Source organism: Chenopodium quinoa, unplaced genomic scaffold (genome assembly GCF_001683475.1).
Source record: "Chenopodium quinoa cultivar QQ74 unplaced genomic scaffold, ASM168347v1, whole genome shotgun sequence".
In the NCBI taxonomy this organism is placed as follows: Eukaryota; Viridiplantae; Streptophyta; class Magnoliopsida; order Caryophyllales; family Amaranthaceae; genus Chenopodium; species Chenopodium quinoa.
The window spans coordinates 654,128-726,216 of NW_018743033.1; the positions used below are offsets into that span (position 1 = coordinate 654,128).

General features: G+C 40.2%; 2 protein-coding genes, 1 long non-coding RNA gene and 2 pseudogenes across 4 annotated transcripts; 4 read left to right on the top strand and 1 right to left on the bottom strand.

Moving 5' to 3' along the window:
* The first annotated feature begins 11,149 nt into the window (after positions 1 to 11,149).
* Positions 11,150 to 15,284, top strand: LOC110730515 (28 kDa heat- and acid-stable phosphoprotein-like). 2 transcript variants are annotated; one of them, XM_021910316.1, is made up of 9 exons: positions 11,150 to 11,273; positions 11,489 to 11,587; positions 12,533 to 12,567; positions 12,682 to 12,753; positions 12,908 to 12,994; positions 13,076 to 13,110; positions 13,674 to 13,759; positions 14,820 to 14,885; positions 14,999 to 15,284. In XM_021910316.1, exons 2-9 carry the CDS (start codon positions 11,521 to 11,523, stop codon positions 15,034 to 15,036), a joined length of 486 nt encoding a protein of 161 aa, XP_021766008.1. In that variant the 5' UTR covers positions 11,150 to 11,273; positions 11,489 to 11,520; the 3' UTR covers positions 15,037 to 15,284. The 2 variants fall into 2 exon arrangements, with proteins under 2 accessions (XP_021766008.1, XP_021766007.1); XM_021910315.1 differs by lacking the exon at positions 11,150 to 11,273 and having other exon boundaries at positions 11,290 to 11,587.
* Positions 15,285 to 31,005: 15,721 nt separating this feature from the next.
* On the top strand, positions 31,006 to 35,429 carry LOC110730518. The gene is made up of 2 exons (XR_002513078.1): positions 31,006 to 31,573; positions 35,069 to 35,429. It is a non-coding gene; the product is annotated as an uncharacterized LOC110730518 (long non-coding RNA).
* A 567-nt stretch (positions 35,430 to 35,996) lies between these two features.
* On the bottom strand, positions 35,997 to 38,212 carry LOC110730516 (ras-related protein RABA1f). Its single transcript, XM_021910317.1, has 2 exons — positions 37,607 to 38,212; positions 35,997 to 36,463 (listed from the first exon to the last, which is right to left on the bottom strand). The coding sequence occupies exons 1-2, from the start codon at positions 37,825 to 37,827 to the stop codon at positions 36,031 to 36,033; spliced, it is 654 nt and encodes a 217-aa protein (XP_021766009.1). The 5' UTR covers positions 37,828 to 38,212; the 3' UTR covers positions 35,997 to 36,030.
* A 7,118-nt stretch (positions 38,213 to 45,330) lies between these two features.
* LOC110730459 lies at positions 45,331 to 59,759 on the top strand (annotated as a pseudogene).
* A 6,816-nt stretch (positions 59,760 to 66,575) lies between these two features.
* The window catches only part of LOC110730623, a 10,574-nt pseudogene continuing 5,060 nt past the window's right edge, over positions 66,576 to 72,089 (top strand).

Sequence of the window (72,089 nt, forward strand, 5' to 3'; positions counted from 1 at the left end):
AAAAGAAGTCGGTAAGGCAAAAGAAAAGGAACCATGGAGAAGAACGAAGCCAGGTGGCAGCCGCCAAGGTGAAAAAATTGTTAGATGCTAGGTTCATTCGGCAATGCTATTTCCCTGATTGGGTTGCCAATATTGTGCTTGTAAAGAAGCCGAATGGAACCTGACACATCTGTGTTGACTACATAGACTTGAACAAGGCATGTCCGAAGGACAGCTATCTTCTCCCAAAGATCGACAGTCTGGTCGACTCTACAGCCGGCCATGCCTTAATGAGCTTTATGGACGTCTATTCAAGTTTTCACCAGATACCTCTGTGGAAGAAAGATCAAGAAAAGACCGCATTCATCACTGATTAGGGGTTATTCTGTTATACTGTGATACCGTTTGGTTTGAAGAATGCACTTGCTACCTTCCAGCGAATGATTAATACAGTCTTCATTAATCAAATTGGAAGGAATGTGGAGGCGTACATTGATGATATGATAGTCAAATCCAAACTTCAAATGGACCATCTTACAGACCTCCGTGAAACATTTGCCACACTCAGGCGGCGCCAGGTCATGCTCAATCCCAAGAAATGTGTTTTTGGTGTTGAGTCTAGGAAGTTCCTCGAATTTCTGATTGATCAAAGGGGGATAGAGGCCAACCCGGAAAAAATACAGGCGGTCATAGACATGCAGTCGCCCCGCACTATAAAAGAAGTTCAAAAATTAACAGGTTGCCTGGCGGCATTGGGGAGGTTCCTTAGTCGGTCAAGCAACAAGTGTCTCTATTTCTTCCATGCGATCAAGAAGCAGACTATGTTTGAATGGGGACGGATGCAGAGGCGGCCTTCCAAAAGTTGAAAGAGCACTTGCACTCTTTGCCAAGTCTCGTTAGCCCTCTGCCAAGGGAAGTGTTATACATGAACTTGGCCATCTCTGATCATGCTCTCAGTGTCGTTCTCCTTGGTGAAAGAGGCGACACCCAGCTCTCGGTCTACTTCATTAGTCATGTTCTATGGAATTCAGAGTTGAGGTACCCAATGGTTAAAAAATTTGGAATTGCCCTCTTCATGGCAGTCAAGAAGTTAAACCCTTACTTCTTGGCACACCCGGTCGTGGTCTACACTGACCAGCCAATCAAGCGGCCACTGACAACCATGGAATCATCCGGCTGAATGATCAAATGGGCGATTGAAATTCAAAGCCTTGAAATTACTTTTGAGCTGAGGAAAGTAGTGAAGGGAGAAGTGTTTGCTGACTTCATTTTTGAAATGACCAGGCCGACTGATCTTGAAAACCTTGAACAGGTTTGGAAGGTATAAGTGGACGGGAGCTCCACCCTGAACGGTTGTGATACAGGCGTCATATGTCAGTCTCCTAAAGGATCTAAGTATGAGTATGCACTACGTTTCAAGTTCCAAGCCTCAAATAACGAGGCAAAGTATGAAGCCCTACTAGCCGGCATCTGCATGTGTAAGGCGGCTGGGGCAAAGAAAATTGACGCCTGTTTTGATTCACAATTGATTGTTAGCCAATACACATGGTGATTATGAAGCCACGCATCTAGCTATGATCAAGTATTTACAGGCGGTTAAAGAAGAGGCTGGGACGCTTGAGGAGTTTCATCTAATTCGAGTGCCCAGGTCTAAGAATAACTAGGCGGATGCTCTCTCCAAATTGGCATCATTTGCCTCTTGTGACACACCCAGGTCAGTTTTCTGGGAGGTGATGGAAAAAAGGAGCATTGAAGAGGAACCCATTGGAATCCTAGATCGATGTTCAACCTGGATGGATGGCATCCGGGCTTACTTAACAGACGACACCTTGCCAGATACCTACCCAGAGATGGTCGCAATGAAAAAGTGTGCGGCCAATTTTGGAATCCACAATGGAGAGCTTTTTAAGAAAGGCTATCTCCAACCTTTTATGAAATGTGTCACACCAGAGAAGGGACGAGAGGTCCTAGAAGACTTGCACTCGGGCTTCTGCGCCTCCCACATAGACGGCAGGACCTTAGCAAAGAGAGTCAGGCGGCAAGGCTACTTCTGGCTTACCCTAGAAGCAGACGCCATGGAGATGGTGAAAAAATATGACATGTGTCAAAGGTTTGGCAAGCTCATCCATCGTCCGGCCACTGACCTGACGGCTATCCATAGCCCAGTACCATTCGCCAAATGGGGCATGGACATTCTGGGTCCATATACGCCTACTACAGGCGGACGGAGATACATTTTGGTTGCTGTCGACTACTTCACCAAGTGGGTAGAGGCGGAGGCGGTCAAAGGCATTAATACAAAGGATATTATCTCCTTCATCTGGAGAATTGTCATCACCCGATTTGGGGTGCCTATGTCTATGGTCTTTGACAACGGTCCTCAATTTGAGACGCCTGCTCTCAAAAACTGGTTGGGAGACCAAGGGATCTCTCACTATTTTGCATCAGTTGGCCATCCCCAAGCAAACGGCCAAGTTGAAGCCTTCAACAAGTTAATCTCCGATGGCATCAAAAAAAAATTGAAAGAGCTGGCGGCCTGTGGGCTGACGAGCTACCGCATGTTCTGTGGACCATCAGGACGACTGAAAAAGGGGCAACTAGTGAAACTCCATTTCTCATGACTTATGGTGCTGAAGTTGTTTTCCTATTGAGCACTATGAGCCGACACTTCGAGTCATGCTTTATAACGAAGAGGCTAACTGGGAGGCCATGCAGCTAACATTGGACTCACTTCTAGAACGCAGGGGCAATGCAGCCTTGTGTCATGAGATCTACTGTCTGAGAATGACGAGAGCTTACAATAAAAGAGCGCACAAATGCCCCCTAAAAGTAGGGGACTTTGTCTTACGAAAAATGGAAACATATCAATAAAATTTGCAATTTATTTCAGTATTTTTTAAGTCTCTTCCCAGTGGGGCAAGCCGCCTGTACAATACACAGTCGGCCTTATTTATTTTAATCACCTACTCTAACATGAGTAAAAATGCTAAGTCTAGACAACTTATCAAATATGTTCTTTTCTAAACAACATAATGAGGCCAATGGCCGGATGATCAACTTGAGGCCCCTGGCCGGATGATCAACTTGAGGCCTAAGGCCGGATGATCAACTTGGGGCCCATGGTTGGATGATCCTAATAAAATTAAACTAATACGTCCGTCCCAAACATGAGCAGGCGTCCTGCGACATCCATCCGGGTGAATTCGTCGTAGAGAGCATCTCCCATTTGGGTGGCACATTGCCCTATAAACCTAAAACAAACGGCCCTACCGAATGTCACTAAGACAACCTCGCAGTCGTTTGACATGAGATGAAGATAAACGTGCCGCTTACTAAAAACAAGCGGTAGACAGTTAAAATCTAAGTCAGAAACCGCCTGCTATTGCTTGGGACAATAGAGTCGGCATACGATGAGTTCTAAACTTAGCAGCAATTTGGGTAATAAGCTAAGTCTAACTTAGCAAACAGAGAAACAACATGCGGCCATAGCCGACTGTTTCTTCTATTCACTCAAGATCAAGTGATGGAAACTGATTAACCCCAAAGGTTAACTCACAGTCACTCAACCAACATAGCACGGAACCTAAAATGGTACGAAAGAAGCCGCTGTCCTTTTGACAAACAAACGACATTCGACCACTATTCCTATTTAGGTTAGCAAGAATTATTAAAGCTACCGCCTGTAACCCAACAAGCGGTTGCTGCTCTGGTTAAACATCCTGTTTGGCGCCTGTTTCTATACAGGTATCATACAAACGGACAATTTACAATTAATAAAGTAAACTAAGTACAAAACTTAGTGGGTAAGCGTGGTTCGTCTAAAGAACTATATTGAGGCTGAGAGCCGGATCATGCTGAGTGTATAACCGTCTGTCTAATGGTCGTCTATCTTCCTGGTTTGGGGCAATCACCATAGTGATTGATTGACCTAGAAATCATCCATACTCTAAAGTATCAAAGATTTCCAAGTGAATCCATCAGCCTTTGAAAACCAGGCGCACAGCCGTCCAGGGGCAAAAACAGTCGATACACCAAAACAATCGGCATATTGAAATTCAAAGCATTCATACAAAAAGTCAAACTACACTTGGCAAAATTTATGAAATGCAAAAAATTCATAAAAAAGTGCAAGTTGGAAAATCCGACAAAATTGCCGGATGATTCATATAAGCAGTCGGCTATAAGACCGACTGAAAAGTTGAAATTGTTAATAAACCCCGACCCCTTGGTCGAGTAATGATACAACACAAACGGCACGCAGACCGAAGAAAAGTTGATATAAAATAGGAAAGCTTAAGCAGCCGGAGGGGGTACATCAGCAGCCGCATCCTTCTGGTCCCCAGTCGGCCGCTATTCTTTTTCATTAACCTCCCCCTCCTTCTCCTCTTCCTGGTCCGACTCCCCTGAAGTAGAATCAGAAGACTCCGACTCCGACTCCTCCTCTTCCTCGCCCTCTTGGGCTTGGTTTAGGATTTTTTCATTTTATTCCTTGGAGGAGGCGGAAAACTGGTTCTCCTAGTTCTCATAGCTGGCCTCTGGGAAGAGAGCCCCCCATGTCATCTTCATGATGGCGCTGTTGTCCTCCATCATGTCCTTGACCAGGGCCTCCTTTTCTTCATCAGCCCTTGAGAGGTATTTTTGGGCAAACTGGGTCTCCTGGTTCTGCAGGCGTAGTTTAAGCTTGTCCACCCTAGTGCGAAGGCCGGCTGCTTCTTGGTCCGCCTCTCTAAGAGGCCCGAGCTCAGCCTTGAGGTCTTTTACAGACGACTCCAGCTCCGAGATCCTCTTCCTGGCCGCCTCTAAGTCCGTTTTGACGTGCAAGTTGGCAGCCGCCTAATAATACAGTATGTCAGCAGTTAGAAGTTCATTTTGAGCAATCTGGAACATAGCTTTGTCAGAAACAAAGGCGGCCCGAGCCTTCGCATCCTTTACCTCTTTGTTTTTCTCGCTTATGGGCCTGCGAAGACCGTGTACTCACAGTATAGACTGCACCCGGCCAAAAACAAACGTCAGATACAAGCGACTAACAATATATATAGAGAAACAAAATTTTTTACAAGTATACCTTAGTGAGAAGAGCGAGGATGGCATCCAGGTTGAGGGTGCCGACTCCCCTGACTGCCTCCCTGTCCTCAAGGGAGACGACTTTCAGCATGGACTTGGCCAGGTGGACAAGATCCGGCCTTTGAGAGACATCTGCACAATCAATACCCTGTATGTACTTGGTGTAAATTCAACCAATAGACCGACTGCTCTCAAAGGTGCTAGACGACTGCTAATTGAATTTGAACCTCAAAGGGTAAGGGAAAGGAAACAAGTCATTGATACCTTCAGCAGCCGCCTGCTTCTCCTTTTCCTTCTCAGACCGACTGCCAACAGGGACGGCTGGAGATTTTGGAGGTTCGTTGCTCCTTGGCCTTGAGGCCGCGTGTTTCCTGGCTCTCCCAAGAGTTGTTATGTCACCAGCCGTTTGTTTCCTAATTTTAGGATCTGGCTGTGAGGAAGAGGAAGGTTTCGCTAAGTTGCCCTACAACAATAACCACAATAAGTAAGAAGCAGGCGGCAGAAAAGCTAAATGAGATTTGTTCAGTTGAAAGTTCACCTTGGGCGCCTACACAGCAGGCGACTCTTCAGTTGACCGCTTGCCCAAGATGGTCGAGCGGTACTGGGCAGCAACTTTCTTCGAGGCGAGAGTTTTTCCATAGCTTTGTCTTCAACAGATGAATCAAGGAGTTAGCTTGACACAAAATTAATCAAGTTTTACAAGACACTTAAATAGGCGGTCAGCTACCTCTCGACATCTCTTCACTAAGGCCACAAGCGGCCAGATATGTCCCATCGTACAACCAGTTATACTTGGGAATATAATTTTGAGGAATGAACTCCTTCGCCCCAGTCTCGGGGTTCGCTTGGATATCTACTTTAAAGAGCCCTCTGTCAAGGATCTCTTCTTTTGCTTGACGGGGAACAAGCGGCAGCTCAGAACCGCCTGTTAGGAAAGGTGGGATCCTGTTCCACCTGTTGAATTTTTTGTTCTTGACTGTGTCAGGGCTGGAGATAATGTAGAAAGTGTTCCTCCAATCTTTCCACTTGCTTTCCTTCCCCACAACAATCATATAACCCTTGTGGCTAGACAACTGGTACCAGCCGGTCCCACTTGTTTTTAGGGTCCGGCTGAGGTAATGCATGTGGGCGAATGCTTCAAAGCTGGGCTCTACTTGATGCATTTCGCAGCCGGGAACATAGCCCAATATATTGAACCAAGAGTTTGGGGCCAGTTGTCAGACACCCAGTTGATATCCGTCTAGGATTCGCTCCACAGCCGGATGTAGAGGAAATCTTAGGCCTGCCTTAATGGCCGCCTCATAGCAGCCAAAACATGTGTCCCCGAAGCTGGACTTCTCGGGCCAGACTACATTGTCCTCAGCATCCAGCGTGCATAGGACATAATCATGCCCCATGACATGGTCAGCTCTAAAGCTCCCAATTTTGTCCGCTATCATCTTCCGCCTGCCTGCGGGAACATGATGATAGTAGGTGACATATTGCTCTCGGTTGTTAATAGACGGCTCCGCCCAGTTTGCTCCCAATTCAACTGATAGGGACTCTCGCGCAGTCTTTAGCCGAGAATGGCTCTTTTCAGATTCATCTGAGAACTTGCTAGAAGTACTTGGCTTAAAGTCGCTGTCTGAGCTCTCGGACCTGGTGTCCGCCTGATGGGCTAGATCAACCAAGCCCGGCATGTCATTTTGAACCTCCTCCCCTGATTTTGCTAAAATGGAATCACTGGGAGTGCTTGGGGCACCAGGCGGCACGTCAGATAATTCACTAACAGGCGCATGGAAGGAAGAGTCGTTTGAATTTGTCACCCTTGCAGTTCTCTTAGTTCTGGCCATGGTGTCTTGTACAGACACATAGACAGTCGGACTTGCGGCAGTTCGCAAAGGGTGATCCAGCAAGGGGCAGTCGACACTCCTAGTTCTAGACTCAGCCGTCCCCGGTGACCGGCTAATCACTAACCTAGGTCGTGCCGTGTGCTTTTTGGAAACCATTTTCGAAAAAAGAAAACAAACAAAGGGAAAATGCAAAAGAAAGCAGGCGGTTACCTTAAAGAAAAGAAGATTGGAAGTTCTTGAAAATCGGGCGGCTGTTTGAGCAGACGATCCAAAAGCAAGCGACAGTCGTCCAAAATGTCAGAGCAAAGGTAAAAAATTCGGTCCGAAAAAACTTCTAGAATGTCCAAATGATTTGGATATCCCCTATTTATAGGGGGAGAATTTCAAGGGTCAATAAAAAAAAATCGGTAAAAAACCGTTAGCCAATTAGAGTGTGACACCTGTCACAGGCGCCACATGGCAAGCCACGTCACCCCTGTGTGGGGCAAATGATTAGGGGAATTTTCCCGCCGCATGGACCAATTAAATCATGCCACGTATCATCCACGTGGACCAACCAGAGCCTGCCACGTGTCACCTCGTGAAAGGTCCAAGGTGGACCAATCAGGCCACGACACGTGGCAGGCAGATTGCCAACTAGGAAAGTGGCCTTTATGGCCCAACTACCTAGGAAAGCCCAGCCAGTCTTAGGTTTCTGAAAACCTAGTATTGGGCACACATTTCAAGATCCTATAAAAGGGAGATGCTCCCTCTGAGGAAGGTCATTCAGAAATTCCCAAACACACGTGTACATTGATTGCTGTGCATTAACCCCAGCATTAATTGCACTCTTTGAGAGCTATGGCTCGGATATTGAGACTATCTCAGACAGTCGAATGATCACTCCCCCTCCAAGAGGAGCCTGATCCCCTTTACTTTCCGCATCTTTACACCCGAACACGTTCTAACTTGATCGTCGGAGGAGGAACTCCCACCCACGGGAGTCTCCGTTGTTTTGCAAGTACAAGCGTCCGGAGGCCAGTCTTGGTGTTGTAACTCTCCCGCAGGACATCCAAAAAACCCCGAAACAGATATTATAGGAATTTTATTGTACCACAATTTGTATGATCAACATACAACAAAACAAATTGATAATTTTGTACTTGATAATTATAATTAACCCACAAAAATCGTGTAAGTGTCGTAAAGAAACACTCACCAAACCAGGCTCTGATGCCAATTTAATGCGTATTTTTAACGGTTTATATTTAATGGAAGGATTTGAGTGATTTTAATGGTTGAAATTTGAAGGATAATCTTAGAAGGCAACGACTTCTAAGTTTGATCTTAGGAGCAACAATCCCAAAACTCTTGTTAACAACTAGTTTGAACCTTAACAAAGTTCTCTTCAAGCAAAAGGTTAATAATCTCAACTTTTAATTCATAAAACGTCCTACTAAAATAATTGACATACAACTAGTATATATAGGAAAAATAAATTTACCCTACTTGCTCCGTAAGTAAACTAAATAAAAAGCTCTAATAATTAATTAATAAACCAAGATAGACCACTAACTATTTAGCACAAATTTGGAAGCCCAAGGCCCCATAACCATTACTAAGATAATAACTAAAAACATTATTAAAAACTTACTTGTAAAACTCCTACTTTAAGAGTAAGGTAAAACCAAGAGAGTATCTAACTAAAGCAATAAAGATAGTTATAAGAAAGGGGACTCGACTCACATCATAATCGTGTTTGTAATTTTGGGAAAGTTATGGAGTATTTTAGGGATTACAAGAGAAAAGAGGAGGTATTTTTGTTAAATTATATTTCCACAATTTGTATTTTATGTATAAATTTTTTGATATATGCTTAATCAACTATTACAAACTAAAAATTGTTCAACTGAAAACATAAATGAATTTAACTAGCTCTTACATACCAAACTGTAATAAAAAATAAAAATCTTCATTTTCGGAGGAACTTGATTGCACAATATGAATTCTTCTTGCCTTGTGTTGTTCTTCCAAAAGTTAAACAAATTACCTTTGTTACGTGATGTACTAGAGACTAGAGCTCCAATTCAAGCGGGGCCGTGCCGAGGTGAAGGCGGGCTGCGCCTTCAAATTACACACCCTAATCCAAGGCACGACACGACCCACGTGCCTGGTGGGCCGAGCTGTGTCGGGCCACGAGCCAGCCCATAATTTTTATTATTAATTAATTAATTTTATTATTTATATTATTTTATTTTTACTATTTATAGTTTTTTATATTATTATGGTTTTTTATTATTAATTTATTAAATTTCTTTTTATTATTATTATTATTATTATTATTATTATTATTATTATTATTATGAGACGTGTTGGCGGGCTAAAAGTTCGTGCCGCCCGCGGGCTCGTGCCGAATTTTTATTTTTTTTGTTTACGGCACGACCCACGGCCCACCCCCTCGTTCCTCGTGCTGTGTCGGGCTGCTAGCGGGCTCGTGCCATGCCAAGCCGCTACTGTGCCACCCGCGGCCCGGCCCAACCCATGCCTAGCTCTAATAGGGACCCGAGAGCCTTATCAGTTGATAGACAAAGAAATTCACTCTTAACAAAGACCAAGACAACCAAAACCAACAACCATAATAAATTTCTCAAATTTAAGGAACAACGAAGACAAGTCTATCAAAAAATCATTGAAAAAGACTACCCAAACAGACGGGAAACTAAATAAGCAAATAAGACTTGCCAAAGATTTATACAACCAACATGTGGGTCCTCTACAACTTGAGCCACACATGTAATCTGAATCGCTTAATCGAAAGCAACTAGCTAGCCGAACCCCAAAAATAGAAAAGAACGAATGCCTATGTTGCATTCCAAGTACGTACATCCACGCCAAACAAAAACACAATGTAGAGAATTTGTGGCCAATCACAAGAGGTCTACGAAATCTTGATTCTACCTTTACCAGATTTTTGTCGTTATCTCCTTAATTTTTTTTCGCAGCGAAATCTTGACGGTGGCGGTAGAGAAAGCCCAAGAAAACTATATCTTCGTCGATGTCTCTGACAAACTGCAACCATAAATCCATCCTTTTGGTGGTGAGTAAAACAAAACAAAACCTTCTATGCGATTTCTTTGCAAATAGCAGGAGACTAACAAACGAACAACCATTTTACTTGCCGAAGGCTCACCGAAAATCGAGCTTCACAGCGCTTGTAAACCTGCAAGCTCACATAGGATTTGTCTCTCACGGGCTTTAGTTAGCGAGGAGGAAGAAAGAAGGGAAAGGATTTTTTTTAAGAGAGAGAAATTCAAATTAATACAAATCGTTCCTTTGAGGATGACAATAAATTGATATAGTCATTATTAAAGAAGGTTTGAGAACACAGTGATATATAATAAATCAAATTCTGATAAGAAACAAGTCTAAAATGAAAACAAGGAACCATTTGGCATTAGAACCACATATTTCACAATCCACATGTTTTCCACTATCATCAATGACATTTTCTTGATCTTGTAACTTTCATACAATGGTATAAATTTTCAATTTTAAAGTAAGTGAAAATCTAGTTAAACTAAATAATTTTAGTCAAAAGTTAGTCAATAGTGTTTTTAAATTAGTGAAATATGGAGTAGTAAATGAAATTTCTTTTTTAAATAATTTTCCGTTTAAAGTTAAATTAAGTTTTTGTTAGATTAATACTCATTATTATAAAAATTATACAAGTATATATTAATACTCATTATTTAATGATCAACAAATAATTCACCCATCCCATAATATAGTGCCTATTTAATTTTTTGTGGTTGAACATCAACCACAAATTCTCATTATTCTATACAAAATTACTAAAAACGTGTTCATGTGAGATATCATTGGATATTTTTCGTGTATAGTTTTTTTAATATCAACTTTATAATATTTGTTGATGCGTGATCAAAGGTAATGGTGGCGATCTGGTCAAAGACATATTTTGAAGACTGTGTAAAATGACATATACACTATATTATGGACGGAAGTACATTGAGAATAGTGCAAAATACAAGAGTGAAAGAACAAATATTAAGTGGTTATGTTCAATTAACTGATATGATTTCTAGATTTGACCAAACTTTAATCTTATTTATGCACTAATCTATAGGATAAAAAAATAAAAAAAATCAAATCAGATGTTATTATATTTGTATTAATATGCACTTACCACATATGAAATTTTCTTGATTCTAAAGTTACAAAAAACAAATATATTCGATGATAGAAAAAACGCAAATAAAAATTCTAATCTGATTAAGATACAAAGTACTTATCAACTTGATATTATGCACCACTAGAACTAAAACAACCATACAAGTGTACAAGTAATACAACTCTTCAAAACTACAAAGTACAAACAAAGTGGACTTCAAAATTGTCGAGGTGAGTATAAATTCCGTTTGATACAAAGTGAACCAAAAATTAGGGTTTTTCAAATCGACCCTTTTTAGAGAGAGAAAACGAAAGAAGATAAAGAGGATTCCCAATAATCCCCAATATATTTTGATTAAAGTTTCTCTCTTTTATATATACTTTTGATTCTTCTCACACCCAATTTTCTCTTTCTTCAAATTCCTTTCTCCTTTCAATTTACGCAGTTTTTGAGCAAACTACAACAGCAGCATCAACCATGGGAAGAGGAAAATTCAAGGGCAAGCCTACTGGCCGCCGCCAGTTTTCAACTCCCGAAGATATTTGTAAGTTTTTCATTCAATTTTTATGATAAAAATTGAGTCTTTTTTGAATCTAGGGTTTGAGAATTTAGGGTTCATTCAAATATCTATTTGGGGGGTTTTTTTTAATTGAATTGAAGAAATTAGTTGCTGTCTATGTTGATTGTTTGTGATGTTTCTATTTTGGTTGTTCGTATCCTACAATTTGTTTCTTTTTCGTTTAATTGGGAAATTTGGGAGTTGAAGATTGAAGTGTATTGCTTTGTGATTTTGTCCTTTATGTGAATTAAAGGATGGAGTCTTCGAATTTTGACGGTTGATGTTAGTTTTGTTTATACAATTGAGAAATTATGTTATTGAAATTCTTGTAAAGTTTTTCGTTGTAATGAGTAAAACCAAGGAAGTTAATGCGATTTCGAACTAGGTGCATATGGAATTGTGGGGTCTAAGTTGTGTACATCGATCTTACTCACAAACCCTGCTGTACATGGAAGCCATGGGCATTGGGAATTTGGGATGCCGGGATGCCAGTAGTTATATCGGTTCGTTTGTTTATAGAATTGACAATATGTTTTGGAGCTTTATACTTTTGGCCCTGTTTGATGAATGGCATGAGTGGGACTTGGGCCGTTATAAGTGATGTATGCTTTCTACCTCTTTATATATCATAGGTTAGAAGATTCATTCTTCCAATACTTCTGATAGTTTGAAGTGTTTACAGCAACTTTCGCTGGAATTTCTGGTGAAATAACCATGAGCAAGCTAATTCTGATAAGTGGGTAGTGTGTAATAACCATCTTATGTCCATTAGTCTGTTGTGTTTTTTTGCGAGCCATTATGTGCAGTGCTCCATATTTGAATCATATGCTTTTTTAAGAACTTGGTTGTTCCATGGCACATTGGTCCATGAATTGAATCTCTTGGAAGTAAATTCTTACATAATTTTTGCTTTGTTTGTGATGACTGCAGTAGGTGGAACTTCTCGTCCACGCACCTTTAGACAGGTGACAGTCTAACTTGTCTTATAATATTATACTCTGTAATATGCAAGTATATGCAAATTATCATGATCCAATGCATCTCTGATTTGATTCAAATTCATTGGCCTATTTGATCAGAAAAAAGAAGAGGAAGAAGAGGTAGAAGAGGAAGAAGAAGAATCAGAGGAAGAATCTGATGAGGATACTGAAGTAAGCCTTTTTATTTTTATAAATTTTGTTTTCTGGTTCTATTCGGCTGTTTGTATAAAGTTCCCCATAGATTTTGTGTATTTATGCTTCTAGATTGTGTCATGTTCCCTACTAGATGTTGTATTATTCTGATCATTCTGTTTTTTTGTTTCAGCGAAAGATGAAAGGGACACAGGGGATCATTGAGATAGACAACCCCAACATGGTGAAGAAACAGAACCTAAAGGCAAAAGATATTGATGTGAGTACAACTTTTTTCTGCTTCTTGTTTTATTTGAATGGTGAATACAAGGAATTTACTTTTACTTCTGCTTTTTCACAGCTTGACAAAACAACTGAACTTACAAGACGTGAGAGGTTTGTTGATGCTTTTGTTATGCTTTTATTTTTTTTGAGGCTGTTTATTAAGTGTTATATTTGCTCTTCATTTGATGAAAAAACATTTTGGAAATATTCCATTGTATGTCTTGTGCAATGGCCTATCCAAGAAAGGTCTGCTGTTTGCAACATTGTCTTGGTGAGATAACTGGATTGATAATGTTACATAGTTTTATGAACATGTTAAACATCTTTCCCAGGACTTTGCCATGGTTGGGATCTTGTGTATTGGTCAGCTGATTTGGATTGTTTAGAAGTAGGCATGGCTACTACTTATGTGTTTCACATACAAGAATGAGACTAAGTTGCTTGAGTATTTTGCCTGATTATATAAATTGCCACATCTTGTACGAAGTTTGGCATGTTTATAACTTGTTATGGCAACCAGCCTAGATATGTCAGGGGAATGAAAAACGGCTTTTCTAAAAATGCAAAAATGCTGTGATTAGTAGGTTGTATCTGATGGATGCTTTTAAGTAGTTTGAGTGAAGATAGCGACACTATTCAGAATATGACCATGGTATATATTATCTATTTTTTAGGGAGGAGTTGGAAAAACAGAGGGCTCATGAAAGATACATGAAGCTGCAAGAACAAGGGAAAACGGAACAAGCAAAGAAAGATTTAGGTAAGTTTTGGGATTATATTCTCACTTTTGCTGCTATCAAATATTTGTATTGATTGTATGATCTGTTTGCACTTATCATAGATGCAGGAAACTTATACGTTGTAATTTTTTTGATTTCATGATGACATCCTTTGCCCTTTTGACTGTCCTACTTTAACTTCTCTCTCTCTCTCTCTTTATTTGTGTGTGTGTGTGTGTGTGAGATAGAGAGAGAGAGACACTCATTACCACTTCTAGTAGACAAATGAAATTTTATATTTGGTAACTGAGGGAATAATAACTTTTTTAGTAGAACAGAGAAATTGCTGTGCTCAAAAAATCATTATAGGTGAGGAAGTTAAGGTAATTGGGAGGTGTGTACTCGTGGATGATGCGGTGAATAGTGAATACTTGATCTTCATAATTGACAAGTTAACGTGCTTAAGTTAATACTCGTAAAATACTGAAATACTTCCTCCATTCTTTTTTACTTGACCCGCTTTGACTTTTACACTATTCACTACCTTTCCTTTGACCGTCTTTTGTGAATAATATATAAGGAAAAACATATTCATGCGGGATCTTCGTCTCAATAAGTATTATCATAATATATAACTTTTATAATTTTTACTTATGGAGAATTAAAGTTATTGATCATTAAAGTTTTACATTGGCAAGCGTGATAAAAGAAACAGAAACAGGTCAAGTAAAAATGAACAGAGGAAGTATCATTTAGTCTGGGAGGTGTTTTTCATGGATGCTGATGTGAATGTTTGATTGTCATAATTTACTGATTACAATGATAAAGTAAGAATGATTTAAGCATGGTGTAGGATTTTGAAGAGAATTGCAGCTTTGTATCCTTGTTAATTCAGGATTTGTGGCTTAGGTCATCTGAAGCCTTGTTAATACAGGGTTTTTGGTTCAATGGGATGCTCTAATTAACCCTGTGGGTACTAAACCCCGGTCATATATGTATATATTCTCTTATTTTTATCATCTCTGGCACCTTTAACACAGTATGCTTAACCAAGTTAAAGCATCATCATCCACTAACCCTTTTTGTTACGCTCATATGCAGAGAGGTTGAAACTTATTCGTGAACAAAGGGCAGAGGCTGCTAGGAAGAGAGAGGAAGAGAAAGCTGGTAAGGTCTTTAATGGTTTTGAAAGACTAAACGTAGTCTTTATTCTTTAATTTTGTTATCTTTTGTGTTTCTGCAAGTGTTTGGGAATCTCTAACTGTACATATTTGTTACAGCCAAGGAACAAAAGAAAGTCGAAGCCCGCAAATCCTGAAGGCAGAGGAAAAATCTTGAACAAATCTTCGCTTTTTAATAGCTATAATTTGTTTGTTTTAAAGTTATGCATAAATATGCCCCAAATTGTGCTGGTTGTGATAATTTACCCCGTTTTTAATTTAGCTTGATGGTTGACCATGTAATTCTGCTTATAGCAAATGAAAAGTTATACTCTTATAAACATTGAGCAACCATTTTGTGCACTGTAAGTTATATTTGTTCTAATTCGAGGTGCAATTCATTCTACTCCCGAGTATATAGATTTGGTTGTGTTATTACGACTTCATGAGGACTAAGTGGCATACTTGAGCATTAGATTATGTCTATTAGGTATGAAGAGACAGTTGAGTTTGGATGATTTTGTTTTTATCAACCTTTGAAGAGTGTCAGGTTGATTGGGAATTAGGTATGAATTCATACCTTGAGAGGTGGTGGGTTACATCTCACTTCTAGGGTTCAATTTAGGGGATTATAATCTGAATTATGGAGGGTGTCTTGTGAAAATGATTCGATATGATTTGTAACCCGGTTAAGCAGGTTAAACTTTTTTTTTTTTAATAACACTCTCCTCCCCTAGCCCAGCTCTACAACCATTGGTACACACCACCTGGCCAATTGCGTTCACCAATCTCTTACTCACCCTCACTCTCTCCCTTGCTGCCTATCTCCTCCTTAATGCCACCGTCGACCACCGTAGACCTTCCCGTTCTCCTTTGTTTCGATGGTTCAAACAAATAGCCCTCATTTCTGTAATTGTCATCAATAACCCATCCCATTCAACCACCTGCATCAGTCTCCGGCGTGCTGCTATTCCTTTCACCTAACATTGACCAAGCCTCCTCCCTAACTCATTATTGCACTCTTTAATTTCTCTTGTTTTCTCGTATCCAGTTGCCTCTAGTTCTCTTTCCTCTTTATTCAGAACTAATGAAGTAGCATCAATCAACGTCATCAACCACCAAGACACCCCTGTGCGCATGCAACGTAGCATCGCCACACTTTGTTCTGCCGCCTGTCGACCTAAACCAGCAGGCCTGCTACCCTTGCACTAACAAAAAGTTTTTTTTTTTTTTTTTTATTTTTTTTTTATATATATATATTGTGGAAAATTAAGAGCAAACCCCAGTTTATAACCTAGATAAACAAATTATGTTTATCTAATGACATTTTCGTAAATAAGTTGCATTGAAAAATGTGTTTTTTTATTAAAAAAATATGTATTTTTTTATTGTTTGTGGGTCACTATGACACGTTGGACATATTTTCAAAGTTAACACCGTTAACTTTTCGTTTGCTACTATTCATCATCTTCTTACTCCCACCTTCTTCTTCATGTTCATCTTCTTCCTCTTGTTCATATTTTTTCTTCCCACCCACCTTAATCATCTCCCTCCAATCTATGCCCACTTTCATCTTCTCTTTCAAGTCCGTTCGACTCTATTTCCGCCGGCTTCGTCAGCAAAATTTAAGGAAAATCCTAATAACAAAAGGAGAAATTAATGGCATGGTTAACCCTAAAGGGTAGCTGAGTTTTCTTTCCTCCCCTTCGTTAAATTCGACTTCGCACCACCATTTCCGGCGACTTCGCCGCCGAAATTAAACGAAAGCCCAAATAACAAAGTGAGAATTACGAGCATGGTTAACCCTAAAGGTAGATAAGCTTTTCTCCCTCCATTGATTTTTGACTTGTTCGACGTCGTATAGTGAAAAGGTGTACTTCCACCATTAAAATTGAAGGTTGAAGGAGGAGAGAGAAAACAACAAAAGGTTGAAGGAGGAGAGAGAAAATTAGAAAATACCAAAAGATTGAGAGAGGAGAGAGAAAACAACAGTCAACCCAAGTTGGATATAATTTACATTTACACTCCTTGATAAACAAACAATTCTTACACGAATTGTTTATCAAGGTTATAAACTTGTATTTTCTCGAAAATTAAGGTTGATTTTTTTAATTGATAAAAATTATTAGCTAATCACAACATGCCATGTGGCTCTAATAACCTTCTAGAATGGTTAACACAGGTCACGGATCATATCTTGAAGACACCCTCCATAGTTCGGATCATTCCATAATAACTTATAGTTGGGATTAACATATAAAGACCACCAATAGTTGAGATTATTCATGTGAATTTTCCCTATTCCTAAATTATACGGAGTAGTGGAGTACCAAACATGGGATGATGCATATTATAATCCTATTTTACTCGTCAATTTCCTATTCTTATACCGTACTCTTATTTTCCTTATCTCTATTTATTGTGCCAAATGCTAGGATGTCAATGGGGTGGGGTGGGGTGGATGTTGGCCTTTTCATCTCCATCCCCGCCTAACATTCTCATCTCCATCTCTACCTAACATTCTCATCTCCAATTGGTCAGGAACATATCAGCGATACAATTGAGCACCCCAGTTACACTAGAATTCATTTTTAAAGACAATGATTTATCACGCCACACCATCTTCTATTGATAAAACAAATACATTATACATTCTATTATTTTTAGCCTTTGAAACACTTAATTTACAACAACCCGCCCCAGACATTTACTAGAGTACTAACTAATTTCAATGTCAGTGGTTGATTTGCTCTAAACTAAAAAAAAAAACTCCTAGTACTAACTATGGTTTTTTTTTTTTTTTTTTTTTTTTTTTTTTTTTTTTTTTTTTTTTTTTTTTTTTTTTTTTTTTGTTCTTGAAACAGAGTAAAAGCTTATAATGTCGAAGCTATTTTACTTCCACTACTCGTAATTTACGATGATTGAAGGTTATCAGCCTGTTTTGTTTTTTTTTTTTTTTTTTGTTTTTTTTTTGTTTTTTTTTTTTCCCCCTAATATAAAAAGAAATTAGGTATAAGAACAGTCAAATATATATTCTACCTTCTCTTCTTTGAGTAATCAAATATGACGTTATGCATCCTAAATTCCAAACTAGATACTTCTCTAAGAATGAATTTGCCTCTTTTTTCAATTCATTTATACGAATATTCAAAACTTTGAACTCAATTTTATAGCAGCCGATTGAATTTTTTTTGTTATTGTCATGGTTATGTGTTACCATTTTGACGGTCAAAGCTAAAGTCCCCTACTTTCGTGGAAGCACCATTTAGTAAGAAAGCTAACTATATAAACTAAGCATTTCTTGGCAAAATTAACAGCAAAATCACAACTAAACCTTCATATTATTCAGCATTTTAAGAGAGGATTTTAGTGTTAGGATCACAAAGTAGGAAACAAAATGAATGTTATGGGTCAACGTAGCCTTTTGATCATTTTGTTTGTGCTAGTGATAGCAATTTCGTGTCAGGTTCATGTTCAAGCGACTAGAATGCTACAAGAAGATTTTACAAATACGAGTAATAATTACCTTTCTAAGCATCCTTTGTCTGAATGGACAAAGAATAAAATGGCTTATTTGCTTGAATGTTTAGCATCAGGACCTAGTGACGGTGGTGGTGGCAATTAACTTCATCAAGCAAATTAAACACCATCTAAGAAGAGGAAATATGTGTATGGTAGTGCTTAAATTTGTATCAAATCAAGTTCATTTATTGATTTATTTTTTGATAGTTGTCATAATTTTTTTCAATTCAATAGTATTTGGAGCTGTACGTAGTTGTATGTTGTGTACTTGTGTTACCCATATTTGACATGATTAGATACATTTGTTTGTGTAGATATTGAGCTTGTATTCCTCTCTTTGATTCAATTGATCAAGGTGGTTCATTCTTTCATTTTGATATAAACAAGGCCATTAGTTAAACTTTGTCATGTTAAGGTATAATGATTTTTTAATGTGAAGATTATAATAATTTTTCTTCAATATAATTTTTACGTTCAAAAGAGTAACAATTAGAACGACTCTTAGTCTTAGAGTACTCTATTCTTACAAGTTACTCTGAAAGTCAAACCCTAACACAAGTAAAAATGAACTTTGCCTCTCAAGTTTCAACTTTCTTAAGTAAATTGATAGGTTTTGATTTCCAATTTATGAGCTGTCAAAAAAAAAATATTGGCCTCTCAACTTTTTTATGGACATTCAATTGCGTAATTTTCAATGAAAATACAATTACAAATGTAAAATACGATTAATTGTGCATCATGCATGTTCCAAATAACTTAATTCCTTTGAAACTTTAATACTACAAAAAGTAATGAAAATATAATAGGACGACAAAGAGATGAGTACTTCAATAACTCATATTGATTTTATATAAATTGGCCTGAAGCTTAAACAAAAATTTATAGTTATAATATACGGAGTATTTTCTTTGTTATTTTCCTTGCAACACAGTCTTTAGGCATGCGGTTGTAGGAGGTGATTAGTGAAGGTAAACAAACGAGTCAAAATAATTTTAACACTGAAATTTGAAAGGGTTAGGTACCACGTGTAATAATTATTTTGATTAATTTGTCCGTTTTCTTGTGATATAATATTATTGTGAAAAGATATACATCATATATTGTGATAGATTTAGGAGAATTAATATATTTAGAAATATTAGGGTTAGTTTGTACTCCAACTCGAACCTGAGCTGACCCGAACACAAACCGAACAACTAGATTACCACCACCGTACTGCAATATGAGCATCTTATCCTACTTGTACACCAAGCAATGTTAACAGTAACAGATGGCAAGCTCACAATCAAGTTCCAAATCTGCTTACAACAATGCACAACCGCTTTTATATTACACCTTTTTAATTAATTTGCAAGCAATAATTCTAGAGCAAAAGAATCGAAGAGTTTACATTCACAAATTAAAGCTGAAAAATGACAGAGCATCATAACCCCAAAACCCAACACGAAGACCCGAAACACTCAAATTCGGGTCAAAAGACCCATTACCCGAACCCACGAGAGTCAGTGAACCCGGATGCTGCAACATTGAAGGATCAATGGAAGTTTTCTGTAAAGAGGTACATAAGGTGGTCTTCTCTTGCTTGGAGCTCCGTTTTTGTTGCGGGTGGGGCCTGTTTTGCTTTGGGTTGGATCATCAAGGGTGCTAACCCTCTTCAATCTAAACCTTCTGATCATCCAAAATCTGTGGCTTCTTCTACTTCTGCTCAAAATCAACAACAAAATTGATTTTCTTGGGTTTGCACTTTTTTAGTTTCTGATATTAAGATAAATTCTCAATTGAGTTTTGTACTCCAACTTTTTTTTTTTTTTTTAATTTTTTTTTTTAGGAAAAATGGGTATTGAATGTTGTGTATGTCACTAGAAAGTTTTATCTTGATTATTCACATCATAGTAATTTGAGTAGGGTTTTGTAATGTGCAATAATGTAATGGAAATTTTGTGTATGTACTTGTTTGTGAGATTTGTTTCGGGGTGTCCTGCGGGAGAGTTACAATTCCAAGACCGGATTTCGGGCGTCTGTACCTGCAAAACAACGGAGACTCCGGTTGGGTGGAGTTTCGCCTCCGACGATCAAGTTAGAACGTGTGTGGAGTCTGTAAAAAGTGCGAAAGTAAAGTATCTTCTTGGATTCTGAGTGAATCTTTGCAATTAATGATTGCTCTATTTTTGTGAATATTTCTGAACGTGTCCCGTGATGGGAACATCTCCCTATTTATAGGGTCTCGAAATACGTGCTGCCATCTTAGGTTACGGAATCCTAGGAATGGTGGGCTTTCTCGGGAATTGGGCCATGAAGGCCACCTTTTTCCCAATGATTAGAGATGCCACGTGTCAGCAGGGGATTGGTTCTCTATGAACCTCTCCTGAGGTGACACATGTCGCCATCTCATAGGGCCACGTGGCCCTGGGTATTTTTACCCTAAACATTTGCTCCTCACGGGTGTCACGTGGCATGCCACGTGGCACCGGTGACACCTGTCAGGCGGCCATTGGAGAACGGTTTTAACCGTTTGTCTTCTAGGGAAATTACGGGGATGCCCCCTGAATTACCCTTCTATAAATAGATTTTTACCCCTCCCTTTTTTGGACATTTCCAAAACTAAGAGAGAGAGAGACGTCCGTTTTTAGAGAGATAAACTCTGAGAACCGCCTGTATATCTTTCAGACAATTACTTTCTTTTTCCATTAGGTACAGACGGTATAACTCTTGTGTTTGAGAGACAGGGAAATTCTTGAGAACCGTCTGAGAGGTTTGCAAGCAATTCTTCTTCTTTTTTTAGGGGGTACATCCGGGTAACTGTCTGAACGCCCAACAAAAAAAAACTTCCCAGAACCGTCTGGGTATCCTTATAGCAAATTCACTTAATTGCTTTCAAGACGAGTACCTACGGTCTTCCATCTGAGCACCTTGCAAGCAACTGTTCAATTTCTTCAAGTTTTTGCAATTCTCCAATATGCATATTTTGCTAAGTAGGCTGATACATGCGGTTTACCGGATGCAACAAGTGTATTTTTCTAAGTAGGCTGATAACTGCGGTTTACCGGATGCAGCAGGTGTATTTTACCCCTAGACGGGTGTTTGTTTGGTAATTGTCCCAACCCAAGTGAGCAGTCATTCAATAAGCATCCGAATGGACGTCAAGCGGTCACTGACCGCCTCTGAATCAATTCTCAGTATTTAATTCTAAGTATGAATAATAGGTGGTTTTCTCTATGGCGCCTGGGTTCCAACTTTGATTTTTCGAGCCAACCGGCTGTGAATTACCCCTTGGGATAATCAACCTTTGCCAATTGTCTAATAGCAAGCGGCCATTGGCCGTGTGTAGTTGTCATGACCAGGGAATGTTTTAGCTGCTAAGGTTATCACTTAGTTTAAATCTTCAATTGTAACTGTTTGTATTACTTCTGAGTAAAGACCGGTTATATCCAACCAAGATACTAGTTACCGTTTGCTATAGAACATGCGGTAATTGTAGTTATCCAAGTTTCCATTTGATCATTCAAACGGCTACGAGTTGTTTTAATCCAGACAATCGGTAGGGCTGTTTGTTTTCAAGTTTATAGAACAATGCGCCACCCAAATGGGAGATACTCTCTGCGACGAATTCACCCAGATGGGCGTCGCTGGTCGCTTACTCATGTTGGAGCAGGCGATTGTTTTAAGGTTATCTAGACATTGGCCTCATAGGTAGCTGCTAAGTATTGGACTTAGCTTGCATTTACTCATGTTTGGAGAAGACATAAAATTTATACAGGTCCGTTTGTACGTTGCACAAATACGTGAAAATAAAGCATCTTTTCATTGATAAACTCTATTTACGAAAATTAACAAGTCTTAGAAGTAGTACTTTTTTAAGTTGTCTACATTTCAAGTTCTGGCTAGCTGCCTGCTGTTTGGAGTTTCCAGGTGGTAGGTGCCGCCTCTCACTTCTTCATAGATCCGGTAGGGACCTTCCCAATTGGGAGTTAACTTCCTTTGCTCATTGGTCCTACCGGTTGCCTCCATTTTTCGTAGCACAAAGTCCCCCACTTTCAAGGGCCGTTTGTGTACTCTTTTGTTGTAGGATCTTGTCATTCTCAGACGATAAATCTCATGACGCAAGGTGGCATTGCCCCTGCGCTCTAGGAGTGAGTCCAATGCTAGCCGCATGGCCTCCCAATTAGCCTTTTCGTCATACAACATGATTCGAAGGGTTAACTCATAATGCTCAATTGGCCGGACGACTTCAGTGCCGTATGTCATGAGAAACGGGGTTTCACCGGTTTCCCCTTTTTCAGTTGTTCTGATGGCCCATAGGACATGAGACAACTCATCTGCCCATAGACCGCTAGACCTTTCAATTTTCTTCTTGATGCCGTCTGAGATGAGCTTGTTGAAGGCTTCAACCTGGCCGTTTGCTTGGGGAAGACCGACGGATGTAAAACAATGTGAGATCCCTTGATCTCCCAACCAATTCTTTAGGGTAGGCATTTCAAACTGAGAGCCATTGTCAAAGACCATAGACATAGGTACCCCAAACTAGGTGATAATATTCCTCCAAATGAAGGAGATGACATCTTTTGTCTTTATGCCTTTGACCGCCTCTGCTTCTACCCATTCGGTGAAGTAATCAACGGCAACCTGAATTTACCTTCGACCGCCTGTAGCAGGCGTATATGGACCAAGAATGTCTATGCCCCATTTGGCGAATGGCACTGGGCTGTGAATAGCCGTCAGATCAGTAGCCGGTCGGTGCATGAGTTTGCCGACTTTTTGACACTTGTCACACTTATTCACCATTTCCATGGCATCTGCCTCTAAGGTGGGCTAAAAGTAGCCTTGCCGCCTGACCCTTTTTGCTAGAGTCCTGCCGCCTATATGTGATGCACAAAAACCCGAGTGCAGATCCTCTAGAACCTCTTTCCCCCTTTTTGGGGTAACAAATTTCAATAGCGGCTGTAGATAGCCCCTCTTGAAAAGTTCTCCCTTGTGAATCTCAAAGCTTGCGGCACGTTTTTTCATTGCAGCCGCTTCTGAGTATGCATCTGACATTGTGTCGTCTACTAGGTAAGCCCGGATGCCATCCATCCAAGTTGAGCTTCGGTCCAGAACTCCAATGAGATCTTGTTCAATACTTCTTTTTTCCATAACTTCCCAAAAAACTGACCTAGGCGTATCACAAGAGACGGATGATGCCAGCTTAGAGAGAGCATCCGCCTGATTGCTTTCTGACCTGGGCACTTGACTTAGATGAAATTCATCAAGTGTCCCGGCCTCATCTTTGACTGCCTGCAGGTATTTGATCATAGCTGGATGGGTGGCCTCACAGTCAACATGGTATTGGCTAACACACTACTAGAAAACAGGCCATTTCTGACGGAAAAATTTCGTCGGAAACACCCTGAAATCCGTCGGAAAACCCGATTCCGACGGAAATTCCGTCGGCAAACCCGTTTCCGACGGAAATTTCGTCGGAACATGTTATCGTAAAACAATTTGTAGGAAAAACAGCCTTTTCCGTCGGAACAGTGTTTTATGACGGAATTTTTTCGTCGGAAGAGGAGCTCCAGCCATCGGAAAAGTTCGTCGGAAATTTCCGACGGGGTAAAAATCCGCCGGAAACTTACGACGGAAATTCCGTCGGAAACAGCATAAAAAAAATTAAAAAAAAATCCAGCACCACCACCTTCAGCCACCCAAAAACCCTTTTCAACACCACTAGCCCAAACCACCCTAACCCGCCACCACCATGTCCAACCCCTTTCTCACCAAACCCGTTTTCTAACCATACCCCCTGCCCCCACCCACCACCCTCACCCTAACCCGAAAAACCCACCCACCACCCTAATTATAACCTGAAAAACTCACCCACCACCCTAACCCTAACCAAATTCGTAGAAAAAATCAAACAAAAAAATCAACCAAAAAAAAAGGGGTGAGGAAGGAGAATTCGTACAAAAAATCAACAAAAAAATCAACCCAAATTCGTACAAAAAAAAATCAAACCAAATTCGTACAAAAAAAAATCAAACCAAATTCGTACAAAAAAATCAAACCAAATTCGTACAAAAAATCAACAAAAAAATCAAACCAAATTCGTACAAAAAATCAAACAAAAAAAAAATTAATAACACAAAAACATACCTTAAAACCCGAATTGAATTCGAATTTGGTTTATTAAGGCCAAATTTGACCATGAAAAAGTCTAGATCTAGACTTTTTCATGGTCAAATTTGACCAAAAAACCCATTCATACCGTCACACCACTCGCCGTCACACCATCGGCCGGAAAACGCCGTCACAAAATACTTTATAGAGGAAGGTGAAGGGGCGTATAGAGGAAGGAGAAAGGGGCGAGGAAGGAGAAGGGGCGAGGAAGGAGAAGGGGCGAGGAAGGAGAAAGAGAAGGAAGGAGAAAGAGAAGGAAAGAGAAGAGAGAGAAAGGGGCGAGGAAGGAGAAGGGGTGAGGAAGGAGAAAGAGAAGGAAGGAGAAGAGAGAGAAAGTGGCGAGGAAGGAGAAAGAGAAGGAAAGAGAGGAGAGAGAAAGAGAAGAGAGGCGGAGAGGAGAGGAGAGAGAAAATAGAAATGTTAGGGGAGGGGGAACCGGGTTTTCTAGTGTTTTTAGGGTTTTTTTATTATTTAATTATATTCCGTCAGAAATTTCCGACGGATTTTATTTCCGTCGGAAATATAATGTTTCGACAGAATAATCCGTCGGAAATTTCCGACGGATTTCATTTCCATCGAAAGATTACGTTTCCGACGGAATATTCAGCCGGAAAGCCCATAAATTCCAACGGATTTTTATTCCGTAGGAAATTCGTCGTTAATTTCCGACGAAATTAAAATCCGTCGGAATTTACGACGGAAAAACATGTCCGTCGGAACTGGTCTGTCGTAAAACGGCCTATTTCTAGTAGTGACAATCAGTTGTGAATCAGAGCAGGCGTCAACTTTTTTTGCCCCTGCTGTCTTACATATTCGGATACCGGCTAGCAGGGCTTTATATTCCGCCTCATTATTTGAGGCTTGAAACTTGAACCGTAGTGAATATTCATACTTGTCCCCTTTTGGAGACTGACATATATAACCCCTGCACCACAGCCGTTCATAGTAGAGCTCCCGTCTACATACACTTTCCAAACCTGATCAAGATTCTCCGGCTCAGCCGGCCTTGTCATTTCGACAATGAAGTCGGAAAACGCCTGACCCTTGACTGCCTTCCTAGGTTCGAAAGTGATTTCAAGACTTTGCATTTCAATAGCCTATTTGAGCATCTTGGCGGATGACTCCAAAGTTGTCATTGACTGCTTGAGAGGTTGGTCTGTATAGACCATAACCGGGTGAGCCAAGAAGTAAGGTTTCAACTTCTTGATTGCCATGAAGAGAGCAAGACCAAAATTTTCAACCATGGGGTACTGTAGTTCAGCATTCTGAAGAACATGACTAATGAAATAGACCAGGAGCTGGATTTCGTCTCTCTCAGCCAAGAGAACAACACTGAGGGCATGGTCTGAGACGGCCAAGTACATGTAAAGCACCTTCTGTGGTAGGGTACTCACAAGCCTTGACAATGAATGTAAGTGCTATTTCAATTTCTAAAATGCCGCCTCAGCATCCTCCTCCCATTCAAATCTTGTCTTCTTTTTGATTGCTTGGAAAAAATAGAGGCACTTGTCACCTGACCGGCTGAGGAATCTCCCCAATGCCACCAAACAACTGGTTAATTTTTGAACCTCTTTAACAGTGCGGGGTGACTTCATGTCAATTACCGCCTATACCTTTTTTGGATTGGCCTCTATTCCCCTTTAATCAATAAAAAATCCGAGAAACTTTCCAGACTCAACACCAAAGACACACTTCTTGGGATTAAACATGACCTTATGCCGCTTGAGGGTGGTGAATGTTTCTCGAAGGTCAGCAAGGTGATCCGTCTGTTGCTTAGATTTGACTATCATGTCATCTATGTACGCCTCTACATTCCTCCCAAGTTGATAAACGAAGACTGTATTAATTATTCGTTGGAAAGTAGCAGGCGCATTTTTCAACCCAAATGGCATCACAGTATAACAAAATAACCCTTGATCAGTGACGAATGCCGTCTGCTCTTGATCTTTTTCCACAAGGGTATCTGATGAAAGCCTGAGTTGGCGTCCATAAACCTCATCAAGGCATGACCGGCTATAGAGTCGACCAGATTGTCGATCTTTGGGAGTGGATAACTATCCTTCGGACATGCCTTATTCAGATCTGTGTAGTCAACACACATGCACCAGGTACCATTCGGCTTTTTGATAAGAACAACATTTTCTACCCAATCTGGGTAGTAACATTTTCAAATGAACCCAACATCCATCAGCTTCTTAACCTCAGCGGCTGCCGCCTGAGATCTCTCTTCACCGTGATTTCTCTTCTTTTACCTAACAGGCTTCTTTTCGGATCAACGGCGAGTTTGTGGATAGCGAGATCCGGGCTGACGTCTGGCATCTCACTACAAAGGCAAAAATGTCTTTAAATTCTTTCAGCAAATGGTGCAAGTTTGCACTCAATTGTGCAAATGCAGCCGTCCCAACCTTAACAGTTCGCTCCGGATGTGTATCGTCTAGAATGATGTCAATATGTTCACTAGCCGGTAGTGGACGGAGATCATCTAACCGTTTCCCGGTCAGTGATTGCTATTGCTTCTCTTTTTTTATGGCCACCAACTGGTCCCGTGCTTGACGTCTGAGGGATAACACTCCCGTGCCGTCTTCTGATCCCCATTAAGTGAACCCACTGACCCATCATCCCTCTCGAATTTCAGCAGCATGAGGGATGGGATGAGGATAACCTTGGATTCGTTGAGGGTTGGACGACTTAATATCAGATTATAGGCAGTCAATTCTTCAACAACCAAGAATTTGATGACCATATGACGTCTTTCCCCCTTCTCTCATAGCCGGATGGGCAGGTCAATCCTCCCCACCGGATGCAAATCCACCCCGAAAACCAACTAAGGGGTGAGAAACTTTGTGCATACTACTAGGCTTGTACTTGAGCTTTGCCAAGCACTTGTAGTTGATAAGGTCAGACGAGCTGTCGGTGTCGATAAGGATCCGGCCTACCCTCTGGTTGGCCACCTTGCATTCAATGACTATGGGGTCATCATGCAGCCGCCTGACCTTGCCCTTGTCCTTCTCAGTAATAATGACCTTAGGAAAGGTGTCTTTTGACGCCTGGCCCTCATCAATTGAGTTAACATCCAGCCGCCTGATATAGTCCTTAATGCCCCGGATGGTTAGACCCCCTCCAGCAAAGCTGCCTACTATTGTATAGATCGGCTCTTCATCAGTGTCCAAACTAATAGCAAGTTGGGCTGCCTTTTTGGACGGATGTCCACTGTTTGTTTTCAGGGTCACCTTGGACTTCAGAATGTAGGATTTCAGCACCCCTTTATCATCCAGATGGTCTAACAACCGTTGAGGCTATAACAATCGTTGGTGTCATGGCCTATGTCCTCATGGAAATGACAGTATTTGTTCTTGTTCCGATTTTTAACGGAACCTTTCATTGCAGCCGGTTTCTCAATTGTCACCCGATCTTTAATCTCCATGAGGATGGAGTAGCAGTCCTTATTAAACTCGTACTTGGGGACGTACAGTTTTAACTCTTTCTTTTTCTTCTGGGATGGCTGATCAGAGTTATCAGCCATCCAGACTTCTTTTCATTTCTTGCTCTCTTATTTTTTAGCTAGCTAAGCAGACCGACTCTCTTTTTTGTCAGACATTTTAGGGTCCGACGACTTACTGATGGTACACAGCTCAGTCACCTGTATATAGGTTTTCGCCTCCATCAAAGCTTCTTAGAGGGTAGCAACCCTCTTCCTGACGAGATCAAACTTAAAGGTCGACCCGTCTTTCAGACCCTTAAAGAAGTCTGTGTGAGCCACTTCGTCAGACAGACCTTAAATATGTATTCTCATCAGATTGAACCGCCTGACGTAGGACCTAAGCCCTTCTCTATCTCCCTGTTGTATAGCACCCAAGTCTAGACTTGTTTTCTTTGCAGGGATGTTCATGGAGAAGTTGGAAGCAAACAAGTACGCAAGCGTCTTGAAGCTGTGTATGCATCCGGCTGGCAGGTTGCCAAGCCATCGTTGGGCAATGCCCTTCAATGTAGCCGGGAAGCATCGGTCAACCCCTGTAGGTACATGAGGTTGGTGTAAGTCATTAGGTGGTCTTCTAGGTTGGTGATACCATCATAAGTACTTACCAACACATTCTTAACCTTGGCCGGCTGGGCCGCCTCGATTATCTCCTTGGAGAACGCAGAAGGCTGTCCCCCAAGTTTGAGCAGACGAAGCTGCCAATCCAAAGGTAGGACATTCTATGCCGCCTGACCCCCAAAGAGAGCCGGCTACATATATGGTTGCCCATACGACATGTATGGCTGCTGAGGCACATAAGGAGCCGGATGGATTATCTGAGGGCCAGAGTGGACGGATAGGCCGCCTGATTGACCCTCTTGGTTTGATTTCAAATACCTCATCGAGGTATTCTGAAAGCTGTCTAGGTAAGTCAACGTTGAGGCCGACTCAGACATTTGTTGACTTTTCTTTTGCTCGATTAACATCCGGGCATCTGAATAATTTTTCTTTGATCCATCTGGCTGAACTTGCCGGATAACCTTCCTCTTCCCTATTTCAGGAAATTGAATTTTAGACAGATCAACCATGGGCCAGTCCCTCTTCTTTGGTTTAGGATGAGGAGTAGGCACACGATCTTTAATAGGCTTCTTCTTCCCTAAGGGAGAAGGTTTCTTGGCCGACTGACCCCTGTTGGTGCCAGCCGTCTTATTGTTGATCAGATCTTTGATTTCCCCTTTGAAACTTGTCATGAATTCCATGAGCTCGTTTTGAGTAACAGGGGCGGTGCCTTCTGCCACCTGGGGTTCAGACGGCTTTGCGGCTGGCTCACTTGGGCCAGCTTGTTCAATGCCTCGTTCCTTTATTTCTAAAGGACGGGTGCGCCTTGTTCTAAGTGACCTGTTTGGGGCCACATAGGTGTCGACGTCGAAGTCGTCACCACTATCTTGGTATGTATAGACCTTAACTTCGGCCAAAGGCCGTTTCTCATTAGCAGGTGATACAGACTCATGTGAAGCCATCTTTAAAACACTCTCTCCACAAACGACGCCAAATGTTTCGGGGTTTTCTGTGTCTTGTGGGAGAGTTACAATTCCAAGACTGGATTCCGGGCGCCTGTACCTGCAAAACAACGGAGACTCCGGTTGGGTGGAGTTTCGCCTCTGACGATCAAGTTAGAATGTGTGTGGAGTCTGTAAAAAGTGCGAAAAGTAAAGTATCTTCTCGGATTCCGAGTGAATATCTGCAATTAATGATTGCTCTATTTTTGTGAATATTTCTGAATGTATCCCATGATGGGATCATCTCCCTATTTATAGGGTCTCGAAATACGTGTTGCCATCCTAGGTTACGGAAACCTAGGAATGGTGGGCTATCTCGGGAATTGGGCCATGAAGGCCACCTTTTTCCCAATGATTGGAGATGCCACGTGTCAGCAGGGGATTGGTTCTCTGTGAACCTCTCCTGAGGTGACATGTGTCGCCATCTCATTGGGCCAAGTGGTCTTGGGTATTTTTACCCTAAACAAGATTAGTGATCGATGGATTGTGAAAGTTTAAGTTCATGGAACGGGTTTTCACGTCCAAAACTGAACGGATTGTATCAAACACTAAAAACTTGAAAATTTACTTAACACCCAGGGACTGGATCAATTATGCTACAAATGGATTCAAATTAGGGACCGATAAAATATGTCCAACACTTGAATCAAACTAATTTTAGATTTTTGTAATACGACAAAATTTTTAAAATAATATGGATTTATAAACACGTTTAATAAAAGAAAGTTAATTGTTTAATGTCTGAAAATAACTCATAATATAAAATCTGCAAAATTACATTGAAGGAGTAAATTAGTTGTAATTATTTTTGAGGTTTTTATGCACAATTTTACAAAAAATACCAATCCACTCCGAGAATGGTTTCTAAAGGTTTTTCAATCGTGTCGGGAAAAAATTTGAAAAGGAGAAATTGTTAAAATCCTAACAAAGCACACTACGACACATGTCCAGTTGACTTATTAAATAGGTTACCTGTTTTTCATTCTATTTTGAGCAGATGTTTGTTAAAGTTCGTTTTATTTTGGAATAATGGAATGGTCGCTTTATTTTAGAATAATCAAATGGTTATTTTATTTTTGACAAATTTTCCAATTAAAAATGCATATTTCTCGACCTTGAAACTAGACAAGTCTCTTTAGTTTGGTCTACAATTGATCTAATTTACTATGTAGTTTATTTGTACGATCTAGACGGATTCTTCAGCACCCTTATGACCTTACCCATTGATATGTGTAAACTAAGCTACTTAGATTAACCTGATGGCTTGGACAAATTGAGTATGTGTTTAAGTGTGTGACATAATCATCTTATGACGTATTTTATATTTGATCTATAATTTTAAATACCTAAACCTTTATCTTATTTGATACGACTATATGGGCATTGTTTTTTAGTGCTATCCAAATGGTAACGATATCGATTTCCATGCACATCTACTAACCATGACAGATGGCAAACTTACAACACATTGGACATTTGATGATTTCAATGCACAAGCGCACCGCCAGTTTTGTTGTGAGTTGTGACCCAAAAAAAAAAAGCGAGAAACCAAGATGAATTGAAGAGTTCTCAAAGCTAAAAACTTAAAAAAACCCCACAAAAATGGCAGAACCCAATAACCCGAAAACCCACCATGAACGCCCAAAACCATCTACCCCACAATCAACATCTAAATCACCGTCAACAAAACCCTCAATTGAAGCTTACAACAATGGCAGCACCATTAATGGGTCTAATTCGGGTCAAAGGGCCCATTTTCCAAACCCACCCGAATCATTCAACCCGGATGCTGCAACTTTGAGAGATCAATGGAGGTTTGCTATAAGGCAATACAGCAGATGGTATTCTCATGCTTGGGGTACTGCTATTCTTGCTGGTGGTGCCTTCTTTGCTCTTGGTTGGATCATCAAAGGTGGTAACCCTCTTCCTTCTAAAGAATCTGATCATAGAAAATCTGAGGGTTCTTCAACTTCTGCTCAAAATCAAGGAGAAAAATGATATTCTGGGGTTAGTACTTGATCTTGTTCCAATTTTGTTTATGAACTTTATTGTTTTACTCAATTTGTCAAATGGGGTTTTGTTTTCCTGGGTATTTTTGTAGGGGAAATGTTATTTGGGGCGTTTTCTGATTGGAAGCTTTAATCTTGATTTATTGTGATTTGAGTAGAGTTGTGTGATGTGTAATATACTAGTATAATGGGAATGTTGTGTTGTTTGCTTGTGAGATTGGTGATTTAGTGGGGTAATTTGAATGTTTGATGATTATGTTTGGTTGTGAGATTGTTGATTTGAGTAGGCATGTGAAAGTTCAGGGAGCCCAAATGCCCAATGTATATGTGTAAACTAAGTTACTTGGATTCGGCATGAAGGGTCTATGCAACTATCTTTTTTTTTTTTTTTTTTTTTTTTTTTTTTTTTTTTTTTTTTTCTTTTTTTTTTAATCGAAAATGAAGTGTTAAGTGTCATACCCATGTCCGAGTGTTGATTATCCTGTATAGGCAGTTGAGGCAAAATGAAGGGTCAGGGCTTAGGATTAATGTAGTAACTATTTGTATTTTGATGATATTGTCTTTAATTTTGGGCTTGAATTGCTTATCATTTAGACAAGTTTGATGAAAGAGCAAGTCTTTGGTTTAAAGATGATTGTGCGGGTAGACACGACTGAGGAGGGAAGGGGAAAATGGAATGGTTTAATCATTATTTTAATAACCTAACTTTTTTGTCTTAGGCATGTTTATAGCTGTAACGATGTTATGCTTCGTGGATAGGTTGGTTAGGGGGCGGCTAGGGAGATCTTAGCAGAGAGGGGTTGGATAGGTAGAGCCTCTCAGTGTATGAAATTAATATGCTCTCATTTCCAGCTTTTCAGGGGAACCCCAAACATATAGCTAGTTCTCTTTCAACAGTGTCTGTGTTAGTTTAAGTATTGTGCAAGATTTTCTAGGACTGTAGCTCATGATTTCTTCTAATCTTATGCATCTGTGTTCTGCTGATTACTTCACTGACCACACTGCGCCTACCCCAAGCTTTTGAAGGTTCCTATTGTCTTAAGGAGTTAGCTTTTGATGTGAGAACTGAGGAAGTAAGAAGTATATGTGTCCGTAGTATGTAAAAGATCATTAATTGGTGGATCCTGTAGATTGTTTATCTTTCTAAATTATGAGGGGAACCCAGAAATATAGTTGTTTCTCATCTTCGATGGTGTATAGCTTTTAGTCTTGTGCAAACTTTTCTTTGACATGAATTCTTGTGATCTTATACTTATTCTGCTACTTACCTCTCTAACCCACTAGGATAGGGAGGTGTTATGAAAGTATGTTTACCTTGGATGAAATAATCATTTGGGTTTGTAGTTTGGTGAGGATTTTTGTGTGGTGGTTTTCCAATAAAGCTTTACTCTCATGCTCCTACCAATTTCCTTGTCTAGTAAGTATTGGAATTGAGTTGTGAGACTTGTGACTGTTGTGAGTAGGCATTACATGAGATCTCAACTTTACTGGTTGCTGTGCTCAGCATCTTTACTTTGACGAAATACTCCTAAACTATTTGGGTAGCTCAAGTTTAGTTTGGAGGATGTCTTGAACCCATCTAAAGGTCAAGATTAGGAATGGCAACGGGTCGGATTCGGATCGGACTTAATAGGATCCGAATCTGATCCGATTTATAAACGGACTACAAATTCGGATCCGAATCTGGATCCGAGTCCGACTCCGTCCGAATTTCTGACTTCCAAAATGTCGAAACTCCGAATCCAAATCCAGTTATTTAACATCATGAACAATTAAAACAACAGACAAATAATGTAAAATTGATATTCATCCATATAAATTTACAATAAATGCCAAAAAAAAAAAGAAGTATTGCAGTGGAATGATGGACATAGACCACATAGTAATTCATATTATGAAGTTATACTTCGTATAACATAAAAAAAGACAAAAAAAAAAAAAGCCAAGACCGTTCCAATAGAAGTTCAGCAACCAATCTTGTTTAATAATTAATTGGATATCTACTCCCTTCTTGCATGTATTTATTTGCTAGAGATTATCTGATTATAGTGACAAATCAAAAGAATGAGGTGTTGAGAGGAGAGAGAAAGGGGTTACATTGGAGAAGAATCAAAGAAAAAGGAAGGTAGCGGCTGTTTGGGGGAAATGAATTGGTTAGGTTTTATAACCACATATTTATTTTTTGAGTAACAGAAAAAGGCTCATATCGTGTATAATAACAGAAAAAGACCCATATCTTCTAATGATTTGGACTCGGATTAATCGGATCGGAACCTATACATGATCCAAGTCCGCTCCACCTCCTATTTGGACTCGGACTTTTTCTAGCGGACTTGGATTCGGACTTTCTATTATCGGATTCGGATCGGAGTTTATTCATCGGATTGGTTTGGATTCGAATCGAACCCGGAGTAAATTGCCATCCCTAGTCAAGATAGAGTTTCTTTTGTAATTTATTTATTTTTCCCAATATGGAATATGGGTGACCAAACTATAGTAGTTGTATTAACAACGTTAATGTCTATCTTATATGCTGGACATGATGAAATGCATTGGTAGATGGAAGGAACAGCCAAATGTATGCAAAGAGACTTGCCTTAATGACTTCTCTCATGGCGTGAGAAGATTTATATTGCATGACGAGTTGGCCTGATAAGCATGGAGGAGACTGTTGAAATTTAAGTACAGCATCTGTAAAGGGGTGCCATGCATGGCTGAAATTTGCTTTTGATAAACTGTATGGCCAAGATTTTGGATGAGGCTACTTGATATAAATTTGTGCATGGTGATTGGCACTGCTTAGTAATTTCAGGTTAGGGTTTTCAATCTTATCATTGAGCTAGAGCATTGGATATAAGAGGGAGATAATATAGAGAGAGAAAAGTGAGTGGGTGGGGGCTCAACTTTAGAGCAAACATGGGTAAAGGCTAACTGCTAAGTGCTAACTGAATCGAGACACCCTCTTTTGGTAAAGGTAAACTCTAAGCTGGGATGAGGTTATCAACAAGATGATATAAATGAAGGACATGCTTTGTTTCGTATGAAGGTGTTTATGAAAAAATGTTTGTTGATTGAGATATTCTATGAACTTTAAGCACAGTTTTCTACCAAAATGAAAGAACCTAATTCCTAAAGCAGCAAGCTATGCTATTTGGCTTTTCTGTTCCTGTTAATTAAATCAAAGCATGCTTTGTGTCTCGCTTGTATACTTTCTAATTGTACGAAGACTATGAACATATGAACCTTCTCTGTGCATGATGAACATTTGATGTTGTTCTATGATATGCTTTTCTAATGAGAACCCCCACAAAACGATAAAAATCTCATTGAGATGGCTTAATCAAGAATAAATTTTCTCTTTTAGCGATTGATTGAGCATATTTCTGTGTTAGTTATTGCCCAGAACATTAGGCTTGTTGCCCAATCTTGCTTCTTGTGGTTTGCAATTTCTGATGTTAGTCAGGCGCTAAAATTGGGTAATACAATATTGCAGATGGAGAAACAGTTGCAGGCAGAACGTGCATGAAAATGTTGCAGGTTGTTTTATTGCTGTACATTGTGTCATTATGAGATATTATGTTGGAGCTGACCTTCAGACCATTGGCTTTATGGAGTATGGATGTTAGTGACCCTTTCAAACTCCCTTTCAACCCCTGCTGAACTTGAGAGCTCGACTTTTTGCTTTACCCTGTGTGCTTGATTCACTTCTTATACTTGTATAGTACTAGTATGTGATTGTACAGAAAGTCGAAAATCTCTTTTTAGCTATTAATTTTGAAAATGCTAACTCTGCATTTTAGTGATGGAGATTGTTTTAACCTTTGTGGAAATTCCAAAAAAGTTGTATTTTTTTTCTTCCTGTCTTATGTTATTAGACATACAGCATTTAGATAGATCAATTGAGGCTTCAAAGGAAAATAAAATAATGTCATTTTCCAACTTGTAGGTTTTGATTTCGATTCTTATCTAACTTTTGTGCTGTCCTTTAGACCAAGAAGATATCACTTTCGTACTTAGAGGTTGGAGTTTTGATTCTTATCCGAATGTTGTGCTGTCCTTTAATCTTAGTAGACATCGCTTACAATTGCATCGTACATTTTGAATCAACCTATCAACAAGGTAAGAATACTCACCAGACTCAAGAGTGTAAAAGCACAAACAGGTTCATAAATAGCAAAATTGAAATTCAAGAAGAATGAAACATAAATATACTATCAAAGTAACTGACGTACAAGTCCATGCCTAATCAGAAAGATCTGTAGGAAATCCTACTTTTCCACTCAAAGTTACATGATTAGAGTTAAGCAACTATACAAATAACTAATCAAATTAAATCCTCATTAATGATATGAACAGGGTGTATCAGTAGAATATAACTTTTTATCCTCTCCAATTTTCCTGCTTCTCTGAATCTGCACTTTTCTGTCCCCCCCCCCCCCCCCCCCTTTTTGTTGACTAATTGGAACAACATCCGGATTGCTTGACCGCTGATACATCATCTTTGGAGCCAATGTTTATGTTCTGTCCCTTAGGCAATGCTGCTGGGTCATCTCCAATGTCGAGCGCCTTCCTGCTCACAACATGATATATCTGGGATAGAACTTCAGTAAAGGCATTCTCGACGTTCAATGCTTCCAAGGCAGATGTTTCCATGAAGAAAGTATTCTCCCTTTCAGCAAAGCCTTTGGCATCTTCTACAGAGACGGCACGCAAGTGACGTAAATCAGCCTTGTTCCCAACAAGCATGATCACGATGTTGGAATCTGTGTGATCACGGAGTTCCTTAAGCCATCTTTGCACATTTTCAAACGTGACATGGCGGGTAACATCATAGACAACCAATGCACCAACAGCTCCTCGATAGTATGCACTCGTTATTGCACGGTACCTTCATGAAGCCAAAAGATCTAAAGTCAGACCATAATCAACTGAGGACAAAACAATCGAAATTTCATAGGGAAGCAACTGTAGCAGCATCAGAACCAAAGACGGGGAGAATATGCCATGAAGATGGTGCACATTGCTACTCATGCTTATTGATACACTAGCACAAGAACTCGGGCATCCTGCCTGTGAGACGAGGAAGCTGAATGTCCTGTCAAAGCTAATTCTCTGCCTCTTTTCTTTCTAAGAAAACAGTTTTGGCCTTAATTCAAAGCATCATCTTTCTTTCAATCTTGCATATAAAATGTTGAGCTATACACAGCATATAATCAGCTTCAAAAGCCTAATTGTGCCCATTTTATAAGATCATTTCTAAGACACATTAACATGCTATCCCATATAATTTTCCAAATGTTTTTGCTTTACTTGTTAATCGCAAGTACATGACATAGTTTTCAAGCATTCAACAACCATAGCAACAGTGCACCAAAAACATTAGAGATTCTTACAAAACTCGATTCCAAATTACTTGGCTTCCTCGAAAATTTTAACCAATAGCTAAACTTCCCATTGTAGGTGATTTCTAAAAATCCAATCCTAATGACAATATACATGCAAATTAATCCTCAATTCAATGTGCATAGCAGTAAATTGGACAACAAAAGCCTAAGTTTTGTATGTAGCAAATAGCAAAAGCATTACAAATAATCTGTCATTATGAAAATCTCCATTTATACTTTCAAGTTTCACTTGTACGCAAAACACATGCATACACAATACGTGCGCATGCATTCTACATTAGAAGTTTCCTTCGTAAAGAGGTTCTCTTAATATTTTTCTTCTTTTTCTTACCTTTTTTTGTTTCATAAAAAAAAAATGTGCATGCACCCACTTTAAATGTCTAATGCAATTTCTTTGAATGCTTGCACATTTTTTTCCCCTCATATTTTTGATTATTTTTGTATCAATTTCCCTATATGTAATGGTATTATTCATTTCGGAACGTCGCCTTTATGCACAAAACTTAATAAACAAAACTTAATAAACAAAACTCATGTTAAACCTACACCAACGAATTAATTAAATCAATGTGAGACAGAAGCAATACATTAGTAAAAACAAAAATGTGAGCAATTGTTTATGTCACCTTTCTTGCCCAGCAGTGTCCCAAATTTGAGCCTTAACAATCTTATCATCAACCCGAATGCTACGAGTAGCGAATTCGACACCAATGGTGGACTTGGATTCAAGGCTGAATTCGTTTCGAGTAAATCGAGAAAGAAGGTTGGATTTTCCAACACCAGAATCTCCTATTAATACAACCTTAAACAGATAATCATAATCATCATCAGCCCTATATGCCGCCATTGTTATTATTTTTTTCTTTGTATTATTATTTCTCTCTTTTTTTTCAATAATATTCTTGCAATATTCTCTCTCTTTCTATATCTTTTTCTCTACCTTTAACTTCCTGCTTTCGAGGGGGTTGCTATGCTTGCAAAAATGCAAAGTGTAAATGGAAATTATTGAGCGAGAGATTTGCGTGCTTCCATTGGCTGTTTTTGTTTTGTTTGTGGGGTCAAAAGGGTGATCAACAAAATCAAAGATGGATCTTAGATTTTCTTTTTTTGTTCCAAAAAAAAAATTATAAAAAAATGTCCCATAATTGTGTTTATAGTTAAGGTATAATGGAAAACCTAGCCTGGGCTGAGGCCATATTAAAGTTAGAAAATGATGACACGAGTCAAACTTACTTGAATTTAAATTGAATTAGTAAGACCGGATAATGAGCCCAAAGCGTTTAAGGCTGGAACTAACTATGGAAATTTCCGAATAAATTTTACTATTTTCAACCGTTAATTTTTATATGGTGAAATCAGTTAAGTTTTTTAATTTAAGTTTAATTTAATCTTAATGCAGTACTGTGAATTAGTTTTTCGTCAAAGAATTAAACGGAATAATCACAAATGGTATTAATTTTCAATTTCAATCATTGTAAAATAACATACTCCGTACTTGAATCGTTCAAAACAACATTTAATGACTCCAATTGCTTGTGAACCAAACTAATAAACGTAACCTGCTAGAATATGACTTGAATGTGTTTCGCACCACAAGTACACAACAACAAAAATTTGCCTCTTACTAAATTCAAATGTATCTAACACATCGTTCGTGAACCACGTAAATTTAGATGTTTTGTTTGTTAACTCATATTCATTAATAATTTTGTGTGCGGCTGATCGCATCATTTAATTGCTTGTAAAAGAATAGTAACACTTTCCCTAAAAAAAAAAAACAGTGACACTTACCGAGATGACCCATGCTTCCATCCTTAGTGCATCTACTAAACAATTACAAAGGAGTACTTAAAAGATTGTGGATGACCCATATTTTACAATCCTACATCTATATTCTACAATCCAACATTCCATATTTTATGCTTGATCTATGAACCGTGGAAGCGAGAAAGTGGGAAATATACGTTCTCCATTTACAAGGTTTGTTATTTATTTATTTGTTCATTGACAATTTCAATTACTATTTATCTAAATAAAGTACTCCACATACATCGAAATTTGTTACTATTAATTCCATTAAATTGTTCATATTGAACATTGACATTCGGTATACTGATTATTATCGTGTTTTGGTTGAGCATTTATCGAATTTTTACATTTGATTTCTGATTTTGTACTAGTAGTCTAGTACAGTTGTGGAGCAATGTACTACTGATGTATAATTCTTTCTTGAATAATGTTGGATTTATTAATTTTCCAATATTAATAACCTTGGATTGATCATGAAGTGATGAAGGGTATTATGATCGTTTTAAGTGACACTATTATTTCAACCTTTGGCATATACGGAGTACAAAGTATTATAGGAATAAATACTAACTATTGGTCATTGATGATTGAACGACTTGATATATTGGGTAAGATGATTTTGTACTACATTTTTTTGACAATTATATACTATGGAGTATTGTATAGCACATACTATTAGATATTAAAAAAAACAATAAAAAAATTACATGTTAAGATGATTTTTGTACAAAAAAAAAAAAAAAAATCACCTGGTAAAAAGAATAGTCACATACACCACTCTTTTTCATTGGTGGACTATCAGACTTAGCGGTAGATTTTTCAGCACCAAATTCTCCTCAATTAATTGCTCTTTTCATTCTCTCTAACGAGAAACAATATATATTATTAAAACAACCACTTAAAAATCAATTAATTCAGCTGAATATTCTAATTGATACATTTAAATTTTCAACTACCCTTGTGTCAAGACATAGATTATATTGCAGATTATATTGTAACGCTTTTAATAGCGTTGGGTTTAACTGGCTCGCTTCTCCGGCCTCTACGGAGTTAGAGATAGTTGTTATGGATTGGCTTGCTTCCATGCTTAAGCTCCCTACCTCCTTCATATTCTCTGGTATCGATACTCTCCTAATTTCAAATACTACGTGTAAATTTGCATTACATTTTCATACATGTATCATGCTAATTATTCCGATAGAGGGTTCAGAATTATTAGAAAGCTAATTATTCAGCGAGTTCAAGTGATCGGAATGCCTAGCTGAAGGCCGCTTCCGATCAATAATATTAATGTATAATTAATATTACAGCTTAATCTTGGCCGAACCCTTTGGGTCATACCTAATCGATTAACCGAACCGAAACAACGAATTAATCCGAAGGACTAAATGAGTCATTAGAGTATGACGAACAAGACGTCGGATATCGATCTTGGAGCATCGAAACCGAGCGTCGCAAGTCGAGTCGAATTTAGAATTCGACGAGACGAGACGAGAAATCAAGCAAACGACAAATATAAGTTAAGCCGTAGTTTCGCGTTGGCCTAGTCACGCGAAGGCTAGGCTAGCATAGGACACCAACCACATCGCATGGCTATGCCGCAAGCCAAGCATGCATGTGCGTGCTAGGCTTGCTGGTCGAGCATGCTTGCAGGGCTGGTGCACCTGGTCGCACGCATGCTAGCAGCTGGCGCGCCATGCGTGCTAGTCTGCTAGGCCTCGCACTCAGCCGCAAGCATAGCAACAACTAGGTTGCGCCTAGCATGAGCATCGCATCAGCAGCAGCGTGCTATGTGTGCGTGTGTTGTGGGTTGTGCGTGCGTAGAAGCACCTAGCACAAGCAGCAGCTAGCTAGCGATGGCAGCACAGCATGTGCATGTGCTGCACAGCAAGGTTGGCAGCCAGCCATGCCTTGCGCCCATGTCAGCCACAACTTGTGCATGTGGTTGCTCTTGCGTGTGGTTGGCTGTGCGTGTGAAGGCATGTGTGTGTGGGTTTGCTTGGGGAGCAAGGGGAGGGTGGTCCCCCTTGTGGTCCTCACCTAACCTCTTGCTCACTACTTCACACTTGTCGTTTGTTGATTCACTTGCATTTTAATTTGATTTTTGAATTAAAATAAATTGAATAAAATGCATTTTACCAACTCTCCCACATTGATGGGAGATTGGAATTCAAGAGCTCCCTTCCCTATAAATATTAATCATTTGGCATTGGGAAGGGACACTTGAGTGGTGAACTTTAAGGGATCTCCAAGAAGAGGATACCTTAGTTCTAATACTCTAAGTTCTTTTGGTGTAGCCCCGACTAAGTTTCGGGGTAGGGACCGTTCGGTCGGGTCTTGAGGATGAGAGCTGTCGGAGGCTTGCGCATTTGCGGAGCTTTACGCTTAAGTATGAGCTCTTAGAAAGAGCGAAGCACGCATCAAGGGTAAGATCGTCTTTTCTTCTTTCTCTCTCCTTGTTAATTAATTATGTGATTGTTAATTAATTAATATGCTTGTTTAGTTACTTTATTTTGTGTGAAGATTTTGGGAGGGTTTCATTTCGCATAGTGTCGGACACTATGAAACCCAACAAATAGTACATAGCTTGTAAGTGAAAAGAACAATAAAATGTTGTTTTTCCAAAAATTTAGACATTGACAACAAGTTACATTTTAATTTCGGAACAAACACTACTAGAAAACAGGTTGATTGCGACGGAAATTTTTCGTCGGAAACACCTTGTTTTCCGTCGCAAAACCCATTTGCGACGGAATTCCGTCGTAACTGGTTGTCGGAAAAGTTGTTGTCGGAAAAACACCCTTTTCCGACGGAATTTCCGTCGTAAATGGGTTTTTCCAACGGAATTTCCGACGGATTTCAGTTCGCCGAGAACATTTTCAAGCACGGCAAAGTCCCTCGTAAAATTCTGACGGAATTGAATTCCGTCGTAAATGCCCGACGGAATTTCCGTCGAAAAATGCTTTAAAAAAACAAAAAAAAAAAAGCCACCGCCACGCTGTACCAGCCAACGCCACCGCAAGCCGTCACCCCTCACCACCTACCCCCACCTCACACAACCAGCAACTCACCAAGTCACCTAACCCACACTCAACCCCACCAACCGTATCACCACCCACACCAGAACCCTACCCACCAGCCACCTACACCAGATCCACCACCCCACTACCCACCTACAACCATCACCGCCACCTAACCATATTTACCACCCCACCACCCACCTAAAATCACCACAGCCACCACCAAAAATCACCACAGCCACCACCAAAAATCATCACAATCCAGAATTTAACAAAAAAATAAAAAAAATTAAAATCAAAATTGAAAAAAACGAAATAAAACAACAAAATAAAACCCACAAATACGGTCTCCATCCAACAGCCACCACCCACCACCACCATAAATTGTAAAAAAAAATTCCAATAAAACAACAAAATAAAATCAAAATTGAAAAAAAACGAAATACATACCTTAATTAGACCACACATAACCTCGAAATTGGGTTTAAGAGGCCAAATTCGACCATAAAAACTCTAGATCTAGAGTTTTCATGGTCGAATTTGACCCAAAAACCTTTGTTTTAAGCATGAAGAGAGAGAGTAAGGGCGAAATAGATGAATATTATTGTTGATGTTGATGCCGGTGATGGTGTTGTTGATGTTGGTGTTGTTCGTTGTTCGTTGTTGATGGCGGCTATGGTGGGAGATTTGAGTGGAAAGTAGAGTAGAGGAGAGATAAAGAAGGAGAACGAGTGAGATTCAGAGAACGAAAGAAGGAGAACGAATTGAAAGAGAACGAATTGAAAGAGAATCAGAGAGAGGAGGAGTGAGAACGAATTGAAAGAGAAGGGGAGTGAGATTCAGAGAAAGAGAAGGGGAGGAGAGAGAAGAGGAAAGATAAGGAGGAGAAGAGGCGGATAAAAGAGAGGAGTGTTACGTTATTCTAGGGTTGATTTTTTTAAAAAAAAAAAAAAAAAAAAAAAAATTCCGACAGAAAATTCCGTCGTAAATTTCCGACGGACTAAAAATCCGTCGGAAAAAGTAATTTCCTACGGAAATATCCGTCGGAAAGCCCATATATTACGACGAATTTTAATTCCGTCGGAAATTATACCATTTACGACGGATTAAAAATCCGTCGTAAATTTACGACGGAATTTAATTCCGTCGGAAATTTCGTACTTTACGACGGATTTTCTTGTCCGTCGGAACGGTTCCGTCGGAATTAAGCTGTTTTCTAGTAGTGAAATAAAACATCTTTCAAATTAAACCATCACTTAATTTTTTTTTCCTTCTTTAGTGGCCGTAGTACTTTTTCTGTTAGGTAAACCAACAGGTGATAAAATATCACACAAATCAAAAAATAAATTCAAATCACCCAACATATGATTTGATGCTCCGGTATCAATTATCCACACATTTGAACTATACATACCATGAGAAGTCTGATCAGAAGAAGAATTAGTGGGCTTTGCACTTTTAATTGCACTCATAAATTGCCGGCCACTGTTCATCAGTCAAAGTTGGAGCCGAGCCACGATCATTGTCATTAATATCTTGCGCACCTGACTGTCGAGAACCACTCACATTCGCAGCAAAATCACGGCCACCAGAATCTGCCGTACGACCACCACGGCTGCCGCAGCCACCCCACGGCCAGACCTACCACCACGTTGACCATCGCGCCCACCAGAATTGAAGGAATCGGGCTAGCCATGTAAGTCGAAACACTTCTCCTTCACATGCCTCTTTTTACCACAATGGTTACACATACGAACATCTCCACCTCAACCAATTTGTCCGACCACCCTGAGCTGAACCAGACGCAGCAAACCCAATAGCACTTTCTGGACGATTATCATGTGCATCCGAGACAGTTTGCTTACGTTCATCAGAGACAACCTTCGCATATGCCACATTGAGTGAGGGAACATGATCCATCATTAGCAAAGTCGACACAACACTACCAAATTTTTTTGGATCTAAACCAATACAAAATTGGTGAAGCAACTCACTCTCAATGATCTTCGCATACTCCGGGGCAGCAGTATAAGAACACTTGGGAATTTTACAATAGCTAGCCAATTCATCCTGCAACTTACGCAATTCACCAAAATAAACGGCTACCGGCCTTCCACGTTGCTTGCAATCAACGATTTGCGGCTTTAACTTAAGAATACGAGGACCATTGCCAAGAGAATATTTATCACGTAGATCATCCCACAAGGATTTGACATGGTCGGGAAAACGAACAATAGACCGCACCAAAACATCCAAGGTATTCACAATCTAAGCAACGAGCATAGAGTTAACAATACCCCATTGATCATAATCTGGAGAAGTTTTATCCGGCACGACAATAGTCCCATCAATAAATCAAAGATTGTTCTTAGCATGAAGATTATTACGCAAAGAACGAGACCACTCCTCATAATTACCCCCCTTTAACATAATAGGGCTGATAACCACACCCGTACCTTCACTCGGATGAAGGTAATACGCAGAAAAAGGCTCATAACGAGGACTCTTAGGAGGCGGAGGCGGAGTTTCACCACCAATCATCACACCAAAACTAACTAACTTACACACAAATAACACACAAAGAAAGCGGAAGCACACGAACAAGGAACACACACGAATTGAAACAAGAAGAAACAAGGGTTTGTATTTAGGAAGAAACAGGGAAGAACATAAACAAAATCTCTAAATTAGAGGGCTCTTAATACCATGTTAAACTCACAAGAAATTTAGGAGAAAACGGCTTAATGAGCCTTTACCATTAAACACATATACAACATTAACCTAACATGCCAAAAACTCCTAACAAGATATATACAAATATATTCAAAAAATATATCTCACAACATAATTATATCCTAACACTTATTTTATAGTTTGTCGAAAAATATTAATTTTATGTTGGATTAAAATTTTTAAAAATTATATTTGCATTTTAGATATTAGAATACTAATTTTGCCCAATTTATAGTGTGAAAAATGAATCGCTCATATTGTTTATCATTAAAATAATATGGTAGTCATATTTAAAAACCGCCATCATAGAAACAAATTGGTAATAGATCAATTAAGTCTATCATCAAGAATGCATATAGATTATATACATGTACTTTATTGAACTTAATATGCCTGTAAGAAAAAAAAAATAGAACTTAATCTGAAATTTTCATTTCATAATTTAGAATTTTTAATATTAAATAAATAGAGTAATAATATATATATATATATATATATATATATATATATATATATATATATATATATCCCTCAGGACTAGAATTTTAATGGCTATATATATATATATATATATATATATATATATATATATATATATATATATATATATATATAGCCATTCGATCCTTACAATCATCATTTTTGTACATGTGAATACTATAGTACTTCGTATGTTCTCCTACACCTGCATCCTGAGCCTTCATTTATCGATCTTCCCATGTCCACATCTAATTTTTTTTTTTTTTTTTTTTTTTTTTTTTTTTTTTTTTTTTTTTTTTTTGGAAAGGAGTCCACATCATACTTATATATTGTCAACTGTTTTTGTACAACCAAATGTATATATTGTCAACTGTTTTTCTTTGCAACCTTAAAAATGTGATCTGGATTACTAAAGTCTAAACTATTCATATACGTTGATACGAAAAATGTCTTAAATTATATAAATGTACGTATTATACGCAGTACTAATGTATCCAAATTGGTTTAATATAAGGGACGGGAGGAGGTGTGCTACATGGAACAACAAGTGAGGCCATACTTTGCACACTCGTAGCAGCAAGAAACCGGGCAATGGCGGCGACTAACGTCGATAATCCATTATCGAAACTAGTAGTCTATGCCTCCGATCAAACACATTCTACCTTCGCTAAGCAATGCAAGATGGTCGGCATACCACCTAATAATATCAGATTGATTCCTACAACTGTAGATTCAAATTTTGCATTGCCACCCTGTCACTTTCGCAAGTGCATTAAAGCTGATGTGGCAGCTGGCATGGTCCCACTTTACTTATGTGTTACTGTGGGGACCACTTCGACAGCCGCCATTGATCCATTGAAAGATCTCCTCGATATTGCAGGTTTATCTAACTTATTTGTGTTATACTCCGTATATAGTATGGTATAATAATACTTTTGTTTCTGAAAAGATTGATGACAATAATATAAATAATACTTTTGTTTCTGAAAAGATTGATGACAATAATATTTATTTTTTTATGTAACTAGATGTCAATTAGTTTAGTTGATAAACTCTTCGATGTTGTAGGTTAGTCCAACAATATGTTTTGTTTGAGTTTGTATATATTTTAATACGGAGTATCTTTTTTTCTTTATTACTTTTTTAAATAAAAAGAATTACAAAAATACATATTTGGAAAACAGATCTGAAAAATACACAATATTACGAATAGAATTTAATGACATCATATTTAACGATTTTTTTTCCCTTCACGACTACGTACAAATAAGCTTAAAGTTTAGTTAAATCTGAATATCATATCAGGCTTGATAGGAAAATCTCATACTGAATCAGGTTAGTTTAATATAGCCTTATTTAATTATTAGAGTTCACTAGTATGAGCATAGTTTTATTTGCACCTAAATAAGTCAAAGTAATTGTTTGGGTCCAATTATGTCCATCTAATTGGGCCAAGTCCAAATAATTCAACTCAAGCCCAAAGCAAGGTTCAACTCTCCAAAAGTATGCTAAGGTCATCATAAGCCCAGTCAATGTGGTTAGCCCATCTGACTCTAGGGGCCCAATTCTCCTCAATTGAGTCCAGGTATAAAATCCATCAATTACACCATTTTACATTCATGCAACTAAAGCCTCAAGCACTAAGTCTCTTGTATAGCAATCTCTCTCTCAATTGAACTGAATTTAGCATCGGAGGGGCCTTCCTCGGTAACCATCCCCGAGGCTAGTTTACTCGTTCTTTGCTGTGCAGGAAATCCTCGGCTCCAGTGTTCTTTGGACTGAGACCAGTCTTCTCCACCTTAAAAGGGCCAGCTGAAGGTCCCATTGTTTTTATCCGAAACAATTTGGCGCCGTCTGTGGGGAAGATATAGAAAGTCAAGCCAAAAATCCATCACTCCTAGCGAAAAACATGACTAAGAGTGGCAAAAGCGCCAAAAGTGCTAGAAAGAGGAAGGAAAGGGATATGATCACGGTGAGGGAACATCATCCGATTTCACCGTCACCGAAGCCACACCCTCCTTCCTCAAGAGCTCCAAATTCCCAAGAAAGGGAGGCTTCAAGAGCCCCCAATTCTCAGGAAAGGGAAGCTTCAAGGGACTCATCCTCGCACCAAACTCGAAAGCCAACGGTTTCACCTAAGCCGAGTGGGTCTATGCGAGGAGTCCTCCACCAAATAGCAGCCTGCGTTCTCGGTCCCAACCGAAAGAAACCCCTATATCGGGGCCTTCTACGGAAGAAGTGGTTAGGGCCGTGGCGGTCTGCATGGAGTTCCTTAAGCCCTAAGGGGATCAACTCCAACCAACACCTCATGAGTCTCCATCTCTGCAGCCGAGACACCTGAGAAGGAGAATCAGTCAAGGGAAGGATGGACAAGTTCCATCTTACAAGGAGATTGGGGACAAGTGGTAGGAGAACACATGGAACTCCAGTAAGGAAAGGAAGAAGAACCCTCACTTCTTCGACCATTCTGAAACTCGAGACTCAATGAGTTTCCGGAGCATCAATACTACCTCCACATACAAGGAGGAGTCTGCTCGCCGAAGTGTTCACGAACGCTTAGGCTCAAGGGAGGTGGATGTGCACAACTGTCTCACCTTCCCAGAAAAAGACCTGGTCCTACCCCGAATTGTCTCGGCCGGGGACGAAAACCACTTCCACCTCTCTAAGAGGGAGAAGCAAGGTCCCTTCAGCCAAGAAAAGGGGGAAGGCCATAATGGTCTCTACAAGCTCGCCCTTCCAAAGTTGGATACTGGAAGAGCATGTGCCGACAGTGAAAATACCGGCGCACATTACTTACGATGGCACCTCGGACCCAAAGGATCATATTGCCTCTTATGAGGGGCACATGTATCTTAACCCCAGATCCGAGGCTACCTGGTGCAAGTACTTTCCAACAACCCTCAAAGGTGTTACACAATCGTGGATCACCAAAGGGGTAAAAGAAGGCTCTATCTCTAGTTGGATAGGCCTTTCCAACAAATTCAAGAGCAAATTTTCTACGGCTAACCGCCGAGAAAAGACAACTACAGAGTTGATGAGTCTGCAGCAAGCCGAAGGTGAAAGCCTCCGCGATTATCTGACTCGCTTCAGCAACGAGTCATTCGGAATTATAAGTCTGGATCAAGGCCTTGCCGTGTTTGCACTACGGAATGGTCTGCAAGCTGGAAAGTTCGTGGACTTCATGGTCATGCACCCCACGCAGACCTTGGAGGAAGCCTCGGCCGTTGCCACCATGACATTAGTAAAAGGGCAAGGACCGATGGTGCGAGTTCCATGAATCTCCTGGACATCGCACCGAGGACTACCTTCAGCTGAAGGACCAGATTGAGGATCTGGTTCAGAAAGGCTATCAGAAGAAATACTTCGCAGATCGCCGCGAGGAGAAAAAAGCCGAGAGAGACTCTCGGCAAGATCTTGACTTTCTCCGGAAAAAAGACAAGCAGCAAGACAAGGACACCCCTGACATTCTTGTTATTTCCGGAGGAATTTCTCGGAGCGCAATAAAACACCACTTGAGGGGTCTGACCCACCAAGTAAATCATGCTGAGCTCCGGGCACCTCAGTCTCCGGTGCCAGACATTCTGTTCACAACCGAAGACTGTGAAGGGGTGGTGTACCCCCATGATGACCCATTGGTGATAGTAATGGGCATTGCAAACCGCAATGTCTGGCGAACCCTCGTCGACGGCGGCAGCGGGGCGAATATCCTCTTTCGGGGAGCGTTCGACCAGCTAAAAATGGAGGCCAAGTACCTAACTTCGGTACCCTACCCGGTATCCGGGTTCAATGGCTCTTCATCATATCCAAATGGGAAGATCCTTCTTCCTGTCACCATCTGCAAAGGCCGAGCAGTGCGGAGCATCATGGCCGAATTCCTTGTCGTAGATGCCCCCTTTGTGTATAACGTGATTATGGGGAGACCCTTCATTCATGACATCCAAGGAGTTGTCTTGACGTACCATCAAACGATGATATATGTTTCAGACGAGGGATACTCCGAAAAAATAAAGGGCAGCCAAAAGGAAGCCCGAAGATGTAACCACCTCAAGCCATCCAAAGGTCGTCGCAGCGACTAAGATGATGATGAAGAGGAGAAAGAGCGGGATCGTAGCGCAAAAAAGCCTAAAGGCTTAAGTGCTTCGGCCTAAGGAGCCCCAACAAAAGAGAAATCTTTGGGGAATGAAAGGGCTAGTTCTTCATCTGGGCCGAAAGACTCAGAAGATCAGCCAGAGTCTGGGAAGCCTACTGATATTGACAGCAGGTCGGAATCCGAATAATCCAGTGCCAAAGATATGGAACTAGATAACCAGACAGAATCAATAGAGTTAGCCGAAGGGAATTCTGAAAGATGTGTCAGCATCCAGCTCCTTCGGGACAACAAAGATGTGTTCGCATTCTAGGCAGAGGAAATGCCCGGGATCGATCCAAACCTCATCTCTCATAAGCTTAATGTCGACCCGACGTGTCGACCTATTAAGCAGAAAAAGCGGAACTACTCCGCTCAAAAGAACCAAGACATCATAGCCGAAGTAAAAAAAAAAAAAACTCTTGAATGCTGGGTTCATCGAACCTTGTCAGTATCCGGAATGGCTGGCTAATGTGGTGATGGTTCAGAAGGCGAATGGTTGCTGGAGAATGTGATTTGACTTCACAGATCTGAATAAGGCATGTCCGAAAGACTTATATCCCTAGCCGTGGATCGATCAGCTAGTCGACTCGACAAGTGGCCATGCCCTGCTCAGCTTCATGGACACATTTTCAAGGTACCATCAGATCTTCATACACCCCGATGATCGAGCAAAAACGACATTCGTTACGAGTTCCGGGGTGTACAATTACAAAATGATGCCCTTCGGATTTTAAAATGCGGGGGAAACATATCAAAGGTTGGTTGATCAGGTATTCGCCGAGCAAAAAGGCCGTAACATGGAAGTCTATGTTGATGATTCTATCGTCAAAAGCAAGGAAGAAAAAGTCCATGTTACGGACCTGGCCAAAATCTTCGCCATTCTTCGCAACCACCAAATGAAACTGAATCCGAAGAAGTGTGTCTTCGGCGTGAAGTCAGGTAAGTTCCTCGGCTTCATGGTCAGTAAAAGGGGGATCGATGCTAATCCCGCCAAAGTACAAGCAGCTCTGGATCTCCCCAAGTCGAAGACTAAGAGGGATGTTCAACGCCTAACTGGAAGAATGGCCGCCTTGTCCAGGTTTATCTCTAAAGCCTCAGAAAAAGGGTTACCTTTCTTTAAGGCGCTCAAACTCCCAAAATTAAAAAAGCTCATCTGGGAAACGAGCAAAAGCAAGTCTTTCAGTAACTTCGTGAGCATTTGGCTCAACTCCCAACACTGGCAAGACCAGTTGAAGGAAAGACTCTATACTTATACGTGGCGGTCAGTCCGGCCACAGTAAGTGTGGTGTTGGTAAGGGAAGAAGAAAAAGTTCAGAAGCCGATCTATTTTGTCAGCCACACTCTGACAGATGCCGAGACGCGCTACCCCCTACATGAAAAATTTGCATACGCAGTAGTGGTAGTCGTTCGGAAGTTAAGGCCCTATTTTGATTCCCATCAAATAGTGGTCTTAACTGATCAGCCGCTAGAAAAAGTCCTCGGCAAGGTGGAAATATCCGGTAGACTAACGAAGTGGGCTTTTGAGCTCAACGAGTTCAATATCAGTTATCAGCCGAGGGCAGCTATCACGGCGCAATCCTTAGCAGATTTCCTAGCCGAGTGTTCTTATCAACAGACGCTTGACGAAGGAAAGAAAATCTGGACTGTTTTCATGGATGGATCTTCCACCATGAATGGTTTGGGAGCAGGGGTCGTCATAGCCTCTTCCGAAGGCAAATCCTTTGAATATGCACTAAAATTTTCTTTCAAAGCTTCGAACAACGAAGTTGAATATGAAGCAGCAATTTTTGGCCTAGAGTTGTGCATAGCATTGGAAGCCGAGCACGTCTGTTTAAAGACAGACTCACAGCTTGTCGCAAATCAGATCCGAGGAGAACATGAAGCCAAAGAGCCTTCAATGGTGGCTTACCTCACAAAGATCAAAACTGTTATAGTGAAGCTGAGAACTTTTGAAGTCGAGCTGATCCCAATGGGTCAAAACGCACAAGCCGATGCACTCTCCAAACTTGCAAGTTCAACTTTAACTGAGTTGAATTGATCTGTGTATGTGGAGGTGCGCCGAGAGAGAAGTGTGGACAAAGCAATTAGCATATGCTGCGTTGCACATGAACCGAGCTGGATGGACCCCATCCTAGCTTACAAGCTTCGGGGTGAACTCCCCGAAGACCAAAAATTAGCCTCTAAGATAAAAAGAATTAGCTCAAGATTCGTTGTCTTTGGAGGGGAACTTCTGAAAAAGTCCTTTTCAACCCCACTATTGAAATGCGTGGGCCCAACAGATACAGATTACGTCCTTTGAGAAATTCACCTCGGCATCTGTGGAAATCACATAGGGGGAAGAACCATAGCCCATAAAGCGCTAAGGGCTAGGTACTATTGGCCAACCATGATCACAGATGCAAAGGATTTGGTCCAAAAATGCTAGAAATGCCAAAAGTTCACACCGGTCATCCATCGGCCATCCCGAGATCTTCAACCAGTCTTGAATCCTCTTCCATTTGCCTAATGGGGATTGGATATATTGGGACCGTTTCTTGATGCTCCTTATCAAAAAAGATGGTTGATAGTCGATATAGACTACTTCAGCAAATGGATTGAAGCCGAGGCTGCTTCGAACATTACAAAGCAAACTGTTAGGAAATTCATATGGCAAAACATAATTACTCGTCTCGGGATTCCGAAAGTTTTTATCTTTGATCATGGAAGGCAATTTGATAATCTGCCGCTGAAGTGGTACACAGACCAGTTCGGCATTAAACTGGCATATTCTGCAGTCTGTCATCCGCAGAGTAATGGTCAGGCCAAAGCTGCAAATAAGCAAATTCTCAACGTTCTTAAGAAGAGGGTTGAAGATCAAAAATCCAAGTGGATAGAGGAGCTTCCTGGAACCCTCTGGTCACTTTGGACAACAGAAAAAGAGGCAACGGGGCATTCACCTTTTGAGTTGGTGTATGGATGCGAAGCTGTGCTTCTAGTGGAAATTGGCTCAGAAATTCTGCGAGTAAATCTCTTCTCGGCCGAGGAAAATGAGCAACTCATAAAAAAGTCCCTTCACTTCCTGGATGAGATCAGAGATTCGGCTCGGGATAGAATGGCTGCATATAAGCAGAGAATCAGCAAATTCTATAATCGAAGAGTCCATCAAAGACTTCTTAAAGTCGAAGACCTGGTTCTTCGGAATGCTGCTGTTGTGCAAAAAGGCCGCATGCATGGTAAACTCTCAGCAACTTAGGAGGGACCCTATGAAATATATGATGAGCTTCAGCCAGGCACATACCGGCTTCGGCAGTTGGATGGTACTAAGTTGAAAAAACACTAGAATGCTGATGTACTAAAAATATATCATGTGTAAATCCCTTCGGGGAAGAACAATCTATGTAAGTACATTCTCTTTAAATTAATGAAAGGCCTTTGAGTCACCATTTGTTCAAAATTTAGCAAATTTCTATTTTTTCTGTCTTCTATGGTTTTTGCAGAAATTCAAGGTTTTCGTTCGGCGCTGTCCGAGGTATTGCATAATGATGCATTGTACTTCTGTAAGTCGTAAAACTTGCCAAATTGAGGATAAAAGATAAAAGCCCGAAGTATTGCATAATGATGTCTTGTACTTCGGATGAATCTGTTCCTCTGGACAAAGAGGCCATAGGCGCATCCGAAACACAGCCTAAAAAATAGGAACTGATAAAGCTCCGAATTATTGCATAGTGATGCCTCGTACTTCGGATGAATCAGTTCCGGGTGGTGATTGCATTTCCGAAGTATTGCACTTTGGATAGATCACTGCCCCGGCATCGTGTTTCGGATGGTCATTCCTTCGGATGAATTAAAAGTGTCACAAGAGTATTGCTCTTAGAGTCTAAGGCTCTTGAGCAAGAAATCAGAGCTTTTGAAAACAAAAATAGAAGAGAAAAAGAAAAATGATTAGAAATTCTTAAGCTGGAATATTGCAAAAATTTCACCAAGGCAAGATCCTCGGCTGCACCGAGGACGTAAAGGCAGTTGTCCCAGAATCCTGAAGACGTCATCTTCAGATTTCGGAGGGAGGGGCAAGAGGCATTCACTTGGCATGTTCTTAGCTGAAGCTTAGTACTTGGGAAAAAAATGTTTACAAGATGAATATCAGAGTAAAATGAGTAAGGCGAAAAGGAATACAAGCAGAGGCAGTGTACTCTCAAATAAAGAATTTCCCACTCAAGTACATCTCCAAGCCAAAGTTCTACACTTAGCCAAATTTTGAAGAAATTCAAGAAAAGTAGCTAAAGTACAAAGAACATTAAAGCAGGCAATGAGAGAAGAAAGCTCAGAAAATAATTCATAAACATAAAATGAGGATTTCAAAGGTCAATAAACAACGAGAAATTCTAAAATCGGCAGTCGCCCACAAGCGGAAAACACAGCCACCGAAGAAATGTACTTAAACAAAAAGAAGTTTGTACAATGCAAGGCTAGCTGAAGCAAAAGAGTAAGGCAAAAAGCAGTTGCGACATTAAGTCAATTAAGAGCATGTAGATCCGCAAGATTCTGCAGACGACTGCCCGAGTCCCTATGCTTTGGCATTGGCTGGATCAGAGTCTGGAGCTTTCAAGGTCTCAGCAGCAGAAGATGAGGCAAGGTGAATAATGTCAATCTCTTTGGCCGCATCCCCATCTTCAGCCCCATCTTCCTCAGCTTCAGCTTCAGCGAGGCAAGCAAGGTACGCATCTTCAGCTGGATGGGCGACCCGCATCTTCGGATGGTTAGGGACCGCTGCTCATTCCTCAAGATGTTCCCAGTTGATTGGGTAGGCGTGGAAGGCCAAGCGCCGAGTAACATTAAACCCGTTGTCAAAACCTTCTTCATATTGTGCTCGGGTGTAGATGCGGACCTTCAGCAAATCATTGGCAGCCGAGAGATCTGCCTTAGCTTTTTCAGCCTCTTCTTTAGCCTTGGCAGCTTCTTCAATTTGTGCCGCCAACTGGTCCTTCAGCTCTTGCAAACCAGACCTCATAGCAGACAGGACAGAGTCCTTGGCGTCCAGATGGCTGACAAGCCGCTGAGTCTCAACCTCATGATTTGCCCGCTCTATCTCTAAATCTTCGGCCAAAGCTCGTCGAGTTTTTGCCTCTTTCTTCATCTTCTCCTCAATTCGAGCTTTGAAACTCGGAATGTCGACGACGACGTACTCCTGAATCAGGGCATGACCCTCCTCAATCCAGGGAAAACCGGTCCGCTCAATTGTTTGGCAGAAATCTCGGAGCTGAGAATCCACCTCCTGCATCCGAGATAGGCTGGCAGCAGACTCTTCCTCTGCCTTTTTGCATTTTAGCTCGTACAACCGAGCCCGATTCTTAGCTTCCTCGGCCTTGAGCCTCAACTCTTCGTTCAGGCCAGCAGCCAACACATTGTTGTGAACAGCCTGTCAAGATTGGAAAACGCATCAGCCGAGGAAAAAGAGATGTAAAAAAAAAAAAAGAAGAATGAAGAGGTGCAAAAAGCAAGGATGGGTACTTAAAATAAATGTTTGAGTATAAATTACCTGCATCAACAACTTCTTGTTCTCGGCGATAGGGTCTGGCAGCCTCACCAAAGGTTCGGTCACTCCCGCAGCAGCGCAAATTCACCATCTCTTGGCTCTCTCCAGCTCAGAAACGCTGGACAGGTCTCTAAAGAGTTCAATGGCTGAGCCTCGGTGAAGGTGCAAGCTATCCCTGATAGCTTCAGGAACTACAACCATTGGGGTAGCCTCAAACCCCATATCTCCAGATTGGAAGGTTTTGAAAGAATGCCCAACAGACGATGGAATATCAGACGCTCTAGGACCCTCAACTCTTTCATCAACCTCCTTGAAATCATCTGGTCTCCCCGAAAAAATTGGCACATCCTCATCCTCGGAGTGCTGCACGATGAGTGCATCCGTTTCTCTTTGGATCTCAGCTGTGAAATCCTTGGCTGCATGCCGAGGAGACTCTACGAGGAGTCCTTTGTTGCACTTCTTCCTCCTGATGCTCAGGAGGAGGGGGAGTTTTTTCCTTAATTACCTCGGCCTGGGTCTCGGCCAACCGAGGTCTCTTGCTAACAAGCTCCGTAACCGGGAATTCTCCCAGCTCAACAATAGCTCTTCTCAATCTCCTCCTTCCGGGACCCGCCATTTCTTCCTCTGAAGAGTCGTCTGAAGAGGAAGGCTTAGCTATTTCAGCGTCCTTCTTGTTTTCTTCTTTTTCGTCAGACTACAGTAGAAAAAACAAGGGGGGCAAGGGGTGATATTAGTATCATATATATATAATGAGAAGCAAGGCAAAATCTCTCAAAACTGAGACTCGACACTTGGACAATTTTCACAAAAAGGAAAGTCTAAGTAGAGAAAGTAAAGCAGCTAAGGAGCCTGTCAGCCGAAGCTTCATACTTAGGCAAATTTCGCAAGATGAAAGGTCTAGGTGGACAGAATAAGTCAGCCGAATCTTAATACTTAAAAAAAATTTCAAAATCATTTCACAAGTTGAAGGTTCAAGCAAAATTCTAAGTTAAAGAAGAAAAGTCCAAAAGCACTTAAAAAGCTTACAGAACTCTTTAGTAGCTCTTCGTCTGAAGCAATGAGCACGTTTGTCCTAGCAGCAGGGGTTAGCGTTGTGCTCGGAGTTAACAGCAAAAACTCCAGCCTTAACAGCAGCTGTAGCTGCAACAATTTGTTCTTTGAGGCCCAACAAAAAGAACGGATCCCTCTTCAAAAACCAACGCTTCTGAGCAAGGTACTTAGCTGGTTTAACGATTTCCAGCTGAGAAGGGTGCAGCGCAGGAGCCCTAGCAAATGGAGGGGTGATAGAAGGGTCACGCCTTGTCATCTTCCGAGCTGCGTTGATCCCAAGCCCGTTATATTCTAAGCCGCAATTTCCTTCGTGCAGCACTGAAAAACCACAAAGAAAACAAAGGGTTATTCTGCATGAACAAATAAGGCTTTAACAGAAGAAAAATAAGCTAAGTAAAGACTCTCGGCCCCAGCCGAGGTTCTCACCATTTTGAAACTTTCGGCTGAGGCCGACAACAGCTAGTATCCTCTCTTTGAAGATATAATGGTAGCAAGGGAGCCAGGTCTCTAGCACCCCGTTTGCTCGGCGAGCACCCCTCGTGTTCGGATCTCTCTTGAAGAGTTTCAACAACTTCTCTTCCTTGGCGGAAAAATCATCGGGACCGAGGACGCTCATTTTCGGATCAGGCATTCTCAGATGCCTCGGCCCCCCATAATAATTCGGATGGTCCTCCTCGGCAGGAGCCCGAACCTAAATCCATTGGCCTCTCCATTCCTTGTCTGAAGTATCGTTTGGCCAAGTGGTCAAATATCCCCTCCGGGATTCTATTCTCCACCATCCAGGTCCATGGTGCTCATTTGACTGCTAATTTGGCACCAATTTGTGCAGCTTTCTGAAGACATGGATACTTGGTAGAAATCCATAAAAGAGGCTGACCCACAGAAATGTCATAACTCTTCTGATGCTGACATGGGTCAATTAGCACAAAGAAATGTTGTACCCGTTCAACACCTCGATTATAAAGGGATGGAGAGGAAATCTAACGCCAAACTGCAGCTGCCTGGTGTATACGCCCAGATAGCCAGGTGGAGGCCTGTGAATTCTATCTTCAGCCACAGGCATTTGGCACCAATATCCATCCTCCTCCATTATGCCGTAGAAAATTTCTATTTGTTCGGCGAAATGATGGAGGGCATCCCCTTTAACCCAACAGTCATAGGGGCAGCAGTCATTAACCCGCCATTCTTAGGCGGATTTTGCCATTCCTCGGCTCCTTCCGGCATTCGCCGAGGCCCGTGCCTAGAGCTGCTGGCTAAGGTGGTGGCCTCCTCCCAACCTCTATACGACACCGAGGTTAGGGGAATTGCAGCACCAGGGGGTTCTTGAGGGGAAACCCTATCTTCTCTCCTTGGAAGTGGAGAATTTTGGCTATAGCTAAGAGGGGGCATTTGCTGTAAAGGCTGGCTACGCCGAGCACCCAGCACAGTCATTTGAAGATCTTCCTCCTCACTCAAAGAACTCTTAATCCTATTTCTAACCATTTTTTACGAAGAAGTGGATGTTGGGAAAAAGGGTGAAATGCTGAAAACAAGAAAAATCCGAACAAGTTTTGGGAAAAATTACCTTGACTAGACTCGGAATTCGCCGATCTTCAAGTTCGCAGCAGAGAATTCTAGTTTCAGCAACAGAATTGCAGAGATTAAGGGCGACGAAAAACTAGGGTTTTCAGTGAGCAGTGTCCTTGGGGAAATTCGTGTGTTTGTGAGAAATGATTGAGGGAAGTGGAGAGGGCACTTTTATACAAGGATTTCAAGAATCAAGAATTCTAAAAACCTTAAAACCGCCGAAAACCCAAGGAATTCCAAATTAAACACAAACTGTCACACACGTTCCCAGTTAACTACCCACTAAACCCTCAGTCTTCCTTTATTAATCTCCTTAATGGCAGTTAAACATCATTAATTGCCTAGATTCCTTCAAGATTCAAGTTGCCGTTATTTGTCCTTTCAAATTTGCAAGTCAGACCCAACCCGTCTTTCAGCCAAATCGGGTCTGGGGGGCAAGTTGTTTGGGTCCAATTCAGTCCATCTAATTGGTCTAAGTCCAAATAATTCAACTCAAGCCCAAAGCAAGGTTCAACTCTCCAAAAGTATGCTAAGGTCATCATAAGCCAAGTCAATGTGGTCAGCCAATCTGACTCTTGGGGCCCAATTCTCCTCAATTGAGTCCAGGTATAAAAGCCATCAATTACACCATTTTACATTCATGCAACTAAAGCCTCAAGAACTAAGTCTCTTACATAGCAATCTCTCTCTCAATTGAACTGACTTTAGCATCGGAGGGGCCTTCCTCGGCAACCACCCCCGAGGCTAGTTTACTCGTTCTTTGTTGTGTAGGAAATCCTCGGCTCCAGTGTTCTTTGGACAGAGACCAGTCTTTTCCACCTTAAAAGGGCCAGCTGAAGGTCCCATTGTTTTTATCCGAAACAGTAATTATTAGAGTTCACTAATACGAGCATAGTTCACTAGTAGGAGTGTCGTTCAAGCTTAATTTACTTGCACCTAAATAAGTCAAAGTAACGTAGTTTCCTACGATCGAGCATCATACACGATAGATGGAGAAAGTTGGTTAGAGATGATGGGAATGTTGTATGTGTTATTCATAATTTAATCAATTCTTGATCATTATCTCTTCTCATGAATGAGTTGGTTGTTGCAAGTAGAAATAACGTAGTTAACCATCAATGTTTTGACCTTTAACTAGGTCATTATGACCTTTGGGTCCATGTTGATGCTGCTTATGCTGGAAGTGCTTGTATATGCCCTGAGTTTAGGCACCACTTAAATGGGGTTGACCGAGTTGACTCACTAAGTATTGCACCTCACAAATGGTTGCTAACTTACTTGGATTGTTGTTGTTTGTGGGTGAAAAACCCAAGTTTGGTGGTTAAAGCTCTCGGTACTAACCCGGAGTACGTGAAGAATGAACTTAGTGAATCGAATTCGGTGGTGGATTATAAGGATTGGCAAATTGGTACGGGTCGACGGTTCAAGTCGCTCCGTTTATGGTTCGTGCTTCGAACCTATGGGATTACGATCCTTCAAAATCATATTTGGTCTGACATTGGTGGTATTTTGAGAGTTTGGTAAAATCGGATGATCGGTTTGAGATTGTAGCAGCTTCAAATTTTGCTTTGGTTTGTTTCCGGTTTAACCCGACAAGTGAGTTCGAATCAACAAAAATCGAGTATTTGAATAGGAATTTACTTGACCAGATTAACTCAACAGGTCAAGTTTACATGTCTCATACCATTGCAAGTGGGGTTTACATGTTGAGGTTTGCAGCGGGGACCACACTCACAGAGAAGCGTCATGTGGTTGCAGCTTGGAAGGTAATTGAGAAAGACGCTGAAGTGATATTAACAACATTAAACTTAATCACATGAAATTGAATTTAGGGTTCAACCAGACAGTTGTGAAAATATGTAGCACACTGGTGCATGTGAATCACCAGTCTAAATAAAAAATTTGGAGTTTCAGTTAAAAAATAAAAAAAAAATAAAAAAAAAGACGGGTTATTATAGATATCTAATCGTCTCTAAAGTTATCCCTTTTTTTTTTCTTCTATTTATATCTTTATATGTGTGCAACTAATTTTACAAGTTTTCCCCCAAAAGCTTCTCAATTAAGTAAAAAATCATAAAGTTAATGTAATAGTTTTATAGTACCGTTTGTTTGTAAATGTTATTTGCAGTACTTCCGGCTTGTAAGAAGGAATTTTAAATACTATTTGAATGTGGTATAGATTTTTGTGTCCTATATTTTTTTTTTTTTTTATTGAAATCAATTTGGTTGTAATATAATTTTTATTTTTTTTAAAATTTGGATTGAAATTAATTATGAACTAGATGCGAAAAAAAAATTGTACTTTCACAAGTGATCAATAATTGATAGTGACACACCATCTCGAAAATCTTGGATCCGCCAGTCTAACTAGATTCAAAATGATCAAGGCTTTGTTGGTCTAAGAAAAAAAGTTGGCTTATATACATGCATCTCATTCCAATTTAGTTATCTTTATAAATTTATGATGTTATTATGGTTATATTTATTTTTGTTTCATGTTTGTTGATTTAATGCTTCAATTTGTACTCTTCACCTTAATTAATTTTTCTTATTTCAAGTTTAATAAGTTTTGATAAGGATAATTATTAGTGGGTTCAGATAGGATAATGAACGAGTAATAGATTAATAATAAATGACGTTTAATAAGTTCGATAAGATTAGATAAGAATATATAGGGTAAATAAGTTTAAATAAGATAAGATAGGATATAATAAGGGTTATTAAATTCGGAACAAATTATTAGAAAAAAAAAATAAATAAAAAAAAATAAATAAATAAACCAACCATCATATGAATGCTTGCAGTTATTGTGTACCAATTTGATTAAGCAACATAATCAATTACTGCTTAATTGAAAGTCATATTTACCTTTTAGTTTTGCTCCCAAAACAAAACTACAAGTATAATTAATTGTTCTCAATTCCTGATCATGAGGTTCACGGAGGCATGGAGCTATCCGAACATTATTGCATGTCATACTCCATATGTAATTGGTGTGCATGTCAAGCTTGCTTGAGAATTGAGCTTTAAATATTTAAGCCGATCAAATATCGATTTTAAATGACTTTATTGTTAAAAAGAAATTATCTATCACATGTTATTTACGGTTGAATTGGTTCATTGACGTTTTTATCTGTCAACTTCGTCTGCTTTAGAAAAAGTTAAGCTCAAATCAATTTTGCTAGTTTTTGTTTACCTTGTGCACCTGTTGGTAGACTAGTAGTGTTATTGATAGTAATAAAAATAGTCACGTAACATCCTATTCGAAAAGAAAACTCTTACTTGGCTGCTTGTATCTTAGTCCATTGCCTAATTTATTCCTACAAGCTATGTTCAACTTTGATCTTCTTTGGACTAAATATTGTTACTTATCTTCTCCAATCACGATCTTAATCACAATTAATTATTCGTACATGTTAGTTGATCTCCATTGTTATATTTAGATCTCATTCCCCTCTTCAATAATGTTCCATGACTTCCAACCTTTTTGAAATAGCTTAGATTTGTTATTTATTTATTTGTTCATTGGAAGTTTCAATTACAATTTATCTTAATAAAGTACTACAAATACATCGAAATTTGTTACTAATAATTCCATTAAATCGTTCATATTGTACATTGACATTCGGTATTATACTGATTATTATCGTGTTTTGGTTGAGCATTTATCGAAATTTTACATTTGAATTCTGATTTTGTACTAGTAGTCTATTACAGTTGTGGAGCAATGTACTACTGATGTATAATTCTTTTTTGGATAATGTTGGATTTATTAATTTTCCAATATTAATAACCTTGGATTGATCATGAAGTGATGAAGGGTATTATGATCGTTTTAAGTGACACTATTACTTCAACCTTTGGCATATATGGAGTACAAAGTATTGACTATTGGTCATTGATGATTGAACGACTTTATATATTGGGTAAAATGTTTATGTGCCACGTAGATTCTCACTATGCCACGTCACACACTAGATTCCTCATTAGCCACATCAATCACTCAATTTCTCAATAAGCCACGTCATCCACACAACCAACAATAATTCGTGTTATTTCACTAAATTATAAAAATATTTTGACGAGAAGGTTCGATCACTCAACCTCTTTAAAAAAATTTTGTTTAATCATCTAAGCTAATTGTCACTTATGCTCTTTTTTTTTTTTTTTTGCACACAAATTAATACTATACTATAATAGTATTGAAAACACATACAAACTATTAAATGTCTTTTAAAAAATTAGCAGTTGCACAATTACAAAGTAGCAATGTGGGGCAACGCCTTAATTACTCACTAGTTATTATTTTTAATAAAAATGCATTATTTATTGGAAAAATTCATGGGAATAATCCCACCTTTAGGCCGTTTCTTTTTAATAATCCCACCTATGGGTTATTTTTTAATAATCCCACCTTTATACCCAATCCGCTCAAAATGATCCCGGATGACCAGTAACCGGTTGAAGAGGTAATTTTTTTTTTTTTTGGGGTTAAAATACATGTGTCACTAATACAATTTGTCTAAAATTTTAAATTAAAAAACAAAATTAAAAAAAAAAAACAAAAAAAGGCAGCAAGCCAGCCACCTCCTCCATCCACAAGTCCCTGCCACCGGGTTGTCGTCGTCCACATAACCCCAGCCACCTCCTCCACCAGCCCCAACCATCAGATCGAAGCTCATGTCATCATCGTCGCTATTGTGGGTGGTTTAGGCGGCCTAAATCGAGGCAGGGGAAAGTGAGGGAGGCTGAAATCGTGGCGGGGGAATGTGAGGGTTGTAGAACTCGAGCCGGGGAAAGAGGAGGGAGGCCAGAATAGGGTCGGGGGAAGGGGAGTGTTGCCGGAATTGGAACGAGGGAAGGGGAGGGGACTGGGATCGGGACGGAGAAGGCGTTTAGGGTTAGGGTTGGGTTTCTAGTTCACCACCAGTCCACCACCTCAGCCACCTTCACCCATAGGCCATACCCCAACCCGAGACCACCTACCAAACTACTATTTCCTTCACCAAATGAACCGAAACCACCACCCCATCACCCTACCTGAACTGCGACCTCAGCTACCTTCACCCATACCCCTACCTTAGTTGAAATCTCCTCTGATTAGGGGATCGTCGAGCACCGACGCGCAATGCCGGTGATGTGGTTGGGGGCTGAGTGGCCGGATCCGGTGCTGGGTAAGGGGCTGGGTGGCAGGAGCTGCGGGAGGGAACGGGTTTAAGCAGCTGGCCGAATCCGATGCTGGGTAGGGGCCGGGCTGGGTGGTTTTTTTTTATTTTTTATTTTTTATTTTTCTTTTAAAAAATCTAACTTTTTTTAAAATATTATTTTTTTTATTATTATTTTCTAGACCAATCATAGGTCGCCACGTGTCAAGTAACTTGTTAAAACAGGTTACCTGATCGGTTAGGACCATTAAAAAAGATCGGGAGATAAAGATTGGGTTATTTAAAAATAACCCAAAGGTGGAATTATTAAAAAGAAAAGGCCCAAATGTGGGATTAATCCCATGAATTTTCCTTATTTATTTTCAAAATTTTTAAACAGTATTATTGTGTATACAATAGTTCTTGTTCATCTCCAAAGCTGAGGCAGTCTTTTATTATATATATATATATATATATATATATATATATATATATATATATATATATATTTCGTTTCTCTTTTTTTTTTTTTTTTTTTTTTTTTTTTTTTTTTTTTTTTTTTTGCCGAGAAGGGGGTTATGCTCTTAGTCGGTTAGTCTTCTAATTTAAAATCGAGTTACTGTGTACAAACATTATTGTTTTTTCACTAAAACGGAGTACTCTATGCAAGAAAACTATTGTGTCACTAATATTAATTAAAAAAAATAATTATAGAAGGTGTTTTGGTTTTGATATTTATTACACCTTTCTATGTCAGTGCCTGTGAGCAATACGGTGTGCATAGTGTTCCTGTGTTTGTAAAGTGTACATTTATAAAACGCGGACATGGTTGTGGCTGCCTCTTTTTGTTGAAAATTTTATAGTGATCGTTTGAAATATGATTAGTATAATGTTTAATGATTATGTAGTTTATAATTGATGTATTTTTCTCCTAGTAATTAATTATATAATTTATTTTTGCTATAAATATTATTATCAACATTTTTTTAATTCATCAAATTTTTAGTTTTATTTATGTAATTTTTATTCTTATTGTTAAACTCACGAGAAATTTAGGAGAAAACGGCTTAATGAGCCTTTACCATTAAACACATTTATATAGGCTTACAACATTAACCTAACATGCCAAAAACTCCTAACAAGATATATACAAATATATCTCACAACATAATTATATCCTAATACTCCCGCCCCTCAAGTTGGAGCATGTAAATCACGAATGTCCAACTTGTTAAGAAGAAAACCAAACTGTCGTTTCCCAAGTGCCTTCGTCAAAATATCTGCTAACTGATGACCTCTAGGAACATACGCAGTAGCTAGATTACCATTCACCAACTCATCATGAACAAAGTGACAATCTACCTCTATATGCTTAGTACGATCATGAAAAACAGGATTTTTAGCAATATGGAGTGCAGATTGACTGTCACAATACAACTTCATAGGCTTGGGATGCAAAATACTAAGAGAGGACAACAAAGATTTCAACCACTTTAATTCACAAGTTGTAAGTGCCAAAGCACGATACTCAGCTTCAGTAGAAGAACGAGATACTGTCGCTTGTTTCTTAGTCTTCCACGAGACAGGGGAACAACCAAGAAAAACCATATAACCAAACAAAGAACGACGAGTCAAAGGACACGCTGCCCAATCACTATCATTGAAAGCCGTCAAACACATGTCCTTCATAGGACGTAACAATATACCCTGACCCAGGACTACCTTTGATATAGCGAAGTACCCTGATTGCCGCATCCCAATGTCGCACTTGCGGGTTACTCAAAAATTGTGCAAGAGTATGAACAAAGTAACTCAACTCTGGACGAGTTACAGATAAATAAACAAGTCGCGTAACTAAACGACGATACTAATCAGATTGAAAGAATGGCTCCCCTCGGCATATGCAAGACGATGGTTCTGCTCTATAGGAGTATCAATAGGCTTACAACCTAACATTCCTGCCTCAGATAGCACATCTAAAGCATATTTACGCTGAGACAAAAATATACCTTTCGGACCACGAGCAACTTCAATACCCAAAAAATACTTCAACACACACCGAGGTCTTTCATATGAAAGCAAGTACTCAATTATTTTTTAAAACGAATAATCGCATCATGAAACGAACCAACAATAATAAGATCATCAACATATACAAGAGCATGAAGGGAGACCATACCCTGAATATAACTGAACAAAGAATAATCTGCATATGATTGCTTGAAACCATAAGATTTCAAGGCTTTAGACAATTTAGAAAACCACTATGAAGGAGCCTGTTTCAGACCATATAGAGACTTATGCAACCTACAAACTTTCCTTGGAGTAGGACAATTATAACCCGGAGGTTACTGCATATATACTTCCTCCTCCAAATCACCATGAAGAAAGACATTATGAACATCCATTTGATGCAATTCCCAATTTAAAGAAGCTGCAACGGAAAGAAAAAGTCTAACAGTCCCCATTTTTGCCACAGGGGCAAAAGTCTCATTATAATCAACACCTGCAACCTGTAATTATGTCAATTGCCATACACAACAAGACAACCTTTAAGTAACTCTACTTCACCTATAGAAGTATATTTAATTTTATACACCCAACCACTATCAATAGCTTAATGAGCCTTTACCATTAAACACATATATATATAAGCTTATAATATTAACCTAGCCAAAAACTCCTAACAAGATATATACAAATATATTCACAAAATATATCTCACAACATAATTATATCCTAACACTTATTTTATAGTTTCTTGAAAAATATTAATTTTATGTTGGATTAAAATTTTTAAAAATTATATTTGCATTTTAGATATTAAAATAATAATTGTGCCCAATTTATAGTGTGAAAAAATGGATCACTCATATTGTTAATCATTAGTATAATAGTCATATTTAAAACGACCGTCGTAGAAACAAATTGGTAATAGATCAATTAAGTCTATCATCAAGAATATATATAGATTATATACATGTACTTTATTGAACTTAATCTGCCTGCAAGAAAAAAAATAGAACTTAATCTGATTTTTTCATGTTCATAATTTAGAATTTTAAATATTTAATAAATAGAGTAATAATATATATATGTCCCTTAGGACTAGAATTTTAGTGGCTATATATATATAGTCATTTGATCCTTCCAATCATCACTTTTGTACATGTGAATGCTATAGTACTCCGTATGTTTTCCTACACCTGCATCCTGAGCAGTGGCGGACCCAGGAATTTCCGACTGGTGAGTCACAATCGATAATCAAATATGTAAAATTTTTTTTTTTACCAAACAACCAAATAATAGTACTAAAAAATACATCTAAATATTCAAACAGTACAAAATACAACCAAATGTTCATATAATACTACAAAAGATAATTAAATAGTAATACAAACTTATTACAATAGTTCTCGACGAGTTTTCATGTTTTGATATCGATTTATGATATCTTCCATGCTAACATTCAAAAACAAATCATTCTCCAAATAAGTAATTAAACAATCATTCAACATTTGATTTAAAATAATCACTCAGGCACTCAGCAAGTCAGCACTTCAGCATTATCATTATTATCATTATTACCCCTAAAACAAAACACATAGAATTCAAACAATATAGATTTAAAATAATAATAATCATAATTGTGAAAACTAAATAATAGCAGAGACAAAGAAAAGCTTAAGTTTGATAAAATCTGGAAAATTATAATCTTACTCGTCCCACTTCGCTAGAAGATCGTCCGTAAACTTATCGAGGTTAGTGTTATCCCATGGATCTGCATCCCGAAACTCAGTTAGAGGAGGAATAAAGCAAAAAAGACGAACAGGGATAGAATCATCCATTATTCTTTAAAGTTTTTTCTCAATTTCTATTGCTTCTCTTCGATTAGGGTTTTCTGGAAAATTTGAGAGGAAAGAGGTTTGCAATTCAGTAATCTAAACTGCAATTTTATAACCTGCAAGTATTTGCAGTCGGTTTTGGTTTTAATCTTTTTTCTAATATCAGGCCTCCTGTTTTTCTTTCCTTTTTCTTTCGAGCAATAAAAATCTCAGCCCTTCACTACCCTTTTCCTGTTATTGTCCACCGTCCACGACTCCACGGAGACGGAGCAGGCGAAGAGAACGGTGGCTGGGTGGAGAACTGGAGATGAAGCGAAGAGGCGAAGAGAACTAGAGAAGAAGGCTAGGGTTTGAACTTTGAGGAACAGAGGAAGACAGTAACTCGGGAAGCTAAAGAAAGTTTTTTTTTTTTTTTTTTTTTTTTTAAATAACTGAAAATTTTTTTTTGGGCCCTGGTGAGTCACTTGACCCACCAGGCACAAGCCCAGGTCCGCCACTGATCCTGAGCCTTCATTTATCGATCATTTGTTGTTTTCCCATGTCCACATCATAGTTATATTTTCCCATGTCCCCATCATAGTGTTTTTTTTTTTTTTTTTTTTTTTTTTTTTTTTTTTTTGAAAGGAGTCCACATCATAGTTATATTCATGTTTCTATTTGTTTCTTTGTAACAAAGCATAACCAAATTTATATATTGTCAACTATTTTTCTTTGCAACCCTAAAAATGTGATTTGGATTACTAAAGTCTAAACTATTCATATATATAGATACGAAAAATGTCTTAAATTATATATATGTACGTATTATACGTAGTACTAATGTATCCAAATTGGTTAAATATAAGGGACGGGAGGAGGTGTGCTACATGGAACAACAAGTGAGGCCATACTTTGCACACTCGTAGCAGCAAGAAACCGGGCAATGGCGGCGACTAACGTCGATAATCCATTATCGAAACTAGTAGTCTATGTGTCACGGTCCGGGAGTTTGGACCCCGAAACGTGCGGCGCGCTCTAGCCTTTTGGCGGCAAGAACGCTAGCCTTGAGCGGAAGAGGGGCTTGTGAGCACAAAGCAACACAAGCGGGCAATAAAATCTCAGGAGCACTCATGTCTATCTGGGCGACGGAGTGCGGGTGGTCGGGGCTTGTGACGGCTGATACTTCAAAGCGGGTCCGAACCACGAGTCCTTAGCGCATCAAGTTGGGTTGGAGGGGAGCTAATATGCAAGTAAGACACAATATCTATAAAGGTCTAACAACAAACAAGCATAGAAGCAAGGCAACACTTGGTAGAAGGCTTCAAGATTTCATTAATCATTCGCCCTCTAAAGAGCTTTAAATGACATACAAGGAGAATCCCTAGTGAACACTGATCTGACAGTAACACAATAATGGGACCTCAAGCTAAGAAAACATAACCTAAACTCTAGGAAAGCACTTAAATGGAATCTAATACATCAAAAGGAGTTGGATTCTAACATCCTCCCCTACTTAAGCTGTCGACGACCTCGTCGACTTCCAAAAGTTACAATCAAAATTAGAAAACCCTAAACTAACTCAAGTTTCGGATGCGCCGTTGGTGCGGCTATCTTCTGGAATCTTATCTGACTCTTGAGCTGGATCTTCTTTGTTGACCAGGAGCTTGTCTCTGGAGTCGCTCGGCCCGAACATCTTGTTGAGAGCTTCATCTCTAAATTTCCTCCTGGGAGTGGAATCTGTTGAATTAAGGGGGACAGCTGCTTCCACCATCATCTGTTGGGGAGCTGCTTCCTTGAGACTGTGGTGGAGAGCTTCAAGTTGTGGCTGGTGCCTCTTGGGTGACCATTTTCTTTGTAATCCCTTGCACGCGCCTTGCGTTGTTTGCTCAACCACTGTTTTTCCTCCCTCTTGGGGGGTTCTTCTTTGGTGTCTCTTTGGTGTCTCTGGGCTCGTCGCTCTTTGCTTCGAACCTTGTGACTGATTCTGGTTTTGGCGGGTGTGTATCTGGGATGTTGCCAACTCCATGGGCTTCATCTCCCGCTTCTCTGGGTTTCTGGTGCGAGCTTGTTTCTTCGATGTTGCCTTCTTCTAAGGCTCCATCACTCGCATTGCCGAAAGATATCGGACTTCTGGTTCTTCTTGAGGTGCTATCATTCTCATAGCACTCAGGCGTCGTATAGAACCCATCCTATATGTGGGCTCCTCATCGCTGCTAGTCTCTTTTGTGGCCTCCTGAACGGACATGGATGACAATCTCTTTTGGATCTTGTCAAGTTCTTCTTTATGCTCGCAATCCCACCATTTGTGTGGACCTCGACAAAGTATGCAGTTTATTGCCCTTGTGTTTGCCGAGGATGCGCCGGCCCTCGAGTTTCCTGAGTTGTGGGAGGGGGTAGATGTTTGTCTCTAGGCATCACCTCCTCCACTTCTTCTATGATATGTATTAATGGTGTTGGACGATACTCGTGAGCCGTTCTCTGTACCCTTTGGAGAGCTTGGAGACGGACTGTTAGAGCGTGTTGACGTCCCAGTTGAATCCTTCTCATATTGACGACCCTTCCCGACTGAGTAGTCCATCAATCTCTCAGCAGCACACATAGCAGCAGCAAGGGTATCAATATTCTGCCTCAAAATCTCTCGCTGCGCCCATTCCTTTAACCCGTTGACAAAGTTGAACACACGATCTTTCTCATTCATGTCTGTGATGTCCAACATTATCGCCGAGTATTCCTTAACATAGTTGCGAAGAGAACCCTTCTGGCGGCACTCTTGCAACTTCATCCGTGCAACAAACGCTGTGTTGACGGGGTAGAATTGTTCTTTGAGTTCCTCTTTGAACTCCGCCCATGTATCAATCTTGATCCTTCCTGCTTCGATGTATGCATGCTTGGTGCGCCACCACAGCTTAGCATCTTCGGACAAGTACATGATGGCAGTATCCACCTTCTGATCGTCGCTTAGTTGACATATTCGGAAGTACTGCTCCATGTCGAAGAGGAAGTTATCAACTTCTTTCGCATCTCTAGCGCCACTGTAGTCGCGAGGTTTGGGCGGCTTTATCTTCGCCGCACCAACACCCAGTGCGTCTCTGCCCACAGCGCGCGTTAAGGTAGCACATTTCTCAAGTGCTTCGTCGGCTTTTCCTTGAACAAATTGCAATTGTTCGCGGAGGGCATCTCTGTCAGCCATCAATTTCACAATTTGCTCGGCTTGCTCGTGTACAATGACTTGGAGCTCGGCCCATTTGTCCGCCTTCTCCTCGAGCCAAGCGAGCCTTTCTTCTACGAATTCCATCTTCGTGTAGCCCTCCTTGGTGCCCACACGGGTTGCTTGCGACGAGGTTTGAGCCTCGGCTCTGATACCAACTGTCACGGTCCGGGAGTTTGGACCCCGAAACGTGCGGCGCGCTCTAGCCTTTTGGCGGCAAGAACGCTAGCCTTGAGCGGAAGAGGGGCTTGTGAGCACAAAGCAACACAAGCGGGCAATAAAATCTCAGGAGCACTCACGTCTATCTGGGCGACGGAGTGCGGGTGGTCGGGGCTTGTGACGGCTGATACTTCAAAGCGGGCACAAGCGGGTCTGAACCACGAGTCCTTAGCGCATCAAGTTGGGTTGGAGGGGAGCTAATATGCAAGTAAGACACAATATCTATAAAGGTCTAACAACAAACAAGCATAAAAGCAAGGCAACACTTGGTAGAAGGCTTCAAGATTTCATTAATCATTCGCCCTCTAAAGAGCTTTAAATGACATACAAGGAGAATCCCTAGTGAACACTGATCTGACAGTAACACAATAATGGGACCTCAAGCTAAGAAAACATAACCTAAACTCTAGGAAAGCACTTAAATGGAATCTAATACATCAAAAGGAGTTGGATTCTAACATCCTCCCCTACTTAAGCTGTCGACGACCTCGTCGACTTCCAAAAGTTACAATCAAAATTAGAAAACCCTAAACTAACTCAAGTTTCGGATGCGCCGTTGGTGCGGCTATCTTCTGGAATCTTATCTGACTCTTGAGCTGGATCTTCTTTGTTGACCAGGAGCTTGTCTCTGGAGTCGCTCGGCCCGAACATCTTGTTGAGAGCTTCATCTCTAAATTTCCTCCTGGGAGTGGAATCTGTTGAATTAAGGGGGACATCTGCTTCCACCATCATCTGTTGGGGAGCTGCTTCCTTGAGACTGTGGTGGAGAGCTTCAAGTTGTGGCTGGTGCCTCTTGGGTGACCATTTTCTTTGTAATCCCTTGCACGCGCCCTGCGTTGTTTGCTCAACCACTGTTTTTCCTCCCTCTTGGGGGGTTCTTCTTTGGTGTCTCTTTGGTGTCTCTGGGCTCGTCGCTCTTTGCTTCGAACCTTGTGACTGATTCTGATTTTGGCGGGTGTGTATCTGGGATGTTGCCAACTCCATGGGCTTCATCTCCCGCTTCTCTGGGTTTCTGGTGCGAGCTTGTTTCTTCGATGTTGCCTTCTTCTCAGGCTCCATCACTCGCATTGCCGAAAGATATCGGACTTCTGGTTCTTCTTGAGGTGCTATCATTCTCATAGCACTCAGGCGTCGTATGGAACCCATCCTATATGTGGGCTCCTCATCGCTGCTAGTCTCTTTTGTGGCCTCCTGAACGGACATGGATGACAATCTCTTTTGGATCTTGTCAAGTTCTTCTTTATGCTCGCAATCCCACCATTTGTGTGGACCTCGACAAAGTATGCAGTTTATTGCCCTTGTGTTTGCCGAGGATGCGCCGGCCCTCGAGTTTCCTGAGTTGTGGGAGGGGGTAGATGTTTGTCTCTAGGCATCACCTCCTCCACTTCTTCTATGATATGTATTAATGGTGTTGGACGATACTCGTGAGCCGTTCTCTGTACCCTTTGGAGAGCTTGGAGACGGACTGTTAGAGCGTGTTGACGTCCCACTTGAATCCTTCTAAGATTGACGACCCTTTCCGACTGAGTAGTCCATCAATCTCTCAGCAGCACACATAGCAGCAGCGAGGGTATCAATATTCTGCCTCAAAATCTCTCGCTGCGCCCATTCCTTTAACCCGTTGACAAAGTTGAACACACGATCTTTCTCATTCATGTCTGTGATGTCCAACATTATCGCCGAGTATTCCTTAACATAGTTGCGAAGAGAACCCTTCTGACGGCACTCTTGCAACTTCATCCGTGCAACAAACGCTGTGTTGACGGGGTAGAATTGTTCTTTGAGTTCCTCTTTGAACTCCGCCCATGTATCAATCTTGATCCTTCCTGCTTCGATGTCTGCGTGCTTGGTGCGCCACCACAGCTTAGAATCTTCGGACAAGTACATGATGGCAGTATCCACCTTCTGATCGTCACTTAGTTGACATATTCGGAAGTACTGCTCCATGTCGAAGAGGAAGTTATCAACTTCTTTCGCATCTCTAGCGCCACTGTAGTCGCGAGGTTTGGGCGGCTTTATCTTCGCCGCACCAACACCCAGTGCATCTCTTCCCACAGCGCGCGTTAAGGTAGCACATTTCTCAAGTGCTTCGTCGGCTTTTCCTTGAACAAATTGCAATTGTTCGCGGAGGGCATCTCTGTCAGCCATCAATTTCACAATTTGCTCGGCTTGCTCGTGTACAATGACTTGGAGCTCGGCCCATTTGTCCGCCTTCTCCTCGAGCCAAGCGAGCCTTTCTTCTACGAATTCCATCTTCGTGTAGCCCTCCTTGGTGCCCACACGGGTTGCTTGCGACGAGGTTTGAGCCTCGGCTCTGATACCAACTGTCACGGTCCGGGAGTTTGGACCCCGAAACGTGCGGTGCGCTCTAGCCTTTTGGCGGCAAGAACGCTAGCCTTGAGCGGAAGAGGGGCT

Bases quoted from the DNA above. Each gene is read 5' to 3' on its own strand.
- LOC110730515 (XM_021910316.1), top strand. From the start codon at position 11,521: ATGGGAAGAGGAAAATTCAAGGGCAAGCCTACTGGCCGCCGCCAGTTT. The intron at 12,995-13,075 runs GTGAGTACAACT...GCTTTTTCACAG, and splicing joins TAAAGGCAAAAGATATTGAT to CTTGACAAAACAACTGAACT. The intron at 14,886-14,998 runs GTAAGGTCTTTA...TATTTGTTACAG, and splicing joins GAGAGAGGAAGAGAAAGCTG to CCAAGGAACAAAAGAAAGTC.
- LOC110730516 (XM_021910317.1), bottom strand. From the start codon at position 37,827: ATGGCGGCATATAGGGCTGATGATGATTATGATTATCTGTTTAAGGTT. The intron at 36,464-37,606 runs GTGACATAAACA...GGCTTCATGAAG, and splicing joins GACACTGCTGGGCAAGAAAG to GTACCGTGCAATAACGAGTG.